The sequence below is a fragment of the Sipha flava genome, unplaced genomic scaffold (assembly GCF_003268045.1).
Source record: "Sipha flava isolate LNK unplaced genomic scaffold, YSA_version1 323_pilon_pilon, whole genome shotgun sequence".
Lineage (NCBI taxonomy): Eukaryota > Metazoa > Arthropoda > Insecta > Hemiptera > Aphididae > Sipha > Sipha flava.
Genome location: NW_020273008.1, coordinates 1 through 72,089, shown reverse-complemented (window position 1 = coordinate 72,089; position 72,089 = coordinate 1). Strand labels below are relative to the sequence as shown.

At 28.6% G+C, this 72,089-nt stretch overlaps 7 protein-coding genes across 8 annotated transcripts in view; 4 read left to right on the top strand and 3 right to left on the bottom strand.

The window, feature by feature from the left end:
* LOC112686734 (dynein regulatory complex subunit 7) overlaps positions 1–12,463 on the bottom strand; it is a 14,968-nt gene extending 2,505 nt beyond the window's left edge. The window contains exons 1-9 of the mRNA XM_025559142.1: positions 11,535–12,463; positions 4,602–4,749; positions 4,054–4,179; positions 3,572–3,760; positions 3,340–3,489; positions 3,023–3,253; positions 2,421–2,589; positions 2,094–2,357; positions 1,894–2,023 (exon numbers count right to left, since the gene is read on the bottom strand). Coding sequence (XP_025414927.1) covers positions 1,894–2,023; positions 2,094–2,357; positions 2,421–2,589; positions 3,023–3,253; positions 3,340–3,489; positions 3,572–3,760; positions 4,054–4,179; positions 4,602–4,749; positions 11,535–11,986 — 1,859 coding nt within the window. The 5' untranslated portion in view covers positions 11,987–12,463. The remainder of the gene's footprint in view (positions 1–1,893; positions 2,024–2,093; positions 2,358–2,420; positions 2,590–3,022; positions 3,254–3,339; positions 3,490–3,571; positions 3,761–4,053; positions 4,180–4,601; positions 4,750–11,534) is intronic.
* Positions 12,464–15,866: 3,403 nt separating this feature from the next.
* LOC112686702 (tyrosine-protein phosphatase non-receptor type 21) lies at positions 15,867–27,850 on the bottom strand. 2 transcript variants are annotated; one of them, XM_025559109.1, is made up of 23 exons: positions 26,837–27,847; positions 26,446–26,631; positions 26,207–26,376; positions 22,746–22,843; positions 22,388–22,458; positions 22,083–22,241; positions 21,924–22,009; positions 21,729–21,861; positions 21,546–21,635; positions 21,276–21,451; positions 21,074–21,215; positions 18,815–18,888; positions 18,592–18,724; positions 18,387–18,533; positions 18,193–18,322; positions 17,830–18,111; positions 17,538–17,743; positions 17,341–17,465; positions 17,185–17,278; positions 16,924–17,124; positions 16,689–16,848; positions 16,462–16,625; positions 15,867–16,223 (listed from the first exon to the last, which is right to left on the bottom strand). In XM_025559109.1, the coding sequence occupies exons 2-23, from the start codon at positions 26,617–26,619 to the stop codon at positions 16,095–16,097; spliced, it is 3,144 nt and encodes a 1,047-aa protein (XP_025414894.1). In that variant the 5' UTR covers positions 26,620–26,631; positions 26,837–27,847; the 3' UTR covers positions 15,867–16,094. The 2 variants fall into 2 exon arrangements, with proteins under 2 accessions (XP_025414894.1, XP_025414895.1); XM_025559110.1 differs by having other exon boundaries at positions 16,095–16,223; positions 26,888–27,850.
* A 16,732-nt stretch (positions 27,851–44,582) lies between these two features.
* On the top strand, positions 44,583–47,182 carry LOC112686714 (omega-amidase NIT2-like). The gene is made up of 6 exons (XM_025559127.1): positions 44,583–44,694; positions 44,779–44,925; positions 45,937–46,121; positions 46,423–46,591; positions 46,670–46,903; positions 46,968–47,182. The coding sequence occupies exons 1-6, from the start codon at positions 44,673–44,675 to the stop codon at positions 47,057–47,059; spliced, it is 849 nt and encodes a 282-aa protein (XP_025414912.1). The 5' UTR covers positions 44,583–44,672; the 3' UTR covers positions 47,060–47,182.
* Positions 47,183–50,562: 3,380 nt separating this feature from the next.
* On the top strand, positions 50,563–54,363 carry LOC112686715 (omega-amidase NIT2-like). Its single transcript, XM_025559128.1, has 6 exons — positions 50,563–50,668; positions 51,570–51,716; positions 51,839–52,023; positions 53,531–53,699; positions 53,771–54,004; positions 54,096–54,363. The coding sequence occupies exons 1-6, from the start codon at positions 50,647–50,649 to the stop codon at positions 54,185–54,187; spliced, it is 849 nt and encodes a 282-aa protein (XP_025414913.1). The 5' UTR covers positions 50,563–50,646; the 3' UTR covers positions 54,188–54,363.
* Positions 54,364–57,417: 3,054 nt separating this feature from the next.
* On the top strand, positions 57,418–59,697 carry LOC112686713 (omega-amidase NIT2-like). Its single transcript, XM_025559126.1, has 6 exons — positions 57,418–58,076; positions 58,137–58,283; positions 58,501–58,685; positions 58,871–59,039; positions 59,105–59,338; positions 59,405–59,697. Exons 1-6 carry the CDS (start codon positions 57,998–58,000, stop codon positions 59,500–59,502), a joined length of 912 nt encoding a protein of 303 aa, XP_025414911.1. The 5' UTR covers positions 57,418–57,997; the 3' UTR covers positions 59,503–59,697.
* A 966-nt stretch (positions 59,698–60,663) lies between these two features.
* LOC112686712 lies at positions 60,664–61,780 on the top strand. Its single transcript, XM_025559125.1, has 4 exons — positions 60,664–61,025; positions 61,083–61,173; positions 61,339–61,428; positions 61,503–61,780. The coding sequence occupies exons 1-4, from the start codon at positions 60,957–60,959 to the stop codon at positions 61,727–61,729; spliced, it is 477 nt and encodes a 158-aa protein (XP_025414910.1). The 5' UTR covers positions 60,664–60,956; the 3' UTR covers positions 61,730–61,780.
* A 4,892-nt stretch (positions 61,781–66,672) lies between these two features.
* On the bottom strand, positions 66,673–69,102 carry LOC112686698 (sin3 histone deacetylase corepressor complex component SDS3). Its single transcript, XM_025559108.1, has 8 exons — positions 68,787–69,102; positions 68,170–68,215; positions 67,995–68,108; positions 67,742–67,926; positions 67,393–67,656; positions 67,176–67,308; positions 66,910–66,994; positions 66,673–66,808 (listed from the first exon to the last, which is right to left on the bottom strand). Exons 1-8 carry the CDS (start codon positions 68,893–68,895, stop codon positions 66,710–66,712), a joined length of 1,035 nt encoding a protein of 344 aa, XP_025414893.1. The 5' UTR covers positions 68,896–69,102; the 3' UTR covers positions 66,673–66,709.
* Positions 69,103–72,089: the final 2,987 nt, after the last annotated feature.

The window sequence follows — 72,089 nt, the reverse complement described above, 5'->3', positions numbered from 1 at the left end:
AAATTTCAGCGTAAGTTTATAGAAGCATTAATTACATTTCAATAAAATAGAAAATTTTAATTATTGGTACTTCTGTGCATAAAACTACCGTATCAAATATTGGTTCAACCTATTTCATTTTTAATTAAAAATTATGATACAAGGCCATACGTAAAACAATTTCGTGTGTTATTTTTGAGTACAACGCACGATATAAATATAAATGAAAAGAATACCTAACAATTATCAAATATTTCTATATGTTAACTCTCATAGTCTTTATAGATAGTATTTAAATAATCTTTATCGATCATTTAAAATACTTTTTCGAAAAAATTGTTTACTATTCACAAATTGCAATAAGCTAATTCCCAAGTAAAATAGAATATGTATAACATAATAGACTTTGTCTCAACGTTAACTTTGTCTACTAATGAGTTATTTTGATGTTAACAAAATGCGTATATTTATGTATGAAAAGTAAGTATATGTATTTTATAATTGAATAAATAATAAGTTGATAAAAGTTTTCACAGGCTGTTACATTATTAAAATAGTTTTCCTGATTAATTCAATGCGGTAAAAACCAACTGGTGAATACCACTGAAATTGGATAATAAAACAATTCTAAAATGTTATGTTCCCAGAAATCAACATGAATAGTTCTAAAAATTATTTTAATAAATAAATAATGAACATCACGAACGAAGCTAAATTTGGCAATTTTAACAACAATATCTTCATATTATTCACATACTAGATGGACATAAGACTTGTAGGTAATCGTGAAATTGGTCTGTAAATATCGTTTTTACTAACTGTTGTCCCCTTTATAAAAATATTTATTAAAAGGATATAATGCTAACTCGACTAAGTGGTAAAAATATTAAAATTCATCCAAAACTTGATCGTATGTTTTTTTCCAATATAAAATGGATTTATTTTATTTTTATATATAGTAATCAGATTAGATGGTTTCGGTTTATAAAAATAATAGATGCTAAGCAAGGGAATATTTGTGGGAAAATTAACGTGAAAAAAAAGTATATAAAATCAAGTTTTGGATGAATTTAATATTTTTATAACCCGGTCAAGTTTACATTTTACATCCTTTTATTTAATATTTTTATAAAGAGGACAATAGTTAGTAAAAATAATATTTACAGACCAAGTAAACATGGAATAGAAATTTCTCGTCCATCTAAAATTTTTTTTTATATTATCCGAGCATACTTTATGACCGCAATCCGAATAAGGAGCTTAGATTTTTTGCCGATCTCCAGTCATAATATAAGTTTTACATTTTTAAAAACTCTTTTTCCGAAAAATAGTGCAATATAAATATATATATATGTTTTTTTAATTACCTTCGTTAATTAAAGATTATTACTTAGAAATTATTAAAAGACATGAATACATTACATTACGTTTAAATAAAGTTTATGAATTTAGAACTGTTTTTAATTGTTGCCAGGTCAGAAAACTAGGACAATTGACAGAAAAATAAAATAATACAGGACGTCTGAGCACTCTCAACGTGTACACGTTTTGAAATTACATTTTTATATCATTTGATAGTTGTTGAGCTTCAGTTCACGCTTTATCAAACTCAACCTTTATTTAATTATCCGTGCACTGGTTACATTCGATAAGTATTAAGTAAATTGAACGATTTTGATTATTACTTTTTTATACACGGTTTATGAAAGTGCTCCACATTTGATATGATAACATACAATTATACTCGCTAATGATTTTCTTTGCCATTAACTTTAATGACTTAATGGGATTCTATTTGTAAAATAAAACCAATGCGATACTCTCGAAAAAAGTTTACATGGTTCTGTAGTATTAAAATACTGCATAGCCGCAAGCTCAATTATTATTATTAATTATTATAACACGTCTACGAACCTGTCGCTAAACGTCGTTGTGAAACTAATATGGTCGATCTCTAATTTGATCATCGAATCAAGTCTTAGATTATAAAACACAAACGAACGGTCACTATCTAGACTGTTGATTTCGCCACTGAATGTATGTGCTATAAATTAAATTATATTTAGAAACATTCTGTATTCAAAATGCAAAACATATGTAAATAGACTACTAACTTTTTAAACAATCTTTCCGGCCGCTGCTGAAATACTCAACAATTTCATTTTTATCAACGGAGAATCTTATCTCGAGACTGATCAATTTGTCTACCCTGTGTCTATAAAATTCCTTGACAAACATCTTGTTCTTGTACTCTGGTTCGGCGTAAAATGTTATTCTCTCAATCAACCCATCAGGTAAAATGTATTCAGCATACGACTCTTTGAGCGCATTCATGTACCGCGTCATTTTCTTACCCATCGGATACAGCATAAGATATTCTAAAACATAAACGTTTTAATGATGAAAAAATTAATTTTATTAAAGCCGTCACACGCGCATACTGTTTCTGGGAACTTCTAAAACGCTAACCCACGAATTGGGCATAATCACATTTCTGGAGCTTTCATTTTCATAATGCCTCCGTTCCAATGTTGATCTCTGAAGATATTGAGTTTCATCAGGCAAAAATTGCTCCCAACATTTTTTATTTGTTAGATCGATTTTATACTCCTATAAAATTTGAAATATATACAATAAGCGTATAAATAACCTTGCAATTAACACTATAGAATTCAACAAAACTATTATGATCAGTGTTAATGTTAGAAATCCTGATTACCTAACTTAAATTCAAAATTTCTTTCAAAACAGTTTTTTCTATTATTTACGATTTTCTATTTAACTATTACAATGTTCTCGAATTATAACTGTATAGAGATTATATGATTATTTTGTTTGAATGTTTGTTTAGTTATTTTTATTTGTGCATAAATATAGTTGATAAAGTAATTTTAATTTAAAATTTAAATTTTTCCATAGCATACAATGAATCAGAATTATAAATATATATATCGTAACTATTACCCAAATAACAAGGTAATCTTAATATTTGTAACATATTGACATCCCTAACTCATTAGTAGCGGGTATAATGAATACGTACAGTGCATCCGTTGTTCAAGGACTGTAAATTAATCCAATAATTTTTATGATTCCAAATAAATTCGATTCCGATATAACTATCATCGGAAATTTCTTTCCTCTCGCCCACGCTAGGCTCAATAAAATATGGATTATTGGTTGTTTTTTCATCTTCAACTTCCAGTGGTATGATCATGACCCAACAATGAACCCGTCTCCCGTACAGCAGATCAGAAGAACGATCAATATTGTTCTATGACAACCGTGTTATTATTATTATTATTATTATTAAATCCTACCAAAACTGATTAAAAATTACACATAAATATACTCATGTACCTCTTTAACTTCATCTACAACAATTGATTTCTTTTTTTCCTCTTCGATTAAAAGATTTACAAATTCACTGCACATATCGATCTCGAAATCTACTGCGTATATGTCGTTGACGTCTTCAACATCATCAGATTCATCAGGCTTAGGTTTACTCTATAATATGGCAACTCAAATATTAGTTCAAAACATTATAATTACAATTTAAAAGTATAGAAAAATAAACATAAATACATACATCGTATTTTGACATATCTAACTTAATTTTGCTCAAATCGTTGTTACACACGCTTTCCGTAGCGTAACCTTGTACTACAAAAGCATTATATCCGTAGCCAATTAAGAACGATGCTAATAATATTGCTAACTCAAAACAATTAGCTGTCTGATTTTCCAGTGTCGTCAAAGGAGACATAATTTTCTTTGGCTGAAAATTGGAATTAAATAATTTATTATTCTCAAGTTTTCACAACTATTTTTTCAACTAGTTTTTTCTTGCCTAGCTTAGTATCTTAGTTCAACTGGATTTGCTAAAACTACAGGATAATAACAAATTGATTATTAATTAGGCTCTGGAAACCTAAGACAACGTTTTCAATCGAGTTTTCGTTTTTGTATAAAGTGAGTGATAATTATATATACTTGGTAAATTGTTTTGTAGAAGCTATTAAATATTCTGATGTGTTAACAAAATCTATACAAATGTAATGAATACTTTACCACATTTGTTGGGTCATCCAATTTGATATACGTTATGTAATTGGCAACAAATTCACTGTAACTGATCAAATCGTCCAAATCGTGGTAGACTAACCGAGATGGTTTAATTGCAGTACAAACGCATTTCTAGAAAAAAAATTTTTATTTTTAATACGACATATTATTTTTTGGTTGAACTAAAGAATTCTAAAAATGGTTATGAAGTGTAATAATAGACGTAGAAATTTTTTTTTTTTTTTTTAAATAAAACATTTACAGTTAAATATTGAAACTTACAAAATGAAGAAACTTAAAAACGTGATTTTTTTCAAATATTTAATTACTAAATAACGTACCGAGTTATGAACATTCATAATCGGTTGATCTCTTGAGTATTTAGTACTTTTATTATTACTGACATTTTAGATATTAACTATATAATAAGGAATAGTTTCATTTATTTTTAGTGACGTGAATAATGAAACAATATTTTATTTATTATTATTTAATTTCAAAATACTACCTTAAATATTTATAATTCAAATTCATACTTATTGTTTCTGACGTACCTGAACGCCGCATTCGTTTTCTAGTACCAAACTCAACTGTCTTCTATTGGGATATTTCATTTTGAACTGTTCGATGAAATTGCTGGCATACAAAAGCACTATTTTTTCGATGTTTGTCGTTTTTACAAAAGAATCCGGTACGTTTTTCCTGTTAAATGTCATTCGAATAATGTTTAAAACTCTTTGCATTAGATGCAGTATAATATTATACAAAACATATTATATATTACCGACAACATAGATAATTTAGGCATCATGCATAATTCCTAGACATTATGAATAGTGCCGGTTGGTTTTAGAAAATACGAATAAAACACATTTTACAAAATGTTGTTTCGTGTATAACATGAGCATTTTACAATGTTTCTAGTTATCATATAAACCATTACATTTAGGTGGTCTCACGGTACTCACAAGTAATTACAAGTCTAGAGACGAGTGACTATCCTCATATTAATTGCACAATCTTCGAAGCGAATGCACTAATCGGGAGTAGAGTCGAGCACGAACTATAATACAAGTATTCACTTTAAGTTCAGCGACTTACGAGTCAGGTGGCATTTGTTTACTATTTGATTATTTTCAATCATTCTCAATTATTCTCTCTCAGCATGATAATCGCTCCGATTACGTACGAATGCCGTTCGGCTCGATTTTACTCGGAACAATTTTGCCACCTTCTGGGCGATCAACTACAACCATCACGAGTGCATAATTATAACAACCGTCTAGTCCCGCATTACTAACGAATGTCTACGATTAATTTAATTATGAACTGATCGTGTATACTTGCAAACCGTGTAAGACCGGCTTTGAACAAGGTAAAAAAAAATTAATGTTTGTAAAATATTTGAGTACAAATTACTTTATTTTTTACTATTTAAATATAGTAAACATTTAATAATTAGTGTAACAACATTGTGCAAAGGTAAAAAATAAATATGTCTATTACTCTTAGATACGCATCGTGCTTTTTTTGTGATATATTACTATTGTAAATTACTTATTTCACTACTATTTAGTTGACGAAGAATTGTTTCGAAATCGCATGCAAATGGACTGGTGGTTTTAAACATTTTCTGTAACGTCGAGGTATAAGCGTACATACGGGGGAGTGCCTGGTTTGTTCGGACATATTTCGAAATGTTGTAAATGAGGCCCTATAGTTTAAGTCTAAGAGTAATGAGTCTGTATTTCAGCTGATGTCACTCAAATTGAATGTAATTTATTCTAAAATATTTGGGGAGAAAAAAATATGCTTCGTAACAGAAAAAAATGTAAAACAAAATGTTATAAATTTTCGTCCGAAAACTTTGCGACCGATTGTACAGAAGTACAAATCATAAATGATCCGAGTTATCGGCGAACAGCATACCAAGGTTTGAGGAAAACGTATTCGTCGGTATTATAATATACCACGATGTTAAACCAAACATTTTTTAAGTTCACTTAATTGTCCACACATGATGGTTCATTAGACGTGCCAACTCGCTCTTTCGCCGGAACGCGGGTCCACGCGCCCAAGTGTACCCGGGAGTGGGTTGGGGGAAAAGGCGTAAAGCTCAACGATGGACGAGATCAGTATCGCTCCGAGATAACAGTGCGCACAGCGAACGGCTGAACATGTACACATCTATACCATAGCACGGAGAAAAACTCCCGTAAAAGAAACAAATCCGAATTTATTGGGCGAAGATATGATGAAAATTATTTAAGATTTGGATTTTGTGCTTTTAATATGGGAAATCACAGCAATTTGGTTCAACCACAATGAGTAGTCTGTTGATAATTGCTCGCAAATGAAAATTTAAAACTATCAACATTTCTTAATTTAAAATGAAAAACCTTTAGAGTATTTCGAATCATTAAAACCTAACTTTCATAAAAATCAAAAAATCATTCAAAAAAATATTCATCAGTTTCGCAGTCAGTTTTAAAAGCATCGTTTTTAGTCTCGTATAGAATTGTAAAATATTTGAAACCATATACCGCCGGGGAAGAACTAATATTTTTTTTTTTTTTTTATTTATTATTTTAAAATGTTTCAGCACTTTAGGTGCTATTACAAGTACGGTACGTTATATTACATTAACAGTTGAAATTTAATATTTTACATTTATGTTAGGGATTACAATGGTATATAGGTGGTATATAGTTATAATGATAATAGTCAATAGTTAAGCTTGACATTATTTGTTGGTTATTCTTCGTCTTCTGATGAGGGCTCTTCGGTGTCTGATATGAGAATGTCTTGAGGTAGTCGGGGTCGCAGTCGCCTATTTTGGGTTTTCTTTCCTAGTTGGTAATGGCGGGCTCCGTCCGAGTCTTTCAGTTTGGAGTGGAAGTTTTTTAGTTGGGTTTTAATCCAGATATTTATTGGGGATATTCCTGTATCATTGTGTATTTGACGATTCCTCATATACCAAGGTGCTTTAAGACAAATTCTAAGGAATTTGTTTTGGAGAGTTTGGATTTTTTTAATTTTAGTGTTTGAGGCTGCTGCCCAGACAGGGCAGGCATACGTTATAAGCGGTCTGATTATTGAGGTATATAGGAGGAGTGATGACTTAAGTTGTAGCGTTGATCTATAGTTGACTAGAGGGTAAAGAATTCTCATCCTTGTGTAGCCCTGTACGAGTTTTTTGTTTATGTGAATGTTCCAGGTAAGTTTTTCATCTAGGTGGACACCTAGGTATTTGACTGCGTCGTCTTTGTTATTCCATTGAATGACATGGTTATTTATGTAAATGTTTTTGGGGTTGGTATATCTTTTAAGGGTGAATATTTTAACCTCACTTTTAGTTGGGTTTAGATTCAACTTCCATTTTTTGAACCAGGTGATTATTTCATTTAATGAGGATTGTAGATTTTGAATTGCTAACTCTAAGGAACTGTCTTGGGTGAGAATTGTCGTGTCGTCCGCAAACATTGCTAATTGACAGTTGAGAGGGATCGGGATGTCGTAGCAGTAAATATTAAATAGGGTTGGTCCAAGAACAGATCCTTGGGGGACTCCAGCTTTGATTTGGTGTAGTTGTGAGAAGTCTGTTTCCACTCTTACTTTGAAAGATCTGTTGGATATGAAGGATTTGATAGTTTTGAGTAGGTATTCGGGGAATTTTAATATTTTTAATTTTTGTTCAAGCCCACTGTGCCAGACCTTATCAAAGGCTTGGGTTAGGTCTAAGAATGCTGCTGTGGTATATTGTTTTTTTTCGAAACCATGTACAATTATTTCGGATATGCGTTGGATTTGGTGGCATGTGGAGTGTTTGGTTTTAAATCCGAATTGATGTTTCGGGATAACGTGAAGGTAGGGTTTTATCCTATTCAGCAATATTCTTTCGTACAGTTGGTAGTAGACTGATTGGTCTGTAGCTAGTGGGGGAATTGGCTGGCTTTCCTGGCTTGTGAATAGGGACTATTATAGCATGATTCCATGTAGAAGGGAAGGTAGCAATGCGCATGGCTGAGTTGAATAAAGATGCTAAGTAGGATAATGCTTTTGATGTCAGGTTTTTTAGGATTTTGTTGGTTATTAGATCGTGACCTGGGCTTCATACTTTTTAGTTTAGATATGAGCAGTTGAATTTCTTTAGGAGATGTTGGGATGATAATGTTATGCTCATTGTTAGTTGAACTTGGTATTTCATCTGGGCTTTCTCTTTGTGGAATAGTGTCGTCCTCCGAAGTGAAGCAGGTTTCAAAGTATTCAGCAAATGCTTCGGACTTTTCAAGGTTGGTGTCGTATTTGGCAATTCCATTTTTTAATGGGGGAATAGGATTTCGTTGGTTCAGGATTCTTTTTGTTGCCAACCAGAGACTAGAGTCATTTGGATTTACCTTTTCAAGGTAGGTGCGATAGGAGTTATATCTTAAGTTGTCAAGTTCCCACTTAACTCTCCTGTTCAGTTGATTTAATCTTCTTTTGACTGCTAGGTTTCTAGTTCTCTGCCATATTCTTCTAATTTTGTGTTTTTCTTTTATTAAATTTTGTACGGGATATGGAAGGGAATTGGTTGGCTGAAGTGTAGCTGTGTGTTTTTTGGTCTGCGCTTGAGTGACTGCAATTTTTATTATGTCCGTTATATGCTCGATACTCTTATTGATATCATCAAGGTCACTATATCGTTTTTGGTTGTTGAGTTTTTCATCCAGATTTTTCTTAAATGCTTCCCAGTTTATAGGAGCATTAATTAATTTTGGAATTGGGTTTTTGGCTTTGATTTGTTCATTTAAGGTGGAGATAACCGGTACATGGTCGGAATCGAGTTCGTTCTGGACTACGTGATGCAGGTCAATTGGAAGATTCGATATAAGAGCAATATCAAGTATATCGGGTAGTCTACCTGACCGATGGAAAGTAGGTTCGGCAGGTGGTGATATTATGATCCCTTGTTCAGATGTGAATTTGTGTAGCTTGTTACCATTTGGATTAGTTTTCTGACAGCCCCAGGTTTGATGTTTTGAGTTAAGATCACCTAAGAGTATGGTTGGCATGCCTTGAAATAGAAGAGATATGTCTTTTTGTAAGATTTTTTTATTTGGTGGATTATATGCCGAGATTATTTTTATATCATGTCTTTCTGTTGATACTATTATTGCAGTGGCCTCAATGTTGGTAATGTTGGACAGGGTTGATTGGTAGTGTTTTATGTTTTTTTTATCAGAATTGCTACTCTACCTGATGAGTGTATAGAGTTTCTATCAGAAGAACTAATATTACCTGCTGCTATTGAAATGTGTACGGAAATGATAAATGAAAAAGTTGCAAACCAATTAAAAAATATTCCTCTTTCTGATACTACAATCGCTAGACGTATATCACTTATGAGTAATGATTTAAAATTGCAACTTTTGTCTCGGTTAACAGGAAAATTATCTTTACAACTTGACGAGAACACCGATATTGCAAACGAAGCAATTTTGCTTACATATGTAAGGTATTTTTATAACAACAAGATCCACGAAGATATACTATTCTCCTCAAAACTTGAAACTTCAACTACTGGAAAAAACATTTTTGACACGTTAGTAAAGTTTTTTACTAACACTAACGTAGATTTAAAAAATTGTATTTCTATAACAACTGATGGGACAGCTGCTATGACTGGAAAACATGTCGGACTAATAAAATTAGTAAAAGACATTGTTCCAAGTTTAAAGTGGACACACTGCATTATACATCGAGCAGCACTTGCATCAAAAAAAATGTCCAAAACATTGACTGACGTCTTAGCACAAATTGTTAAAATTGTAAATTATATAAAATCAAATGCTTTAAATTCACGTTTATTTAAAACACTCTGTTCAGAAATGGTTTCATTCCATGAATATCTATTGTTACACACTGAAGTACGTTGGTTATCAAGAGGTATCAAAGTTTCTTCAAAGAGTTTACGAATTACGACAAGAAATAATTTTATTCTTAAATAGTAAAAATTCAATCTACAAAGATTTATTTGAAGATTCAAAATGGATTATAACTTTGGCATACTTAACTGATATTTTCAATTTACTCAATAACTTAAATCTGTCTACGCAGGGCAATTTTTTCAACATATTTAATCATACAAAAAAAGTTGAATCATTTAAGAAAAAACTTCGTATAATAAAAGCTCGAGTATCTTCTGGAAATATTGATAATTTAACCAACGTTAGTGATTTTTTAGAAGAAGATTCTTCAATCAAGTTTGAAGACATTTCCGAATTAGTAAACGAACATTTAACAAACTTAGAAAAATTATTTAACCGATATTTTCCTGAAGGTATTCGAGTAAATTATGAGTGGATTGAACAACCATTCGCAGTAGATATAATGACAGTAAATATGTCTTCTGACATTGAAAATCAACTGACTGAGCTATCGTGTGATAACAAATTGAAACAAATGTTTTGTGAAACTTCATTAGAAATATTTTGGGCACACTTATGCACGGGAAATTACGCAGAATTAGTAACTAAAGCCATCTTAATTTTATTAATATTTCTTTATGACTTATTTATGCGAAAAGACGTTTTCTACTATGGAAAATTTGAAAACATAAAAAGAAACAGACTTGAAACTGAAGATGATTTATGGATTGTGCTTAGTCAAATTGAGCCAAGGTGGAATTTATTATGTGAAAACACTCAAGGACAATGCTCACATTAAATTTTTTGTATCATATTTTCATATGAATTCTATACATATTCAATTAATAATAATTAAATATTCTACCTACTAATATGTAATTTTTATTTATTCCGTTTTAATAGTACTACTGCAAAGCATTAAGCAATTTTAGATTTTTTTATAAAGCTTACGTGGGTCGCGAGTCCAAAAAGGTTGAAGACCACTGACTTAGATGAGAATTCTAAATACCTATATTATGTTGTACATCGTACAAATAATATTTGTAGATGGTGTGGGGGGAATCCGCCTTCCACAGGTCACTTTAATTTATATATGGATAGCCCCCCCGCCCCCCGAGTCAAAAACTGAAATTGCGCCTATGGAATCTATACACATAAATTTGTGCAAGGCCGTAACAACCAAATATTGCGCTCGGGGCGAGACTTCAAAATGCTTCAAAAGTATTTTAATTTATAAAAATATTGAATTTTTTTATAAACGCAATATAAATAATAATTTTTCTTTGTAATTATGTAAGCATTTGTTAATTTTATTTAAATCAATAGCTTATTAAAATATAAATATACATAATAATTATAAGTAGATTCATAAATTTAACATGATAATATTTATAAATTATACAAGTACATATATGAATACATAATATTACTTTTACTTATAAGTAACAATTAAATTGAAATTTTTTCATTTTTGCACCCTCCCGGGAATAGCGCCCGGGGCGTAGGCTCCTCTAGCGCTCGCCCCTTGCTACGGCCCTATACGTGCGTACGTGTACTGCAGCGCTGTACTGTACTCACCCGTCGGTCGTGCATCGATGCACCGCGTCCGCCCACACCAGTCGGACTTGCGATATCTTCCTCCGGACCGCGTCCACCGCGTCCACGTAAAACCTCGTGTCGTCGGACTCGCGATCGGCCTCCTCGAGGTGTTCGGAGTCGACCAACGTCGCGGACCCGTCGCCGGCGTCCAAGTCGTTCACGAAGCTCATCGACTTCAATTCCTTCTCGACGCCGTCCACGAGCTCGCGCAGCTCTCGCATCGTGTTCGTATCCGTAGCCGCCGTCCACGTGTAGCCCGCGCTCGAGTCGCTGCTGACGTCATCGTCGTCGGACCCGCGGCCCTCGTCGCCGGACCTGCAGAAGTCAAAGTCGAAGTCGTCGTCGTCGTTGTCGACGTCCGCCTTTGGTTCATTCGTGCTGTCGGCCGTCGCGAGATCCTGCCATATCCAGTCCAACGAATCCGGATCCATTTCGACGCGCCAAGGACTCGACTCCGTCCGTCGGAACGAATCGTTGACGGTTGTGCCGTTGCTACGTGCGCCGGCAGCGCTTCGTGTCGGGAACGTTAGATCGATAAGCCGGACGCGTCCGTCCGGACGAAAACGTAACACTAAACGAACCGCAAGACGACAAACGTACGGCGAAACCGTATCGAACGAAAGAAAAAACTATTTCATTCGAATCGCGCTTTGAGATCTGCCGGGGGAACAGTACTCGTCTTTTGCCTTAGACGCTACAGAAATAATTCGAATCGCTTGACGACTTACCGAAACAAGATTCTGTCAAAGAAATGGGAAAAAACGTACGAGAAAACCGGTGGACATGGAATGCCGAGCAGTAGTTGATAACATGGATGATGCTGTTTCCGTTGTCCGCGATAGGCCTGCGAACGATCGACATCGTCTTAGTTTACAGTGTTGAAATTCGATTCGATGTTATGATTATTATTCGATTCGTCTTACATGTATTTTTATTTATTTTTTTGCCGCGTAGACCAGGCAATCGAGATTATATTTTTACAGATGGCGGGAAAAATCCCAACCAAGATTTTTTTTTTTAAAATCTTCAACGAAACCTGCCTTATAACATACTAAATTACCCCATGGATCGGATTGGAACTTTTTTCTTTTTTTTTTATTAGTTCAAAAAAGTCAAAAATGTGAGCTTTTTTGAACAGCTCAAAAATTATTACGAACAAAAATTGTTTATAGGACACTATACAAAATAAAAGTCGTATATTTTCAACTTTACAAGTATCTAGCAAGATAAATTTCTTAGAAATACATCTGTGACATAAGAAGCTGTCAAACAACATTCTTGCAGAGTTTAATTGTAAATGCAGTTACGGCTAGACCATATAAAAAAACCCCGAAGTTTTGGGGTGAACTTTTCAAAATAATATTTTGTCGCCAGTAACAACACTGAAAGCTCCAGCACCCGATCGAATGCTAAGATGTATATCATGTAACTGTATCAAAGGTTACGGTAAGAACTGTGGCTGTCGAGAACCAGGTCTTAAATGCTGAATTATATGCGGACGTTGCAAAGGCCAATGTTGCGCTAATTCTAAAGAAATAAAGATTAATTATGCAGAATATTGTAAACTTGTAGAATTATTAATAATAATTGACAATAACAATAACAAATATTAGACGATACCGTAGAAGAAGAAAAACAATAAGAAACTTAGAAGTATAATATGCTATATAGCAAAGGTTCCCAAACTTCTTATAGTACGACCCATTTTGGAAATTATTTCAATTTTGACAACCCAAAATAATATCATTGACCTTTTTTTTTTTTTGCTGTTTTCATCACTTTAAATTGAAGAAAAGTATTAAATTTATAAAAAAAAAGTTTATACTATGTAATTTAATTAGTAAATATATACCTAATTTTAATGTGAAAGATGTAATTGTTTCCTATTTTTCATAACTGCATTGATATCCACTTTTATTTTGATTGCAAAGAACTTGTTGTAAGCTCATCATCAATTTTCTTTTTTTAACCGCTGACTCAAATATTATCTCTGTTTCTTCAGTTTTTGTAGAACTTTTTATTTAACCATTTGTCCGTAGTAAATGTACAAAAGCACAAAAAAATACGAATTTATTGGTTATTTGAAAAATAGTAAGATTTAAACTGCGTGCATGTATCGTATTCAATGTACCGTTTGTTACTGAAAATAATCAATTTATTTGAACGTCATACAGCTACTAATTTGTTTCAAATATATTGCTATATTTTCAATAATCATTAATCCGATCGCGTTGCAGTGGCGCACGCATGGGGTGGGGGGTTAAGGGGTTGTAACGCGCCCCCAAATTTTCTCCGATATGTAGGTTAAAATTTACAAATTTTACAAGTTTGAAATATGAAGAGTTAGTATTGAATACATAGTATCATTGATTATAGAATAGTCTATTCTATTATAAATGCTATTATTTAAGTCAAAATATATTAAGGATTTGCATAATTTTGTTAATTGTAAAATCTGTTATATTTTTACCTTGACCCCCCCCCAAAAAAAAAATACTGTGTGCGCCACTGTTGCGTTGTGTTGACACAGTCAAGCATAGACATATAAAGAAATATTTTTATATCTATTGGTCACAGTAAATTTGTAATTGTCACAAGCTCAGATAACAGTTAATAATAAAACTAACTAAATAATTAAACATCAACCATAAGTAATAGAAACACATGAAAAATATAATGCAACCCATTAAAAATATAATTGCGATCCATAGTTTGGGAACCTCTGCTATATAGTGTAATTAATTTTAAATTATAACTTTTTTTTTATCGCAACAAATAATTTGTATATTAAGTTATTAAATATACATTATAAGTATTTATAATCAATGGCTTTAGCTTGGAAAACTTAAAAATGTTTATAATAGCGTAAGAAAATAATTGAACTCGGAAAAAGAAAAAAATTATTTTTTAAGTGTCAATTTTTAAAGAAATATATCTTACAAAAATATTTGTTTAAATGAAAAAATACAAGTTAACTTTTATTTTGTAAACTGTCTGATAAACAACTTTTACTTGAAATATTTGTAATACTTTTTGAGCTATTCAAAAAGAGTGCACATTTTTAAACTTTCTTCCAGTCCAATCCATGTTGACTTTTAGTATGTTATAGAAAATATTTCATTAAAACTTTAAAAAAAAGAAGTAATGTCTTGATTGAGATTTTTCCGCTATTTTTCTTCTTTTTCTTATTTAGTGCACAAGATACTGTTGATTTGTATAACTTATCTTGTTTTAAAATGTATGTGCTTTTCATTCACTTAAAGTTTTTCTAACATTTTGTTCACAGTTTTGTAAAAGGAATAGGAAGTGCCCAAGAAAGGCATGGTTTGTATAGTGAGAAGTGAGACATTAAAAAGCTTGACTTCCGGATAAGAGTGCAAGTCGAAGAGTGAATGTGTTGTAGACTGTCTTACTTATAACTTACCCTGTTTCAATGACCTAATGATCTAATGATTAAGATATTTTAGCTGGTTCGAAATGCAAATTATAGCGTCTTATCATAGACATAATAAGCAACTATTGTGTTAAGAGTGTTTGACTAATCGGAAACTTAGATATATTATAAAAAGTAGGGGAAAGAATAGCTAATAGAGGAGAAACACCAGAACATATATTATCAAATAAATGATAAGATATCTCTATAAAATCTTGACTTTACTTGAAGAAGGAAATTATAAGTCTTTGAGAATAATTTTTCTTCAAGTATTGTTACAAAAATCAAGATTTATTCGTATAAAATATGCTGTTAACAAAGTTAAATAATTATAACAAATTTATACTATTGACAAGTCAACATTTAACAATAATAATTAAATTATTAATACCGAAATAATAGTAAAAAATAGAAAAATTTGTTCTTAAAGTCTAATATTAATGATTTTTTTCAAAAAAATATAACTAGGTCACAAGGCGTGCGCACAATAATGTTACTGGCTTTTATGACAAAATCAAATTATTAATTTATAAATATATTATATAAAACATATATAAAAATAAAATACTTAATTTATAGATATTAATAAATAGTCGAAGTGCACATTTTAAACAATAGTTAAAAGTTTAAAAAATAACTAATATCTTAACAATTATATAAAAAAATTTAATACTTGATTGGTGTCATAAAGATAATAACTTAACTTAAGAACTATATTCTTAGAATACAACAATTAAACAATAAGCAATAATACTAAATTACTGTAACTAACATATTATTTATAAAAAAAAACTAGAACATTATTGCTGTTAGAGGAATAAAATAATTTGTTAATGAATTTAATTCATTGTAAAAAAAAAACTAAAATGAACAATATAAAGTAATATTACACTGATATTATTATTAGATTTTTATTATTGTAAGCGTTATTATTATAAAACGCTGGAAAACATTTTGTTCATTAACATTGCTTTTTCTTTTAGTATATAATAAACACATACATGCAAAAAATGTTTTCTTTATGTTTAGTCAATGACCCTGCAACAATTACTAGTATTTTGAGCATAACAACCTTATTGTGTTCAATATCCATTCATCGTTTTAGACTAAATGAGACGTGAATTTTTCAAATAGTAAATGAGCAATGAGTGTATAAATTTGTATTGAGCAACTGTTTCCACAAACAACATGCGCTGATGTCGAGCTAGTGATACTGTTTTAGGTATGTCCAATTCCTAAAATAAAAATGGCATTAATACATTTCAATGATTCCTTTACTCATAATATAATTATTATTATTATAATTACATTTATATATTTGTAACAAATATTTTATTATTTCAAGTATATTAAAGATTTAATAAGAATTAAGTTAGTTTGGAATAAGACATTGTAAATAAAAATATATAAAACTAATCTGTTTTAATTGATTTAATATAACTAAACAATTATTTTATAAATATAGATTTGTACCTGATTATGGTCCAATGTATACAAAAGAAGATCACTTAATACTGTAAGACCAGTTCTACCCACTCCTGTACTACAATGAACAAGAATTGGTGGATTACGATTCTGTCCAGTAGGTATCTCTGTGATTGTGTGTTCACGTACTGAACTCATTTCTTCCAAAAAGCCTAATTTCAATACAAAAATTTAGTTTTGATTAACTATTATTTTAGCTAATTACAATTACTTACCAAGAAAGTGTGAAACATCAGCAGGACAATCTTGATCAATCCATTGATTATACCTTAAATGCCAAACACTTCTAGATCGTCTAGATGAGTTGTGTTGCAGTTTCAATTTACTAGTAACACAGTGACCAGTTTCCTGTGTAAACTGTAGCCACACATGATACTAAAACAATAGTTAACCAATAAAAGCTAAGCATTTACAAAAATTCAAAATAATTTTTAAAAAAAATATACAAACTTCGCCAAATTGGACAGAATGATCTGCTACTGTTGGGTAATAATCACCATAACTTTCATCAATAGTATGAGATTTTGGTAGGGATAAATCAAGCACAAGGTGCACACCAGCTTCCCATACCATTTGCCAAAAATGATTCACAGTATTCGGTAATGGTGTCTGCGTAGCTATATAAAACCTTTGTTCATTTCCCACTGATGCCTATTAACATAAATCAAAAATTGACAAATAGTAAACAAACTATCTTACAATAAAACTTACAGTAATGTGGGATGCATTAATATATCCAAATCGGTTTTCTTTACTTGGTGATAAACGAACTCGATTCTCTTCGTAAGGCAAAATATCCTTATGCCTATAATTAACATTTTTTAATAAAACTTAAAATACAACCACTACAAGTTAGAAAACACATACCTGTTTCTTGAAAAGTTTTCTAGAGCAAATGTAGAAGAAAATTCAGCATTTGGCTTAACTTTTGTGATTTTATCAAACTCTTGAAACAACTGGGTATCTTCTAACTTATGTTCTAAGAGTTGACACTGAAACAAAAAAAAAAAAAAAATGCAGTAACATTTAATTTATTGAATAATAACAGATATTATTCTACATACCATAGTATCTTTAGAAATAGTAGACGGTATAGGTAGCCTTGGAACAGATGAGTGCCTTTTGTTAAATTCTTCAACACTTATTTCACCATTTCTGGTTAGAGTCTTACTTTTCACCGCCCCACTCAACAAACCAGTCCATTTTCGGAGATTTTTACTTCGTCCTTCTTTTTTCAATGTTCCACTGCTACTACTTTGGTTTGAAGAATCTTCAAAAATAACAATAAGATAATTTTAAATTATACTCAATCTAACTCAATTATCACCGAGAATTTAATAATAATGCTGAATTTACCAAAAGACTGCTCAGCTGAATGATTAGCTAATGTTGAGGTCACTTGTAATGAATTAACAGAATTACTGCTCATATCCAGTGCATTGTTTTTAGTAGGTATTATTTCACTGTGTGGATTTTCTACAAATATATCTTTTTGAACAGGCAGTACTTGTTGGATAATTTTATTAGGTGACTTAATTTCAGGAGCTGATTGTACACTTGATGCACGACTGCGAACTTCTTTAGAATTCCATGGTAATGGCACATTCTCATAAATAGGCTCGGTGAATTTATTTACAACTGTATACAATTTTTGATTTTAATAAATATTTTGATAAAATACAATATCATTTTACAGCTTTCTAAACATTAAATGCTTACCTGTGTTGCAGTTATGTGGTCTTTCATTAACAAGCACACTAGTTATTGGCTGATTTAAAATTGGACCATATTGACCCATATAATACATCATATTGTTTCCATTAAAACCACTTCGAAACTCGTCCAAATTCTTAAAAATAAATCAATAACATATATTTATTACTTGACCAAATTTGACTTGAAAAAATTCAAACCTGTCTAGATTCAACTAAAGAATTCAAATTTGTATAAGTCCTGTGTGTATCAGAATTAGTTAACATATTAGATGCATTGTGACGGTTTGGAGCTATCTGAAAGTTATGAACTCTTGATGACAAAAGGTCGGGGCTTGAACCACTTACCTAAAAATTATATACATTATAAGTAAAAAGAAAAAAATTAAATCAACTAATAACTTACAGGATTTTGAATAAAACCTAATGGACATGCTCTTGCTAAATCTGGTGTACTATTACTAATTGGATAAGGTGGTGGCGGTTTGTAAATTTGTACATATTCAGTATCCCGAGTTGGAATGTCCAAATCCGTTTTACTAAAAAAAAAAATATTTCAATGAATGAACAAACCAATAATGCTTTTGTCAAATAAAACTAAATAAATAATAACAACTATAGGTACACACCCATGAACAGGATGAATAGTTGACGCTGTATTGACCTGAGTCACATCAGGAAATTGCTTATAATCATTATTTAACTAAAAAAAATAAAAATAACAAATTAAAATAATGACTTGTAGCCCATTTATACAGATATATAAACATATAAATTATAACATTTATTTATACAAATATTATATTATTATTAATTAATAAAGATAACATTTTAATTACTCTAAATTATTGTTATTTATAGTTGTAATAAATAGAATAAAACCTATACACAATGTGACATAAAATTCATTAGTTTGACATGTACTTTACAAAAATAAAAATCTAATCAATACAATATTGATTACTTTAATCATAACTAAAGATTAACATCACATTGTAAATAATCTTCACTAATCACAATGTATCCACATTTATAATGACCATAAGTAACTACTAAATACTAATAATAAAAATAAAATATAAAAATTCATTAAACATAATTATTTTTTTAGTTTTAACTTAAATCAATTAAAAAATATATAATAATAACTTCATAATAAAATAAGTTGAACTTGTAAAATTCTAACTTTTGCAACAAAATAAGACATCTATAATTTAGGAAAGTCAACAATTTCAAGTGCCTATAATAAGCACAAACTTCATTAAAATATTTTTTAATTAATATCTAATAATAATGTAATTAATCTCAAAATCTCATTTTATAACACTTATAAACCATTTTTACAAATTTCCAGAATTTTTTTTCTTTTTTTTTTTTTTGGTTACAAAAAAAAATGATATGAAAAATGTTGCATCCAATTTTCAAAAATATTTGTCTAACTAAAATTATTTTATTGGCATTTTTAAAAAAAATCTAAGTAAACATGAAAATATTAATTTTCTATAAATAATTAAGAAAAATAAATTATATACCATCTATAACAAATATAAACATTCAGTTAAAAATGTATGTCTCTATGATTATTTTTTAAGTTGTTAAAAAAAAACTATAACTATTTTGTCCAAATATAGTATACTATAAATTTTGCTACATTTTTATAACTTTTCATTAATATTTTGTACATACTAAGAAAACTGTTAGGAAATTCGTAAAAAGATACATTTTCTAAGAACCAACTAGACAGTGTTTTCTTTCAGAAATCTCCAATGATTGTGATGATTAGAACAATCTTTGTCGAAATTGTGTAAAAACAAAAAGAAAACACTTAAATCATGATGTAAAACTATTATAGCTATAAGTCGAAATCTAATTTAAATTATATAATTTATAACAAAAGGTGATATCAGTGCATTTAATGAACATTTCAAATCCATAAGATTATTATTACGTGATAATGTGAATACAATTTGATTTTGTCGAAAACTGGTATGCCATTTTTTAAAAATAATTCATCAGTTTCGCGATTATTGAGACAATTTCAAATAGGAAAAAAAGTTATTTTAACCTACTTATTTTAAACTTATAATTTTTATGATTCGAACAATCCTTTAAGTCAAATTTGTTATACACCATCACAAAAAAAAAAATAGTGCATTGCAAAATACTAGTAATACTTCAAATCTCAATCTAGGTTGAAGGTTATATGTAATTTTTTTTAAATCTTTCTCAGTTATTTAGAAAACTGTTGAAACCACTCTAAGCATAAAATAGATACTAAGACCAATATTTTATTTCTGTGATTATGATGATTAGAGCACTCCTTCAGGTCATAATCGTAAACAAAGACAAAAAAACACACATCATGATAATACCAATACTCAAAATTTATTAACTTAAAATCTAAAATTACAAAAGTGACAGTAAATGAATAAACAAGGTAAACAGCTAAATACTGCTGAGTATAATTTAGTAATTAATACTTTTTTACTATATATTTAAATTATTCTCACTGATTGAATAAATTGAAAATATTTCAATACTTAACTATTAAAAACTTCAATTTCAAGGAAAAGATCATAAGAAAATATTTTTAGTTAAAACTATAACCTTGAACATTTATGGATTTCAATTATAATTTTGTAATTCAATAAAAAAAAAAAAAAACTAACATTTATTTTGATAAAAACATTTATACGGATAATTTGAACAAAATAGCTTAGTAAGCACTAGTAGTTAATTTTAAAATTGAAGAATCATTCATAACTAAAAAAAATACATTTTTAAATTATGCACACAAAGCTTAAATATTATGGACAAATATTATTGCATCCTGAGCAAAAAAGTAACTATGAATATAAATTATTTTATATTAACATTCAATGACTAACCTGATGAAGATTAATATCTTGATGACTAATAGAAGCAGTAGGAATTAAATTAGGAGTTGGATTATAATAATCGCCTTGTGAATATTTTCGCTGAACAGCAGTTTCATAATCAGGAGCCAGTCGGTATGATGGTAATTTAGATCTATTAATATTTAAATATTAAGTGTCTCATAACATTAGTAATTATTATTTGTTAACTCACATAGATTTGTGCCCAATTTTTTCCAACCGTGCTTTTTCACTTATTTGTGAAGAGGACAAATCCAAACAGGATGTTGATTGAGCACGAACTCCGTTAAAAGGAAAAGAGCTTCTGATCATGCCTGATTCTGTAGCATCAACAGCATCTAATTCTTCTCGACTGCTTTCTATATTATTCTAAAAAATAAAATATTTATTTAAATTAATCTTAATATTTTCAGTTATAATAAAAAACATTATTATTAAACGATATATATATTTGACAGCTTACATCGATATGAGATTCCAAATTTTTTCTCATTATATCAGCCTTGTTGTCACCAGTTTGATCAATTTTTTCATGCAGCCCGTAAAACATGTGCTAATTATAAAAACACCAATAATTAGTAAAAAAACATTACACACATGGGTGAACAAATAAATAATTTCACTAAAAAAATATATAATAGTTTACCTGTAAAACACACATGTTCCAAACATATTTAGCAGTTTCGACATCATTGAACTGAAATTGTATAAAATTTTCATGCTGTCCTTCTATACTAAAATACCGTTTATGATTTATTACATTTGCTATATCTTCCCATCTACAAACAATATTTTGATCAAATACAAAACGTGTAAATAAATAAATAAAATATAAGCTCACGGGTAAAATGTTGTACTTCTGTTTTGATTTTGAATTGTCACACCTCTAAGACTAACTGCAAGTGTCACTTCAGCAGAATTATCATCCTAAAAAAAAATCATTTAACAGTTTAATTAAAACACTATTAAACAATCACAATTAAATTTAAATATTTTATACTTTGGCTAAAAACTTTTCCTGTCCATATCCTTCTAACTGCTGAGCTGCAATGATGTAATACTCTTCAGCAGTCCCTTGGGGCAAGCCTGCCAGAGCTAAATGTTGGCAGATAACAGCTTCTGTGAGACTTTCAAGACGCCCTTGTATTGCTATTAAATGCTGCAGTTAAATAAAACACATTTCATTTTATCAATTTATAGATAGTAACATAAAAAAAAATTACATTTCAGTACATATATCTACAAGAGTATTTGACTCGAAAAAATAAATAAAATAAAAATTAAATAACTTTAATTTAATTATACCTTAGGGAAAAGTACAAAATCTTTAAGGTACTCAGATGTATGTTTTTCCAAATCATGATCCCCAAACTCCGCTATAAAATAATAAAAAAACAAAAAAAAGTTACCAATAATATCTTACAAAACATTTACTAAAAGTTAATACCATTTCATAGTACAGATTTTTATATAGTTTATAAAGTCAAGGTTGTTAAATAAATTTTTAATTCTGTTAGTTTTATATTAAAATTAGATAAAATAAACTAAATCTAAAAAACTAATTTTTAAATTATTTATTCACATACACAATTGTTTATAATATTTTATGCCATGAACTTAAACAAATTCTTCATTTAAAATAAGTAAATTTAATGTCTATTACCTTGCATACTATAACTAGCAAGTAGTACAGCTTGATCAGCATCACAAAGAATGCGACCTTCGATAACATCCATCTTCAATTGAAGAAAAAAGTGATACCTATACATGAAACCATGAAATAATCAAGTTAATTCTATACAGTGAATATAAATAATAAAATTAGAATATCATTTAAAGTAATTATTAATCAATGCAGTTAGATAGTTTACAGAAACCAGTAGAGAACATTTAAGTATTACATCATCAGACCAGAATTGAAAAAAATGCTAAAAAATGGGTTGGCATAGTACTCAAATGTTAAAATAAATTTCTTACTTTATATACAAACAACAATACAATACTTACTGTAGACTTACACAAAAAATTAAATCCAAATAAAATACTAATATCTATACTAGTGATGGGTCAAATGTCGAACCAAACCGAACACAAAATGAAAAAAAAAATCGAACTGAACTATTTACCATTAAGGTATTTTTGAAATTTGATCTAGAAAATCTTAATTAATAATAATTCTTAATCAATCCAAAACTAATTTTCTATACTTTATAGTTTATAGTAAGTTTCATAGTAATAACTATTCTTTTTATATTATTACGATTAGGTATGATAAAAAAAAATAATTCCATATTGAAGCATTTGATTATTTTTATAAATATCTACAGGTAATATTATCACAGATTATTTTTCATATGATGTGTGATAATATGATCAAAACCACAAATCTATTTTTGAAAAAGTGAAAAAAAATATAAATGTTGTTTGTACTCTATATTTTTAAAAAATGTATCAGAAATAATAGTATTGGATGTTAATAATCATTATAATTTATTATATATTTTAAAGTGTGTTAAATTTTACAATATAAGTAAAATTTTCATAATTTCAATATATTTATAAAAGGAAAAAAATGATAAATTCGAAGTTTGATAAAAAATTTGAATAGTTTTGTTCGGTTTGAGTTTGTAATATTTTGACAATAGTCGGTTCAAGTTCGATTCTACACCAAAAAATCAAGTTGGACCCATCACTAATCTATATATATATATATAATCAAAATAATGTATGGCTATTACTGATTACCAACAAAATAGATTAATACTATGAATTATTTTTCATACGGCCTATTTGCCAAATAATCAAAACAATGTTAATAAATACAGTTAATTTATACAAAATTAATATTCATTGAGATCAGTTCATATATTCTCCATTAGTGTATATAAATAATTTGTTTTTATAAAAAAAAAAAAATAAAAATTTTTAAATTAATACATAATTGACACCCCATAATAAAAACAAATAATATGTCTCAACTTGATTTACAAAATTATTGGTGAATATTACAAAAGAATTACAAGAACCAATTATTAAAGCCTCCTCTCTACCAGATGTAACCAAATATCCACCCACATAAAATATATAGGATTTAATCATTATAAAAATGAATTATCAAAAATTTGACTTTACAGGTATATAGTATCAAAATAAATATATAATCAAAATATAATTTAGTTACATTATATTAACTTTAATTGTAATAGTGAAAAAATGTTTAAGTATAATAATTAGGCAATTTTAAAATCTTGAAATTATTCAGTGTAATACTGATTCATTAATACTTTTAAACAAGTATCATGAATTATTAACAGTTATGCTGAAAACCGAGACTAATACATGCCCCTATTCCATGTAATGAAAAGAGAGAAACTAAATTATGCTTTCGTTAAAAATCATAAAAAACAATTTAATAATACAAATTTGATTAAATTAATGACCCTACTTGAATTTAAAAATTTAATAAATACATTTTTCTGTCTAAATGAGAAAGTTTATAATTTCTAGGTGATAAGTGGTAGCCACATAAATGTTATTATTATAATTACTTAATCATAAGCTTATACATTTTTAAATATATATAAAAATGTTTTAAACACTTTCTTATTTTGATTAATACTTTAAACTGATATAACTTAATTAAAATCAAAACTAAATAAATTTAAAATATTATTTGTCACTCTTAATAAATTATAAATTATATGTCAATAAATATAACTGTCCAACATAACTGTGAAAAATAAATAACATATAATCTGATAAGAGTAATAAATTATAATTTTAATAAGTACAAATAACTTTGTCAATGGTCAAGAGTCATAAAAGTATGGTAATATATAAAACAGTTCAATGTTAATCACCTTTATAATAGGAAATGTTTAGTATTTTTTTAAGTGCCTGTTTACTAAACATAGTATAGATGAATCAATAACTTCAAGTGCTTTTAACTACAAGTATCTATAATGAAATGAAAGTATAAAAATACATACAATTTTATCTCACACAAATAGTTTTTAATAAATTGGTGCATATATTTTCTACTATTGACAAGAAAACGGTTTGAAAAAAAATCATTGAAGCCAATAATATTTATCCATCTTTAAAAATAACTTAATTATACTTGAAATATCAAACAATACTTTATTTAATGTACATTATGCGCAAATAAATTATAGTATTTGGAATGTTAGAACCAATACATATTTAATGAAAATGGGATAGCCCAAGATAAATTTAACTAAATTAAAATATTTGTTTAATCAGTACATTTATTAAAGCCCTTTGATGTTGTTATTTATACCAATTAGTAAATTAAATACAAATTCCTTTTTTAATTTTTATTGAGAAGACTTTCCAAGTACAAAAAAAAAAAAAAATTAAAACTTAATAAAATTAAATTTTTATTATGGAAATATTAATTAATCAAATTCAAAACATTTATTAGTTGTACTGCCAATTAAAATTAAAGTAGAATAATATTTATTATTCTGTTTTTATTAAAATAATTTTTATCTAAAAAATAATAAATATAAGATTTTCAATAAATAATAAAATATATCTTTTTGGAACTATAATATAAAAAAAATTTAAAGGCTTTATTTTTTTGTTAAAAGCAAAATATGTTGATTTGGGACAAATTAGTCAAGCAAAATAAGACAGCAATACCGAACCGAACCGAACGACAGACTATCTCTATCACTTCTCTGGGTATACAAGAGTTGTCATTAGTAAAAATCATTAGTAAAAAATCAAAACAAATCATCCCACACAAAGTTTACGTTTCGCATGTACATTTACAATAATGAAAAGTTATGTATTTAGTAAAGTATGAGCTTTCCTCAGCTGGAAAATAAATCTAGCTACAACCCTAAGAAATTAATGTATGTACATTTATATATTAATATTCGAAAAATATGAAAATGCTTCTCAGCAAAAAGATTTTTTAAAAGGAATTCCATACTTTTCAATCACTTAATATGAAATATGCCCTATTCTTAAATGTTTTTCAAACAAAAATCATACAAAAAAATATATATGTATTATTTGTGTATAGAAAAAAATGTAAGAATATAGTAACTATCTCTACAATATTATACTACAGATAAATAACAATTATATACTAACCTAGTCATTTCATCTTTAATAAAAGACACATTTGTTATATAGTACATAACTCTCAAATACAGACTAAAATGACACGAATATTTGTCTAGTTGCCTTTTCAACGGCCTACTCAGATCAACCCATCGAGGATTTCTGGACCGTGATATGTAACGCAGCCCCAGGATCTCCGGCTGTAAAGAAATAAAAATTAGTTTAAATTTATTTACATAAGACTATGATAAAAAAATATAAACAACAACCTGATGCAATCCGAGTCTTTGGCACACGCTGTCTAAACATTCTTGGCCTACGCTCTCCGCAGAAAGAGTGCATTCTATCGACGTACTATCCAGCAGTTCGACACAGATGACATACAAAGATTTGGAGACAACATTGTACTGCCGGCTTTTTTTGAGACGCAACTTGAAAGGCATTGTGTAACGTTCCTGGAAACAATAACAAAACAGTGGATAAAAACACTAGAGTTATAGTTTATAAAGAACTATGGCAGGGCACCACTGGTATGGTGTCCGGTCAGTCGGTCAAATGGTTTGTACGATGAAGTTTATCCGACGTTTCACGACCGAACACCAATGGGCATCAACGATAACATATAAATCCATCGCAGTGCGACGGTAATAGTTTACTCACAGCGATCTCCACATGCCACTGACGAATAAGAGAAGCGCCGAGTGCACTCACCTCGCCAGTCTTCGGTTATTGTTGTTGTTGCTGTGGTCCGGAAGACCTATGGTTTCGCGGTCGGCCGAGACGGAACGCCGGAGCCCGACGCATCACGGGACGCGGTTCGTCCAACGGATCGGTGTCGGTGTACGGGCGATCCGTAGGGTTTTTCCGGATGGCGATTCGTGTCCCGGTCGTCAGCGGTGCATCGCGATCGGGTAAAAAGAGGGCCCACCGGCGTGCAAGTAGTGTGTGTGGTAGTAGTAGCACTCGGTACACTGGCACTCAGCAGACGAGCCGGTGCTACGAGTGGTACGAGGTTCGCGGCTACGGGCGTGAAGTAAAAGCAGAGCTACGGCCAGTCGGGTCCGGTGCGCTTCGGCGATGGTAACGTACCCACGACACGACGCGAGAAATCGACACCTCGGAACTGAACAGTAACGTGATAACGTTTTCGTCTGATATCACCATTGGTGAACCAACCGTGGCAGTGCTGCCTCGCCGACCGCGTCGCGTCCGACCGCCGCGCGACGCCGATAAATACCGTGCTTCCGTCGCGCGACACCAGTTATCGGAATTCCGTACGCGCTTTCGTCGATCCCGAATGTGATCAACTCGTCGTGATCAACCGCGCGATCACGAGCGATTCGGGTTGGCGTTTAACGCGCGGTATTATGACCCGCGGCGGACGCCCAATACGTTTAATGCGCCCGATCGCTCGGGTATGAGTCGACGACGACAATCGCAAGAATAAACGACAACAACAATAACGTAGCTTCGACGTTCGGTCGAGGAGCTGTCTAGCAACGTTTTACCGCGCACACCTCTACGGTAGCGTGCGTACGGATCAGGATATCCGATTTGGGAAGTCTCGACTCTAAACGATCAATACGAACATTTCTCCGCAAGTGTATGGCCGCCCAAGTCTTGAGAAATCTCCGTGCGCAACGTTATTACGACGTATACGCGGTTCTCATCGTATTATTAAAAACGAATCGTCGTGCAAAATGCACACGTACGTCTCGCGCGCATAAAGACGGTTATTTTTAAAATAAAAAAAAATCCCGACTACCTAAACCCATTACAGACCTTACGGGTAGGTATAATGATCCCTTTTATACTATTACATAAAAGACTGCGGAGCCACCTGTTCTTGGCGTCTACGCGTATGGGTACACCGCATCGGAAAACAAAAAAAATAAAAATAAAATAATAAAGTTAATTGTTTGGGACGGAGACGGAGAAATACCAAGAACTCGATTGGATTTCGATACGAAAACGTCATCGCATGCCTTTTGATCGTGAACACGCTTTGTGTTACGTAATAGAAAAAAATATATATATATAATAAGGCGGTGAAGTCTACGGAAGACCCTTGGACAAAGTGCGGCGAAAACCAACCGCGGTAAATGCGGTTCGTTCGGTTCCGTCACGAGTTGTTGCGATCCGTGAACGTCGGGCTGAACTGTTAAGACCGAAAAACCGTCTAAAACGGAATGTTTCGCTCCAAACCTCCGCGAGATTCCGACGGGAATGTTGTAATAAAGATGCTCACGAATTTTTATGAATAATGCCTACGTCGTCGCGCCGCACCCGTCCTTCCGCACGACCGCAAGCGCGTCGGTGGCGTCGTCCGCGAGGGGAAAATACACGGGAAAAAAATACCAATACGATAATAATATAATATGACACGATAATAATAATAATAATACATTAATATATTAATAATGCACAGTGCACGCGCAGCAGAAGACGCCCGGACGATCGGGAATTTATTTTATTTTTTTTTTCATTTATCAACAGTTATTCGATCGTCGACACTCTCGACTGTCTCATCGGCCACAAAAATGTTGTCTTTTTATTTTTTTTTAATCACTTGCTCTTTTAAACTTAAACATGCTACGTTTTACATCAAAAAAATCGGAACCAAACGAACGTTTTGTGTTTACGTCTCTTACGCATTTCTCAACAACATTTCAAACGACGTATTGAATACAATATAATATTACGTATGGAAAACGTGTTATTATCAGCAGTAGAAATAATTGGCAATTTTTTTTTTTTCGAAGAACGAGGAAAGGAATATCTTAGCGGTTTAACACTTTAACCCCCTACCCTTTTTATTTTTTATTTAAACCGTGGTAGTCCATCTTCCCGACACTACTTTGATATTTTCCGGATGATTTATTTCGAGAGAAAAAAATAACGTATCGGAAAAAATATATCACAATAACATGCCCCAATAAATATTTAGTTTCGAAACACAAATATGGTTTTTATACGTAATTATAGGTGTATCGCGATGTGTATAACACATGGTCGTGTAGAATAAATTGGCAATGATCATTCATCGCAGTGGTGCTTGTTATTTCAAGACGTACAATAAACAATGTGTATTCAATTCGTTTTAACGTCATATTATTGTCCTTCCGTCCGTATTTCAACATTGTAATCAATGCGAATAAATTTAAAACAATTATTTATTACTACTTAAACGATTACATATGTGGTGCACGCGTATACGCGTATTAAGAAGCATAAAAAAGCTTTCCGCATACGTCTGATGTAAAGTTATGACTAGAGTTATAACGGAATTTAAAAGCATTCGCTTTTTTTTTTCTGTTCCTCTAAAACGAAGCTATATCAGCTACAAATTCGATTTATACCATTTGGAATAAATTGCACCAAATTTTATTTTTCATTTTTTGTATATTAATGCTTTTTTTTTCTTTTAAGTTACATTGATTTCAAAATGTGTTCTAAATAAACGTATTTGAAGCGTTAATATTTATTTCTATGTTATATATTGTGTTCCAAATCTTGTTCAATCGTTTCTTGACAACTTCGTGAATTTTTTTTTTTAGATCCATTCTTAATATTTTTTTCGAGCATTTTCGGAAAATGTTTACAGCTATATTGATTTTTTTTTTTTAGTGCTTTTCTTTAGTTTTTTATTGCTTTAAAATCCGTACTCTAGTCGTAACCATCGGTATCGCAGCACTAAACACGCGCGTGGCGGTATTATTCATACAGATCGTCGTACAATACGAGACGGCTATCGCTGTAGATATGAATAAGTACAGGTACTCGAAATCCTACCGCGAACGTAATAAACACAGAGCCGTCCTCCAATAGCACCGTGGTTAACACGAAAATATCTTTTCGAATCGCCATGTTGGTGCCGCGCCAAGTCAAGTGCGTCTTTTCCGTTCGAGTGCAACGCTTCACGGTCGCGGCAATAACGATACGTTTCTATGAAATTCTAAGTTTACAACGCGTACGCCGACGCGATAAACGACAGTTTTTGGATGGCAATAAAAATATTTTCGAACGCTCGGCGCGGTGCAGCTTATGCCGAACAAACACACCAATAATCCTGTTGTAGTAATCCAATAACGTACGTGTCATCCGCAATAATTACGACGCACAATTATTACGCGCACAATACAAGACTTAAACGTGTTTCGTGTGAAAAACGTCAAATGGACGACAGAAGGCCAAAACACATGGATTATTTAATAACATAAATAAAACCGCGAACGCGCTCAGATACCTAATTCGTGTACGAAACTATTACACCTAATTCGGTAGTACTTCTAATCGTGGACGAGTGCCAGCGTATAATTTTACGGGGCGTACCATACGACTTTTCATACCGTCAGATCCCTTAATTTGACTTGATTTGAATATGAAATAGTATGCTATACTATAAAATATGAAATAAATATATATTATTATAATAATTAAAAAAATAGGAGTTAATATGTACATAACAACAGAATACTCATAGGCGTGTTTACGGCTGTGGTCACTCTGGCAATAACCAGACCTGCAAAATCCAGCTCCGTTTTAAATTTATACTTAAATCATTAAAAATAATTACTAAAAAGTAAAAAGAATGATTAAATAATAAATATTTTCATATAAAATATTATTTATGTATAATATGTCTGTGACAAAAACTAACCAATAATATTTATTATCTAATATCCATAGCTATAAGTACCCGAGTAGTTCTAGTTGTATTTTATGTTATATACTTTTTATTTTTTTAAAAAGAGTGAGTATATTATTTACTAGCTATAGTTACTATAGTAGGTACAATTACTACGTACGTTCTCAAGCTTTTGTATTGTGTATAAGTCACTCTTTGTCTTCGTATCCTAAATGAAAATTTCAACTTTCCTAATGAAAAATGTTATTGGCCATACCTGCACGAAATTTTCAGACACACCTATAAGAATACTATATCGCTACATGATATCTACAATGTTTATAAATATAATTGATTTTTAATATTAATACATCATTACTGTAAATAAAAAAAAAATATGACGGGTTCGAACCGTATCATTGATTTTAGTACATTCTAAAATTAATGGACGTATTAAGCTAAATTTAAGTATATAATGCTAAGGGAGAGAGAGAGAGAGAGAGAGAGAGAGAGAGAGGGAGAGAGAGAGAGAGAAAGAGAGGAAAAACTACTGCCGAAGCCCCAGGACGTCATTAAGGCAATTAGTAACGACGTCTCCGACCTCTGGCTCGAAGCGATACAATGATAAATTTTGAAATTTTTCAATACAACGTTTAAACCTGCCATGTAGACGTATTGAATATGTATACTTTTATAATGTAACTGAATAATAGCCGTAATACCTAGCGTTACATTGCAATTCTGTTTGTAAACAAACCGTGATGAATTTTCTTAATTTGTAATGTAATAAGTATCTATTTATGAACAAGCAACGTAGCAATGAGTAATATAATGATGTACGAATGCATTGCAACACTAAAGACGCCTCACAAGTCGCATAAAATTGTATTCGACGGGCCTAGTATATTATATTTTTTCTACAAATAAACATTATAATCTATTACACGTATAGTCACGTGATAAGTTACAATGTGATACATCAGTGTAAATATAAAAACGAAAATCGATTTTTTTTTCCTATGTAAATATATTGTGTATGACATAATATTATATTGGTATTCGTGAACTGCTTCGATAAGTAAACATGCAGTCGTGTAGTCGTCATTCGATCAATAAAGTCAAGTCAAACATTTGAACTGGTGGTAATAATTTACGATCCGTATATAGGTATACTTGAGGTCTTACAACTATTAACTATCAATCAATTTCGAGTATTCATCGTAATTGTAAATCTAATCGTAAATATATGTACACTGATATATGAACGATTGCCGACTTCATAAACTACCGTATGGCATGTACCTCAATCTAAATTTGATTTGAAATAGCTGCATTCAATTGAAATGCAAGCAGTACAAGCGCGCATTATAAATCGATATAAGTATCCTAGAAGTTGGTGTTGCAGAAGACTTGGGAAGCATCTTCGATGTAACTATACGTTTTTGACCTACCTACCTGCCCAGAACGACCGCATGAACACAAAAATCAAACACCGGTAGTGGGGCTACGGAACGCAAGGTATGTCTGACACAGCTAGGTGGTACACATGGATTCTCAACATTCGATGACACATACTATTACGATATTTATGTGAACACGTCATGAATAATACGATTTTTTTTGTGAATATGGAATAGCTACAAAATTGACCGTAGTCCATCAATTAATTGTGTCTTTAAAAAAATATTCGAAAAACATGTATACGTCATTAGTGCATATGTGTATTACAAACAAATAATGTTTTGAAGAAATCGGTGTCGTGCAGACCTCAATGATGCGGACGATTCAGTGAAAAAAAATTATTGGTATAATATAGAACGCGGTGTGTAATATATAATTATGGTGTACTTATTCATTACTGGTCTCGTATCTAAATCGAGAGAATATACTGCATTGTTACATCCAAATAAGGCGTTTAATGTTTTAAGTGAAAAGTGTATTCGTCCTTAACTATGTCAACAGCAACGTCTGTATTTTATACATTAATTTATAAATATTGTTTGTTTCCTTTTTAGAAAAATATTTCCCGTTTAACTGTTTAGATTTAATGATAATATCGCAATGCATAATATATTATATGTATGGCGACAGATGAAGAAAACAAAAAAATATAAATTATATGATAAACTATTACTTAACCAGGCCCGTATTTAGGAAGGGGGGCACGGGTAAGCATATACCCGGGGGCGTCAAGTCTTAGGGGTGGCAAAATATTATAGGAAAATTAATTTTAAAAATGATGTACCTAATGAAAAAAATTATCGTTTGATAATAAAAAAAAAAGCAATTGTATGTTTTATTATGTTATAATTTGTTTAATTTGTTAGTTAAAAAAAGTATGAAATGATTTTCATTTATAAGTTTTATTTTAATATTAAAAAATCTCGATTATGGACGAAATAATAAGTGTTATATTTTTATTATTTATTTTTTGGGGAGGGGGCATAAATTATATGCCCGGGGGCGTAAGTTTTTAAATACGGGCCTGCCTATAACCATAGATTGAATATATTTAAACTATTCTATAACTTATATATGATTAATATAAATTCTCGCAACCGTACAATGAAAAATAAACACTTACATTGTACTTAAATGTTAAACGTTTTATAAAACTTAAAAAAAAACAATAAGTATGTTTTTTGGCTCTTCAATTACAATCACACGTGTAGTTAGATTTTTAATGATTATGTAAAAAACTAACCATTCTAGGAGGTATATAATTATACTTACTGAATTGAAATTTTTCGAACAATTATTATAACATCGCGCAAAACATATTTCAAACATATGGAAGAATTTCATTTTCAAATAGAAGAATTCGATATAATTTAAATATTAAGGATTGTAAAATGATGTACCATATTCGTCAATAATTCAATAATATAAATATGATAACTCACTATTAACTCGTACCTATAATAAGCACCATGAAATTGTTAATTGAATAAATATTTCGCAATAAATATTTAAGTATACCAACTTCAGGTTGTGGACTGTGGCTTACTAATATATACATAGTTAGGTCATAGACATAATATGGATATGAAACAATTTTTTCGTCTCAAAAGAAAACCTCATATTGAATAGGTATACCAAACAAAGAAATCCTATTTAAAAGACGTTTTTAACAAACAAAAATAAGTACCGTAGGGATACGAGTATATAGTGAACTTATAAAGAGCGCAAGAGAAATCGTGTATCCATGAGCGAAACCTACGACAAAGAAAAGTTCCAAAACAGTGAATAAAATGAATAATGGAGATCTGTAGGTTGAACATACCTTATGTATTATAAATGTTAATGATGATATTTTTCGCTGATTGCTTTAGAATTCAGTTTAAGAATCATTCGTTTATATATACTTGCACTATTTATGAAATAAATTATTCTATAACAACCTAACGTTTAAATCCGACAGCATGAAGTAAACCATACACAACTCACATGAATACACAGCGCAAATATTAGCATTTAATATTTAGAATATAAATATCATAACTTTAAAGTTTAACTAAAAACTAGAATTCCAATAACAATAAGGAAAAAGTACTAATGTATTACGCTTGTTTATATAAAGAGTGTATGCAAATTCAGTAGTGGACGTAAAATGTTAACATATTGTTTAAGAAAGTAGATGATTCAATATAAGACTAAGAATCGAAATCAATGGTAGATCACAAGATAATTAAAGGCTATGTGATGTGAAAGTTGAGTATTAGCGTGTGTTGTAGACGACTAGATGGAGAGGAACTTCCGCGGATTTGAGGTAGGTCTGCCTATGTTTATATATTGTACCTTATAAAAGATAGCGACTATCAAAGAGAAAGTGTCAAGCCGTGACCGGCAAATAGCGTATAAAGTATAAGCACTAATCCCTCCCACCTATTATGTGCAACATAAGTATACTGTACATGTATAACTTAAAACGTGGAGTCGAAAAATATAAAACAGAATGAAGACGAAAGTCAATATGCGTACAAACAAAATCATTCCATAGAATTGCATTTAAAAACAAATGGGTTAATAGTCAATTATGTTGAAAGGATTAAATCGTAGCACCTATATTACCTACAAGTGTAACCAAAATAATGAAATAAGAAAAATTCCAAGCGATGCAAACGTAAATTATATATTAGAAAATCGGTCGAAAATTATGTCAGAATTATTCATAAGGAAATAATGGTGTTTTAAAACTAAGAAAAAGAATTAATAATGGTTTCTCAACGCAATTAGTTCTATGGGAAAAAATACATGACCCGTGAACACGATGAAAAATGCACCTTTATTAACTGCATCTTTATGAATGACTACTAATACATATTTTACATATTATTTATGTCGGCCACATACAAGTATAAATGTGCAGATATGATAATTATTTTTGTGATGTGCGATTTCGTCTGAAAAATTACAGATACACACTGAAAACCAGATACCATCTGATACGTGGCTAATCACGAAAGCGCATTACAATTTTGAATTGTTGAAAAAATACTGTTCTTAAATTACATATTATTAGGATCGTTTACAATAGTTTTTAAATAGTGTATTTCACCGATCGTTGCTCATAACTCACAAGTCCAAATAATTACATTTTTAATTTTTAAGTAAAAATATTAATTTTAACTTTTAAGCAATACAATCGATTATTATTTTTATTAAATTACACATAGTTTCTCATCGGTATGTAAAATACAGGTACACAGAAATAATGGGAGCACCGTAACTTCGAACGCAACATGAACATTTTATAAAATATAACAAGTTTTTTTTGACACCGCAACTTTGCACACAAAATTTACGATAAAATAAAATAATATTACATACTTACAGTGATTTTCCCAAACGAGCGTAATCTAAACGGCGCGCCGCGACACCTATATTGGTATACATCTGAGAATCACATGTAAATTTAAATTTAAGTCACATGAAAATATAATAATATGGTATAGTTAGATATTAACTATAATGAAACATCCGTTTTTAGTAGTGATTGGATTAGTGTTATTAATGTATTCATATACATATTTTAAATTCATTCACGATAAATACTATTTGTAATTAACTTTGAGATTTTACATGTTAAGACCAATGTGGCTTGCATATTATTGGCAATTTCAAGTTTTATTAACTTTGAAGGACGATCAGTAATATTACTCATTCATTCATTTCATTACTAATGGTTTGCAAAACAATAATTTTAGTGTCGATATTTTCATTTGAATGCGTATCTGAATTTCACGGAAATGTATTATCAATGTTAATTGTGTGTAATGTTGCAGTACACATATTCTCGATACATTTCCATCCAATTTCTTCGGCTTTTAATGCTGAATACTTAGAGTATTTATACAATTTATTTTTTACTTAAAGCACATTTTTTCTTTGGCCGTATATGACACATCTCGTTAACCATTATTTATTTAAGTATATTCACTTTAAAAATATAACATATAGTAATCTAATATTTTAAACCGCACTATAACATCGGTAGTTACACTACAAAATGTTCAAATAACTGAATGCATAATGTAAACGTTTACACTTGAATATGTATTATTATATTATTTTCTAAGGCTTACAAATTGTTGTTATCATTATGCATTTTGCATCAATTTTATTTAATTTCTTTGTTCAAAGTATTTAAGTATTTTTAAAATATGGAGTTCTAGTACCTTTGGTATTAAGACGATGCGAAAATACGGTGCATGCGAATTTCAGGTTTTATAAAACATTTTTATGAACACGGAGCTACGGTATGTTCATTTATCTATCACTAAGATATTAACTTCAAAAATTTGCTTTAACCAGCAATGTAAGTGTTAAGATGTTTTGTCAAAAAACCAAAAGTGTTTCATAACATCAACATTGTTATAATATTACTATTATAAATATATCTATTTAAAATAACAAGTGACAACCAGATATACTGATCATATGCAAATTTATTCTAACGTGTTCCAAGAAAATTCTTAAATTTATAAAAATGAATAAGTTTCATAACTGTATATTAATAAATTATGTATACTTATAGTTAGTGTACTTCTTATCACGTACAACAACCGAAGATGGAATAATAAGCTAGGAAGCATTATTTATAAATGGACAGTGAATTAACACATTCTTTATAACAATTACAATACTTTTGTAAAGATTTTTCATAAAATAAAAATATCATCGTTACTTATCAATTTTTATTATTAAATCTTCACAAAATTTTATATGAAAATGATTTATGCAAATACATATTAAGACTCGATAATAATGATTTAAGTGATTTAAAATATAATAAAAATGTCATTAAGTATAAAAGTAAAATTCAGATCACAAATGAAATAGAACTTTTCCTTTAGAGTTTAAAATCTCTGTCTTCAAAGAACTTAATGTAACAACAAGTATACTAAATATAATTAAATCATTCAAAAAGTCAATAAAAAAATCTAACTAAGAGTAATGATTAACATTTTTAAAAATTCAGAACGAAAGAGAGCAAAATTGTAAATATAATAAAAATAAAAATAGTTCTAATAATAAACTAAAATAGACTTACAATTCACTGGCAATAACAACCAGAAAATAAAAATGTTTTGTATTATTTATAATCCAATATGTACTTATATATGGTTACTCTAGTTGATGTAATATTGTTATAATAAATTCAAATTGAAAATTTATAATTTCAAAATTACATGCCTAGTGACCAATACTTAACAATTAAAATAACAAAACACTATGAACAAAAGTATACTCGTAAAAATATGATATAAACCATAAAAGTAATGTGAAGAACTTTTTTTGTGATAAGAAATTAGAAAAGACTCTAAACATTAATGTTCTATATGCAAAAACTAAACCTTTTAATTATAAAACACTTTTCAAAACACTAAACCACTATAATAATGTTTGAATGTAGTATGCAGTATAATTCTATATTTATTATTCTATAATTACTATTGACTCTCAAATTACCAAACATGGTTAGTAATTATGGTTCATATTTATATTATTGATTATATACATAACTACCACATACCCTGTAAATGAAAGGAATTTTTTTTTTTTGCCCAAATACTAAATTATATGCAGGTCGACAAGATAAATGTTATATATATATTATATTGTTATACCGAAAGAATAAAAATATAATGTAAACAAAGGGTTATCCTCTTATGTGTTTTCGTTAACCGGTGTCTATTATTTCCCCACAATAATAATATCCATACATGAAATATTTAATTTTAAATATGTAAGATATTGTTCCCCTTTTGTCAAGCAATTAACTCAACACAGACCGATTATAGTCAGCTATTATTTTGTTCTTTGCGTAACACTTGGTGGGAGGTTTAAACAGACAAAAGGTTGGATGAATGTATGAGGGCGTATTATTGTCGGTTTACTATGGTTTTTTGAGATATTTTTTTTTCTCTTTGTACTGAAGGGTCCGCCGAAATAACTGACAAGACACTGAACAACGAACCGGTATACATCACTGACATGGCCGCGGCTGCATACTACCTTTTGCATCCCTGATAAAGGATAAATAAAATCAGTAGTCAATTCAACTGTCTAATATCTAATATGGACTCCACTAGCCAACGTAAATTTACGATAATAAGTAATATAACATGATATAATATTCTAATAATAAATATTCTATTTATATCAGTGTAATATTGTGTATGAAAAGTCAATATCGATAGTATAGTACAGGGGCCGGCTACCTTTTGAACCACGCGGGTCATATTTTTTTTCAAATGTTTATCAAGGGCCACATTAAAAAAAAAAAATTTACATATGATATATACTAATAATTGTATTGTTATTATATTTGATTATTTTACATAGAAATATGAGTGTAAAAAATACAAATGTTACTGGAAAAAATTGGTTTTAAGAAAAAATTGAACTTTTTGATAAATTAGACATAATGGCTTACCTTTATTTTCGACGAAAAAGTATAAATCAACCCAAGAATTATTAAAAAAAACGATGTTCATAACAAATTTTTCTTTTTTTAGCCGCCATAATGTTTGGATTTACTTGTAAAATGAAACTATTACAAACGCAGTCACACGTACGGGCGTAATCACGGTGTAATACTAATTGCTACAAACGCAAAATAACTATAACCATAGATTTAATGTATTGGACACATATGTATTAAATACATAGATTAAATATATTTAAAATTTTAATTTTTAAATGTATATAAATATATTTAATTTATCCTATGACTGAGTAGTGCAGCCATCATTATCTTCGACTTCGATTAGATAATAATAACAATTTTATAGATTAAACTGACTATATAACCATATAGAATAAACATCAACTATTAACAATTAAATAGATTTTATAAATAAAGAAAAAATAATTGAATATTGTTGAAAAATGTATGAAAAATTTTATTTAACAAAAATAAAACACTAAAAAAATAAAAAAAATAATAAAATAATAAATAAATAAAATTAACCACCTTTATGCGGGCCATAAAAAATTGCTTCGTGGTCCGCGGGTTGCCGACCCCTGGTATAGTACATGCATATATAGTATATGCACTAAAAATACATTTTAATACTAATTTATAATTGATATTGAATACTTTAAGATCTTTTTAAAAATATTAAAAAAATTATATTACATTATATTATGTAACAGTATAATATTATATTTTATATTTATTTGAAACATATTTAAAAATCATATTTATTTTTACTAAAATCTCATAAATATTATCAATTTATCGTTATTTATTATATTTAATTATCACCGGGAACCAAAAGTGTTTTTATATAAACATAATCTATTCAGTAATTTTACTGAAAGTTAACCATATTATTTAATTCATAATATTTAACACATTCAACGCCTTTGTTTCAACGCGTAGTCGACATCATTAACACCGCCCTGAATCAGGTATTTACATGTTTTTTCCTAGTTTGAGTTATATTACACAACTAACCTAACATTATAATTTAGGAGTTTGGGACTCAAGTATTATGCATTGTAATATTCAGGGCCGTTCCGAAGATCAAAATCAAGGGGGCGTATAATATAAAAAATGCCGATTACAATTTTTTTACTCAATGTATGCAATATAATTAACTATGTGTAGTTATATTTTTACTTTTTAACATGTATATATGTGTTAGTGTTGCACGTTCTTAAAATTGACAATTTAATTATATATATACTCGTATATAATAATATTTTATATTCTATAATAAGTAGTTATATAAATTTTATTCGTGTATACACTGTATTACGAAATGTGTAATATTTGTTTTCTGTAAGTAAAATTAGGTCCTTCTAGGCTATAATAACACAAGTCTGACCGCCGAACGGTGTTATCGTTGGGGGGGGGGGGGTTGAGACACCCTCCCCAAGACCCCTTTTAGGGGCGGCCCTGGTGATATTTATTACTTTTCTACTCGTGCATGCTTGATTGTCTTAACTTCAACTCTGAATCCACTTGGTCATAACCGTAGCCGGGGGCTGCGTACCCTGAACGCCTATGTCAACAAACGTTTATATTATACTTTGTTGGAGGTTGCTTTTTTTCTTTGTAAGTTTACTTTTTATATATATACCTATATAGCTTTAGCTTTCTTGTATACCTTGAAAATGAAGTCTCGCTACACCTATGCATCTCGATCTACTCCTTGTTTTTACAACCTTTTTAGGTTTTATTAACCAAGAAAGGCAGCATATATGTCACCTATCAATTCCTCTAGTACCCAACATGGAAAAGTAAATTTTCTCGTATGTTCAACGAAAATAAAAAGCTCAACCAATAATAAAGGTTAACCTTGAAATATAAATTTAAACGTAACAGCTTCCATTCCTACCGAAATCATTGTGCCTAAAAAACTACCGTCTTATTATTCAAATCTAAATATAATCCATATTTAAAACAAGTATCTAATAATAACTCTACAATTGACGGCGTAAAACATATACAACTAAACTTAAAAGTTGTTATCACCCTTGCGATTATTAAAGATAGGCAATTAATTATACATTAAATATGTCATGAAAACTATTCAGGTCTCCTAACTAATAGGTAAAAAATAATGACAATTTTTTAGCTGTTCTATTCATTATTTTGAGTGGCCGACTCACAGCGCCTAAAAGGCACTTTAATTTAAATGACTACAAAATATAAAATGTTTTGTGAATTGAGAATGGTATACTTTTATGTATATTTAAAACGTCCTTAAATGTGTTAAAAATGTGAAATTGCGACCCTAGAACCCAAAGGCAGTTAATTAGACGTAATTTTGTTTTTCGGAACTAATTTGAAAACAATACGAATTGACCTATGGGTGACCTAATACAGTTTAATTAATGCGAATATAAAATAAAATATATCAGTTTAAAAAGACAAAAAAATGTCTACATTTTATAAAAATTGCTAATTGTTTTATTATTAAAATACAAATGTTTGCTGAGTGCATAAAATCAATCTAATTATTGATTGTATTCTATACTTATTGATTATTATTATATTAGCCATACGCAGTATATATTAAACATGGATATAATAAATATATTAAATATATTGATTCGTTGGTTAAAACTGAACTATGAGAATAAAAATAATTCATCGATTAAAATATTCATTACAAATTTAAAGTTGTAATGTAATATTAGTAAGTTTAAAGTCCATAAAATAAACAAAAAATTAATTTTGAATTATAAAATTATTCATTTGTCGATCAAAATATTAAGATTTGAAAATTATAAACCTAGGACATTTTGTCGAACAAATATATATTAAACGTCTTACATCCTTTTTATATTTAATTCTATTGGATTAAATAAAATAATTCCACTCCATGGAATTGAGTGTTTTTCGTAATATTAAATAATCTTATTTTAATTAGAAATATTCCGTTAGTCATTTTATCAAGTCGTTACTCGTTATCATACTATGAGGTAAATAAAACTATAAATCAGAGAAGACGTGCACAAGACAAGAAATGATCTGTTAAAATTTAAATCCGGATTTAAATGCTTTATAAATACTCATAAGTAATATTATATAAAAATGCATGATTATATCATAAAATAACAAAATAACTCAATAATAAAAAATAAATTAATGTATTATAATATAGTTTAAATAGATTTTCAAGATATTAATTTATTTTTTTATGTTTTTTATAATAATAATCAAATATGATGAAAATTAATAGGACCTATAAACATTTTTTGCTAAAAACTACACATAATCTTGGTACTTAAGTACCACTTTTTTAGGTTAACAGAATCTCTTAAACGTATACTATATACTTTATTTGGTTTAATATTTAATTATGAAAATAAAATCCGGATCATAATTTTGAAAAGAAAAAAGTATTTTTTTTTATATTTTATCATATATAAATGTGATTGGTATAAAATAAAATACAAGTTACTATAAACAATATCACAATACTTCGATTTTTAGTCACATGAGTATTTGTTAATTAATTGTAGAGGCAAATAGCAAATATTACTTAAACTACATTTTTACTGTTCTTAGCTATTTAGTAAAATGTTTGAGTTGACTATGATCAGGAAAATACTATGATACATGTTTCTCGAATTCGTGGTACAAAAATCCGTAGCTAAACAAAATACATTATCGTTTTGCACCATGGTTTGTACACAATTTAAGGATCAGTAAATTCAAATGATTTTATTAAATATCACTCATGTGTACCGATTCTGAGTTATTATGATTTTTTGAATAATTAGTAACACTATTCAGCAAATTATAACCTATATTCTATACCTTCATCATATTAAACAAAATTTTTAATTATTTATCGTTAATTAGAATTTTTATTTTATCATAACATAGTAATAAAATAGTTGGTACTATATATTTACAAAAAATCGTTGTTACATAATGAAACTTTTATACTCATAAAATTGGTAGTAATTAATAATAATGTGTACTGTCCATTTAAAAATTGTACTAAATCTTTTAATCTCAGTAAATGTATTAAAAACGACCTATGTATACCATAATAACATATTTAGATATAATTATATAAATCACACTCATTTCAAATCATCTATTTTAAAAATAAACATTGGAACATTATAAAATACTATAACCCTACGCTATAAATTAAACAAACTGTACGAGCATGTTATTGAATTAATTCTGAAAAAATATTGAAATTGTATGGGTTATTATTGATTTACTAATTATAAGAACAGCTTATATTGTTAAATAATTTTAAACTTAAAAATTTAAAATAATACGTTTTTAATAATCGTTTTTTGGTTTTAAGTGAAACCAGGAATATATTGGATTTACTATGGTATGTGTTTTTTTTTACGTGACTGTTTACACGATGTCTACCATAGTGATTGCTCCGATCATCACAATCATAGGAAGTTTCTGATAGGAATTGTTGTCTAGTTCAGTGGTCTTAACCTTTTTGACTCGCGACCCACTTTTCTTACATACATTTTTCGTGATCTATGTCAGTTTCGATAGCCATGAAAACGAAAAAAAAATTTTAATTGCTTAATGTATGTTATTGTAGAAGTACTTTTATAACTGAATAAATTATAATTTATATTTTTCTAGGTATATAGGTATTATTTAATTTTAAGTAATTTTCGGAGTTTGGCTTTCGACAAGTGCTTCTATTTTAGATGACATGTTCAGGTTGGTGCGTATTGAGGGATATGTGTACACTTCTCTATAATGTGTTTGATAGTTAATGCTTGTGGAATGTCTCGTATATTGGTTGAGGCTATTTTCTAATTAAATATGAGTGTTCATTTTTATCTTTGACAAATATCAAATAGTACGATCAAGTTTATTCGATAATTATTTTATCTGATATCATATGACCTACCTGTACATAATATAATATATGTATGAATATGCATTTTTTCAATTTTAAACAGAAGATCTATCGCGACCCAATATTTAAGCTTACGCCACCAACCCTTTGAAGACCACAGGTCTAGTTAGTACTTAAATAGCATTTTTATAAATGCCCCTACTGTTTTCTTAATAACTAATAGCATCTACACTCATTCTACAGCATACCAGTTTTTGACAAATTCGAATTTTTGTTTTCATCGAAAGCTATGGAATAGAGATTGTATATTTTTCAAAAGATTTCTTCTTTTTTTTGAGCTATTTATAAACAATTGTAAAAAATAACCATTTCGATTATATCTTACTTATACATTATATGCATAACCTGTAATATATATTCACAGTAAATGTTTTTCAAATTATTAATAACATCTTCCGTTCTAAATAGATTTACTTCGACTTTGACGCAAGAAAGATAAATATTAAAATTAAACTTTGACTTCATCGTTAAGATCATAGAGCCATGAAGTAATCAAAACATCAAGTGTAATGCCTATCTCAGTTTATTTTAAAATGTTACTCTTAGTAATGTATTATGGTAAAAACATCTTTAAAATTATATTGAAACAATGATAATGAAAACACATTAATTATTAAACATTAAGAAATACAAAAATATTGAACTTGTGATAAAGTTTGAACTCCTAAGGACACTGAATAAATATGTATTACCTATATGCTAGACCAGAACTTTAATACTCTAAAAAACATAATCCATTTTTGCGTGCACATCGCTAATCGCCTTGTGAATGTTTATTATACTAATAATTTATATCAGTATTCTCATTAAACATTATTTGATATTTTTTCAAACCGTGCACATGATAAATAAAAAAAAAAAACCATTAAAATAAGATTAATTTTTGACTTATCTAAAAGAGAAGACTGATGAACCTCCGTGGTTGATATAAAAACCTAGATGAAAACGCATTTCAACATTCAGTCACGTTATTTGATATTGTTAAGTTGTAAAGATGGCTCCCTCAAAATCCTCAGGTAACAATATATCTAATAGAAATTGCTTGTATTGGTCTGTAATAAAATAATAATATGTAAATGTATAATATAAATTTCTATTAGGTTTCCGGGTGGCATGTATTCAGATGAGTGTCGTGAACGACAAAGCTAAAAATTTAGCCGTTGCAGTAACACGTATAGAGCAAGCGAAACAAAACGGTTGCACATTAGCCATACTGCCAGAATGTTTCAACGGACTATACGAAATTGGTATGGTTTAGAACCAAATATTTATTGATTTTTACCTACTCAATTTTCTTTTTAACAAAAACATCATACATACTTTGAGTTTAATAGAACAGTAAATATGAAGACAATTTTTCAAAATAAGTTATTTTATAAACAACGATTAAAATTTTTAAACTTCTATGATTGATATAAATATAATACAAATAATAATTATTCAAATCGTTAGTTATAAAAAACAATTTTAAACACAAAATCTTCGTAATTAATACTTAATATTAAAAAAAGCAAGTTTTTAAATATTTGTTGTAGTCTTTATATAGTATTCAGCATTTTTAATGTCTAAGAATAACTTTCTTATTTAATACTAACGTTGATCATCATACGCAAACGGCAAAATTTGATCTCAATTTTTTTTCTTTAATATTAAATTTATATTATGAAAATTTCTTGAATAAATTTTAAATATTAAATTAAATAAGAAAATTAATCTTTAAAAATTAGAATTACTAGTTTAATCCAATTAAAATTACTAAGAAAGAATAATTAATTATGCCGGAGTTCAAAAACATTTTAATGAATTTTATAGAATATATTTTTCATGCCAATTTTTTTAGTAATAGTTATGAAAACATATAAATGAAATAATAAAATTATAAATATAGACAAATGGATCTTGTTAGAACAAAATTATACGTTACTCATTACTCATAATTTTTTGATTTTATAGTTCATAAGCTCAACATATAATTTTAATAAATTGCAAATTTTCGCTTTCAAACGAAAATTAATAAAACAGAGAAATGAAGATAGATTACTAAATAAAAATTTCTATTTCAAATCATTGAGTTGTTAAAAAAATTATTAAAAAAACGACCTTATACATTTATTCGGAAGTTCGAAACTAAACTAAAGTTTTTCTAAATATTATGATCTATAATATTATAAATATTATAATATATATTTAAAGGTATTAAATATTACAGAAACAATTTAAATTAAATTAATTATAATATTATAATAATTTATTTTTAGATCTATTCAGAAAAAATGCCGAAGTCATTCCTAGCGGAGAAACTTGTAAAGCTTTGTCTCAAGCCGCCAAATCAAATCAAATTTATGTTGTGGGTGGTTCAATCCCAGAATTGTATAATGATAAAGTCTATAATACTTGCACAGTTTGGGACCCTAATGGAAAATTGATTGCGACACACAGAAAAGTATAGTATTCAAATCTAATATAAGGTTATTTAGCCAAACCAAAAATTAGTATAGAGAAATCGACTATTTTGTACTTCGCAAAAAATGTAATAAATCAATTATATAATTATAACTAATTCGAATTGTACGCCTTTAATATATTTATAAAACATTTAATTTAACTGCAATCTATTACCATTCACAAATCTTAACATTCATAATTTTATTACCCACATCACTATATTAAAAAATGTTATTATCGCAGTGCATATATAGTGCACAAGTTATTATTATAATAATATAACACGTATTAATTTATAGGTGCATTTGTTCGAAGTAAATATTCCTGGTAAAACTTGCTATAGGGAAGTTAATGGTATGACCCCAGGAAATACGTTGAACACGTTTCAATTGGACAGATTTAAAGTTGGTCTAGGAATCTGTCACGACATTAGGTTTCCTGAAATGGCAGAATTATACCGAAAACAAGGTGTGTTAAAATAAACAATATATCTGAGTATATCTCTACTTTTATGATCTTCCATTTATTAATGATTTTGACTTTCAGAATGTGATATGTTAATTTACCCTGGTAACTTTTGTATGAATCTTGGACCTTTACATTGGAGTCTACTTACCAGAAGCCGTGCATTGGATACCCAGACATTCGTAGCTTTCGTTTCGTCAGCCAGAGTCCCTCATCCCACCTACATAACATATGGTCATTCACAGATTGCGAATCCATGGGGTGAAGTAATAGGTGAAGCTGATGAAAAAGATACGGATTTATACGTTGATCTCGGTGAGTATAATATTATTTTTTAAATTTATTACATGTTGAATTATATAATATTTAATAATTATAGACTTCAGTGTACGGGAAAACATGAGGCAGCAAGTACCCACCGAAAAACAAAAAAGAAACGACATTTACGACGTAATCCTAAAGAAAAATTAATTTTTGGTATACTTTTGTAGATCATAAGATAAGGACATAAAAGTAAATGGACAAATTAATTTAAGATTCAAAAATTATATACAATATGGAAAACTATTAAAAATCAATAAAAACATGTAGATATTTTAGACAAATTATTAAAATAAATACGCATTGAATATCTTATATATTTAGTTTTATTATTATTATATTTCAGATAGCTTAAGATAAGTAATATAATTTTATAGTAAATCCAATGAAGGTAATTTACACCAACCCTGGTTGGTTAAATACTTCCAATAAGAATTATGTAATATTCAACATAATCTCAGGGCCAAAAAAAAATAAGTTATTTTATTAATCTTTACTGATTTCACATAATCTGTAAGAACTAAGGAAATCTTCCTCATCACTATACTTTTAATCACTCAGAACATGAGTGTAGCTATGTTATGAATAAATACAGTCCCTCATCTACAAACTTTACAAAAAAGTATGAAAGTGTTCAAGTTACTTGATGCAACTCATTTTTAAGTGAATTCAAAACATAATCGCAAGCAGACTTGCGAGGTAAAATGATGATAATTAACGCTCCAATGAGTAGTCAAACTTGAAAAAAAAATTGGTAAGTATAATACATTTTTAAATTGTTATAAAAATTACTCATAATCATATTAACTGAGCTCCGAAAAATCGAATGTGAAATTTGCTTCTCAAATTTTAGGGTTGAAAAAGCACTAGTATAATTACAATATAACAACTTATGAATTATGAAAAATCTAACTGAGAATAAACTTATATATTTATTCCTGACATTAACGACATAACTTTATAAATTAAATGTGAACTTCAATCCTTAATTTAAGATAAAATATTTGTACATACTAGGTAGTTTACTGTCTAATATCTCAAGAGTTTAAAATAATCTTCAACCTCTTATTATTGAATTTTTATTATTTACCAATAATAGGGACATCACCAGGGGGGATAACCCCAATATAGGAAAATTTAAAGGGCCATCCTTAAATTCCAGATTGATTATAAATACTGATTTTAATATATTATTTCTAAACTATTTTATTAGTAAATAAAATTAACTTAAATTTATATTAAAGCTCTATTATGCAAGCTACATCTTCAGTTATTAATAATAATTCAGTTATAAATTATTCTGATTAAAAATAAATAAATAAATAATTTATTTATTTATAATGGTTATTACCTAAGAATGAAAAATGACATAATTTTATCCAAATGTACATAGAAATTGGTTAGCACAAGTAATGACACGACAACATTTTTTTATTTTATATGACTGTTTATAATATATCTAAGCATAAATTAAATTTTTATTAAATGTGGTAACTGGTAATATATTGATTAAAAGCTATTAAAAATATATTTCATTGTATCAATGCATTTAAATGATCTTAATTGGACGTGTTTAGAAAATTATATTTACTAAAATGTTGCAAACTTGGTGTGTATTTTTTTATTATACTCATATATTATTGTGATGATTGAGTGGTCCTCGAATTAATATGCTCCAGACTCTAAAAATTCTTAAGATGTCTCTGACTATAGTAATCAATACATTAAATAACCATAATATTCCAAAATGTATTCTTATAATGATTTTCTTAATAATAAACATGTATGAAGTTAATTACTACGGATATAAAATTTTTATAAATCTAGGAATTTAGTCTTAATGCGTGTGAGTAATTAAAAAATAAAATCTTACTACCTTTATTAACATAGTAGATATGGTAATAAATAAACACTATATGGCTGTATGATAAGTTAGCTTACATTTTTTTTAGATAAGTACTATATTCTACAGTAACATTATTATTAATTTAAATAATGAACTATAATGACTAATGAAGTAATTATGTAATCTGCATAATTAACCATTTCGATAATTTAAAACGAAAAAATAAACTTTTGAAAAAGTGAATTACTATTTTAGACTTTTTATTTAAATGTACGATTTAATACAATTCACATAAGTAATATACCCAAGTAATTTTTATATAAAAATGGCAACAGCAAACGTTATAATAATAATGCAAAGGTGAATATAGCCTAAAGTGAATTAATCAATTAATTAACTAAATAGCTTAACTATTTTAAATAAAAACTATGATAGCTTGATATTAAATAACTATTTTTAAAATGATTTTGATAAATTTATTTAAAGCAATTAAAACAAAATCAATTAATCAATACATGTATAACTACTACAGTTAGCATAAGCAAGATGAATATTTAACATATTATTCTAATGGTTAATTAGTTGTCTAAGTTTTAACAATAATTTTTAATAAATAATTTAATATAAATTAAAATAATCAAATGGTTAATACTCATAAATCATAGTCACGATTTGATTGACTATGTATATACCTGATGATACATTTTTAGTTAAAAACCTGTCGTACTTTACAAATATAATAATACTCCAGGCTAAGTTTTTATTTATTTATTTCTATATACATATATATGTATATTAATAATTTATAATACCAAACCTATATTTAATGTGACTCAAATATCATATAAAAAATTACTTTCCACACAAGTTCAGTCAATATTTTACTTCATAATAAATTTAAACTTGTATAGTTAAATGTATTATTTGCAAATTATTAACTTATATAAATCCATATTCGTCAGAGACGTATTTAGGAGGGGGAGGGCGAACGGGTACCATCGCCTCGGGTGGCACATTTTTTTAGAATTAAAGAGTTGCAGCATTTTTTTGTAACCCTAATCCATCATATATTTTCATTCGTCAATCAAAAAATTTTAATATTTTAAGATTTTGCAAAGGGACCTATGGTCATTTTTATTTTCATGATAATACTATCAAAAGTTGATCGCGTAAAATTTATAGATAATAAATATTACCTTTCTTGAAAATCGTATAAAAAATGTGTAGGGGTGGCAATAAAACTGTACCTGAGGCGTCAAAACTCTAAATACGTCTCTAAATTCGTATGTTAGCTTAACCAACTCAAATTATTTTTTTTCGTTTACTAGCTCGTCTCAAATAACACAATTTTTTTTTTTTGTTAGACAAAATCTAGTTCCCAGCTTTTGTCTTCTACAATTTTTATAAACGTAACTTTTCATGTATAAATATATATATAAAATATTATATTTTCTAAGTGTGATATTACTTAATATTCAACTACAGATAAAATCTAATTAATCCTGTTACAGATAACAATCTGTGTTCCCCCGTCACAATGAATAGAGAAATAATTATTTTACATATTAAATTATACTCCTAAAAACATAACTAAGGCCCTATATCGATGAAATAAATGTTCTACTTGTTATTGTTTGTATTATATACATATATTGTTAACTTATATTAATTGTATTTTGCATTTATAATCTTGTTTTTATGAAAATACATATTTAACCCATAATTTCTTATCAGATCAAATTAATTAAAAATATAATTAAAGAAATAATAAACAGTATTTATGACTTATCTATAAAATAAATAAACGCTGACGAACCTTTACAGTAGAGTATAAATGTAAAAACTTATTAGTAAGAACATCTAAGAGTGATTTAAATAAAAAAGTTTAAAAATGGCATCTTCAAATTTTTCAGGTAACATATTAATAACAAAATATCCTACACTAGATAGTAGTTACATATCCTAAAGAATAGGGACATAAAAAATAAATTTAATTTTAGTCAATACTGAATAAATTATTTGTGAAGCTATTATTTTTTTCTAAATTAAATAAGTTCTTAAGTTGTATGTATACTTATCCTTCTCCAAGTTAAAAATAAAACAGTTGTATTTTTAACAATAATATTTTAACAATGTGATCGTAATACACATTATAATGTATATAATTACACTTTTTTCTGTTTATAAAGTTATGTATCTACGTATTCATGTTTTCATTTGGCAATCAATACAATGTAACCATATAGGCAAACAACTCGATTTAATAATGGTTTTATGTTATGTTAAGTTACATGTATATATACAGTCAAGTCATAATAAATTGAATCTGAAGGAAAAGTTTAATACATTTTAGATATCAAAATTAATTTTTACTAAATTATGTTCCTTCATTTAAAGGAACCTTAAATATGATGCTATGATTATCATTACTCAAATGTATTTATTTTAATATTTTATTACTTGTTTTTTATTATGAATTAAAAGTTTTAACTGAATATCTTTATAAACTGATTTATAATTTTGTTACATTAGAAAAATTGCAATATAGTATTGTTATGGTTCATTTATTTCTATAATTTTCAGAATTAAATTTTATATTTATATTTATTCGTATGAATAAAAATTTAATAGGATTTTTAATTTTATTCCAAAAAAAAATTAAATATTCTTAAAGGTCATAATTTAGTTCCCTCTCCCCAAATATCTCTTGCTAGAATCCTCTATAATGATTATATACAATAAAATGTTATAAAAAAAAATATCTGATACTACTGAATTATTGTAATACTGAACTCATTTTGAATATGTAATTAGGTTTTCGAGTGGCTCTTATACAAATGACTATAACGGGAGATAAAGCGAAAAATATAGCCGTAGCAGTTAAACGTATACAGGAAGCAAAGCAAAAAGGATGCACACTCGCAATATTACCAGAATGTTTTAATGGACTTTACGAAATTGGTATGATTTAAGACTGAGCATTCTACCTTAGTATCCATTTAATATGTAATTTATGTAAATAAATGTAATAATGTGAATTAATATGTAATTTTTTTCTGTTACTATTATAATTTTGTTTATAGAGCTATTCAGAAAAAATGCCGAAGTCATTCCAAGTGGAGAAACTAGTAAAGCTTTGTCTCAAGCTGCTAAATCAAATCAAATTTACGTTGTGGGTGGTTCAATTCCAGAGTTATGTGATGACAAAATCTACAACACGTGTACTGTTTGGAACCCTAATGGAAATATGATTGCAACTTACAGAAAAGTATATTTTATTAGATTATTTAGCTAACCATTAAGAATTAAGCCTAAATTTACCCTTTTATTATTTACTAACATCATAACATACTGCTAAATTGTTATATTTTATAATATATTAAATATATTAAATATATATATTTGCACAAATAAGCCAAAAGCAATTTAATTGCAATTCTACTATACATCAATACAAAATTTTACTTTTAATAACCAATTAAACAACATTAAGTTTAAATGTTGTATTTTCTGTGTACTGTACATTAATTTTCATAAGTCTACAGTATAAAATAAGTAACAGTTAACATGGGCGGTACTACGGGAGTGGTAGATAAGGTAGGCGGCTGCCCCCCTAGCGAGTTCTTACTCTCCCTATACATTTCAAATATTGGTTGATAACCCCTTATATTACATGCTTATTTAGAGTCTGCATGGTTGTAAGTAATAATATTACTATCTACAACCGTGGGAGCCATTCATGTAAATATGCTAATAAGATTTTTGTGTCAACATTTTCAATATTATTATAATTTATTTTTATTATTGACAAATCATGAACCAATATTATTATTTTATTATTATCTGTATCACAAACGTTTTGTATGATATGTATTTTGAGTATTTTATTTAGTATATTGAGTTTTTTGGATAATATTAATTATAATAAAAATTATGAACACAAACCAAAGTAAAAAAATAAAAACTTTATACGACTTTTTCATACAAGAACCATCATAGGAGGCTCTACGAGGTGTGCCAGGTGTCTTGGCACACCCTAATGTGAATAATGCGAATAAAAAAATTGAATAATTACAATTGAGAATATATGTACATACACATTAATTAAATTTTAGTTTTTTGTAAGTAATATTGCAAGTATTCAGAATAAGTCTGAAATAATAATTACGTGTATATTTTACCAATCGTTATTTTACATCATTAACGAAGCATTTAGTTTTAGAATTTAAATCATAACACGGTCTACACGTACGTGTTTATAGCCTCCCCTTCATATTTATATTTTGAAAAAATAACCAAAAAATGACAGGGCACACTCAAATATATCACTCTAGGTCCGCCTATGAGAACCATCACAGGTAAATTGTGGTAAGTTATTATTTTAAAATTTTATAAGATAAAATGATATAAATGTAGGTATTTGTAAGTTTATTATTCATTTTACAAAATAATCTTATTTGAAATAAGTTAAAATAGTTATCAATGAAATACTTTTTTTATAGTATTGCTAGGCTAAAAATTTAGACAAAATAGCGTTAATATTTTACTTAAAGTATTTCCTGCCTCTCTTGCCAAGAGGGTCTAGTACCGCCTATGACAGTTAACTATCCTTCAACATTCATTTCTTATAAGTTGACAGTTTCAAAAAAATATTTAACTTCTTGCCTTCGTTACTGATTTTACATAACAAAACATATAATACTGTAGTACCATACACAAAATATTCGTTTTTACAATAATCGTACATGCTATATCAACATATTAAACATGTATAGGTACATTTATTCGAAGTAAATATTACTGGCAGTACTCGCTTCAGGGAAGCTGATGCAATGATGCCAGGAAATTCACTTAGTACATTTCAATTGGGCAAGTTTAAAATCGGATTGGGAATTTGTTATGACATTAGATTTCCCGAAATGGCTGAGTTATACCGACAACAAGGTAATTTGTCAATAACATTATATGTTCATAAATTTATCATATTAGATTGTAATAATTATTTTGATTTTTAGGATGTGATATGCTGATATACCCTAGTAACTTTTGTACACCTCTGGGGATTTTACATTGGAGTCTTCTAACCAGAAGTCGAGCACTGGATAATCAGATGTTCGTGGCTTTTGTGTCAGCGGCCAGGGTCCCTCATCCCACTTACGTAATATACGGCCATTCGATGATAGCGGATCCATGGGGTCAAGTTATAGGCGAAGCTACTGAAAAGGATATGGATTTGTACATAGATCTCGGTAAATATTAAATACCTATATCATGATTTCTTTATAGCTATTATTATTCAATATTAAATCTTATTAATCATATGGTATTTAATACTTGCAGATTTAAGTGTATGCGAAAACGTAAGGCAGCAAATACCCACCGAGAAACAAAAGAGGCACGATATTTACGATGTAATTCAAAAGGGAAATTAATTATGATATGTTTGTGGTGGATACCATACAATGAAAATGCGAAATAATTAAGAAGTTCTCACTTAAAAAAATTTCTCATAATATTAACCGATTGTTATAGTAATCGACAAATACATTAGATTATTTATTTTATTCGATGCTGTAGAATAATAATCATTAAATGGGTAATAATAATATTTTTTGTTATTATTTTATACGTATATATCCCAATTTACCATTGTGTTGGTGAAAGTATAGTTTAATGCGTGTAATGAGTAAAAAAAGCTAAAATGATTAAACACGTATTTATTTTCGAAGAACAATATTAATATTGTTAATATTAAAATTACTGTTCTGCTACGTTACATCGGTATCGCTAGTGCCTATATGATTAAATTATTGAAAAAAACTTATTGTAATGTGCAATAAACTAGTAGTCATCAAGATCATTAAGCACTAAAGAAAAATTGAAACATGCTCAGTGCAACTGGATTCGTCGAGTACGCTAAAGTACACTTTATAATAATCACCGATCAGTATAATTCGTATAACTTTTAATTTTTAAATCGCAAATAGATTTAATCGACCATTAGGTATATTACATAGCGTACGTGTTTCATGGACCTATCACAATAATCCATCTCTTTTGTAATGTTCGATACGAATTTTATTATTAAATATTGTTCGTGATGCAGTGTTTTAATTTCTGAATTTCTGACCTCCGTACTGAATCAACATTTACCGCAACACACATGAAATTATTCGGTAAAATATTATTGGCTATTCAATTTGATTATTCAATAACGAAAATATTGGCTCTTTCTTACTTTTGTTTTTTACTTTAGCCATTATCATTATTTATAGTCATCATAAAATAATTTCTTCTGTCTATAATTCGGCAATCTTATCAATTGGCAATAGTATCGGTCCGATACTATTAAAAATCTATAAATCATTGTTATCGTGTAACTATCGTTATTTAACACTTGACAGTACCTTTGGCATACGACAACAACTTACTGAAATATGAAATATACTCGTTATAGTAAGTGACCAATAATAAAATATTGGTTACTATAGGTACATATTTATTTGATGTATACTCGTATATACAATGAAAATATTTTAATTTATTATTAAATATTTATTTTGTAGTAGTAATTTACCATAAATGTATGTCAATTTCTAATTAGTTTTTAAGTGTTTAGAATCTGTATTTTGTTCTAGAGTCATAGAGTTAACAAAGTTAATGTTATTTTCATTAATCTTCAAGAACTTTCAAGGGTTTCGAAGAATTGTAATATTAAAAAAATAATCGTAAATTAATAAATAATTTAATTTATAAGTTAATATGTAAGTTAATGAGTAAGTTAAAAAGCAATTTAGGAAGTAAATTATTTCGTAAGTTTATTAACTAAGTTAATTTATGAGTTAGTAAATAAGATAGTTTGTAAATTAATTATTAAGTTAATTGGTAAGTTAGTGAATAAATTAATAAGTATATTAGTAAATTAGTTAGTTTTAACAGTTTAGTAAGAAAGTTAGTTTTATATTAGAATAATTAGTAAAATTAAGTGCATAGGTCTAATGGGAAAATGTTCTTGTAAAATAAAACGTATTTAGATTTTCTATTATGTTTATTAAATATTTTTGTTTAAATTTAAGTATTTTAAATGCTTATTCGAGTGCTTATAATGATGTATTTAAGTGCTTTTTAAGCAATTATTTTAAAGATTATAAGTGCTGTAGTCCCGAGCCTTGGTTATAACCATAAATATTTGTGTTACTGCGATACTGAGTCGACCTTTAACTCTATCAGACCCAAAATTAAAATAATTAAATTCATTATATTTTTCATTATGATTTATGAAGTCATGAAAAATGTTTTTGGGGAGTCTTAATCGACAGATATAAAAATTATAATATATCATTAATTTAATCCATCTATTCATATATTTAGGCGCGTAGGCAGGGGTGGTGTTACAGGTGTAGTAACACCCACCCCCCCTTAACCGTGTTAACAGTATACTGAAGTCTAATAAAGATAAAAATTAATCATAAACCGTGATGAAAATATATTTATCATAACGAAATATATACATAACAATAATGTAAAGCAAGGATCCGGCTTCTCATTACATCGTTTTGTCTAATAAACCAAAGTCGTAGTTTTATGTCGTATCATGCGCGATTTAAAATAAGTACATATAACAAAAATGTACATTTGAAATTTTAATAAAATATTTAAATACTTTCTCATACAATAGTACATTACACATGAATAGATATTCATGTATAATGTACTAATGTGTTTGTATTCTTGTACAATAAAGTATACGTAAAATATTTATTTTGTTGTGTATAATTTTGAATAACACCCCCTTTTTGAAATAGCTTCGCGACTGCATATATGAAGTTCATATTATGAACCCATGATCAGAATATTATCCAATAATATGCTTCTATAGAGAATAACAATTTAAAGTTTTATGTTTATAAGAAGATTAGCAGAAAAAAAATCGTTGTGAACGCTCTTTTTTATTTTAGTTCAAGTGGTGTTAACGTTGACAACCCGCGTCCAACCAATGATGTAATTTCAATTTTTCCAGACTAAGACAACTCTTATTAAATTGACGACTGTATGGCTCATTTTACTTGAGTACCGATTAACATGGGGGGAGGGGGAAGTCAAACCAGTCTAAAAATATGAATTACATAAATACCATATAGTACATGTTTCATATTTCTGATTTACAACGTGCCAATGACTTTTAGAAGATTGGTACATTAGTTAAATAATTAATTATAATAATTATATAAATAACTATCAAAATATAAATACATAAAGTTTAGAAGATGTATTTATATATTGATGATGTGCCGACTTTGGAATAGCTAATCTCTTAGATTGGCAAATGCATGAGTTATCACCACTCCTCAACAATTGACGCCACTGCAGACGTCACGTCCAACTACTATTATTACAATAATTTAATAGACTGTAATCGATTATGACATTATTTAACATTTTTTAACAATAAACCATTTATTATTTACTACGATTTTAATTTTTAATAATAATAATTACATAGTCCACACACAAAAATATTCAAATAAACAGACTTCATGAACCCACGGTTATGGGTCACAGATTTACTTCTTCGCGATAACAATGCCATTAAATCTATAACTGATAATAAGCTGATAACGTATGTTATCAATTTTATATAATCTGTGCTGATATATTAAATAAAGATAAATTTAAAAAAATAATACTCAAACATCAAAGCCAAACAGTTTTATAATAATAATATCATGTTTCGTGGGTACGAAATTTGTGTTGATTTTCGTCCCACTCCGGTATTTATCAGGTACATAGTATAGCATTACGGCGCTTTACAACCTTGCCGTCGAATATAGTGATAGGTGTGGGTCGGAGGATTAATCGTGTCGTTCCCGGATGTGTTTAATTGAACGAGATTTGCATATGTTTAACGCACCGTTTTAATGGACGCACACCTATTGGCCAACTATATGATCTTCTAACTTCTTTATTTTATTTTATTTTTTTTTATGCTGCGATCACGAATTGATGATATTTTAATTCGCGATTTTAATGTTTCGAATCGTTTATAAAGCCTCTTATCAGCTCGTAGTTTTCCTCACTCAGTGATCGCGTGTTAGGTTTTAGTATTCTGGCAATTATGGTATTAAATTATAAAATTAAAAAAAAAATTAGTAGCTTATCTCATATCTGTGAACAGTATAATTGAACACTATCACAGTAACACTCGGGGCCTCTAGGGTATATGTGTGCGTGTGTATTTATAAATGTTGGGTGGAATTAAACTGTTACAACAGTCAACCGCTATATTCAACAAAGTCAGAATGGCTTCTTCAAATTCTTGTGGTAATATAAGATCAATATAATATTTCTGTTGCCAGTTATGATATTATATGTTCTCCATAGGTTTTAAAGCAGCGGTTTTGCAATTGACTGTCTCAGGTGACAAATCTGCGAATGTAGCCAATGCATTGAAACGTATACAGCTAGCAAAACAAAATGGATGTACATTGGCTATATTACCAGAATGTTTCAATGCACCATACAACACTGGTACCAATGATTATTAGACCTATTTTAATGAATATTGTTTAACAAAACGGTTTTGTTATATTAATTTGATCTCATAATATATATATATATATATATATATATATATATATATATATATATAAATGCAAAAAAATAAAATTAGGAATAAATTATAAAAATGTTTTGCTTTAATCAGTTACCAAATTATGGAATTTAATCATATTACTTCTAATTTTAGCTCTATTTAGACAATATTCTGAAGTTATTCCTGGCGGTGAAACATGTAAAGCTTTGTCTCAAGCTGCTAAATCAAATCAAATGTATATTGTAGGTGGTTCAATTCCAGAAATATGTGATGACAATGTTTATAACACATGTACTGTTTGGGATCCTAATGGAAATCTTATAGCTAAACATAGAAAAGTATTATTAAAATTTGATATTATTATGTTACCTAACATTAAAAAGTATTGATACTTTAATCTTTAATTAAGTTTTTTTAATTTTTCCTACTAATTTCTCTAAATTAATTACTTAATTTAATGAAAAATTATCAACATTTATTTAAAAATCTATGTATGTTTAATAATGTCTTTGTTTATTGATAGATGCATTTATTTGATATAAATATCCCTGGCGGTATATGCTTCAAGGAATCCGATGCCTTAAGTCCTGGAAATTCACTCAATACATTTAAATTAGGAAAATTTAAAATTGGTTTAGGAATTTGTTACGATATTCGATTTTCTGAAATGGCAGCGTTATACCGAAAAGAAGGTTTGATAGTAAAGTGCATGATCCCTATTAATCAATAATTATTTTCATAATTTTTTTTTTTTCAGGATGTGATATGTTAATTTATCCTAGTGCCTTTAATATGACAACTGGCCCTTTACACTGGAGTTTATTGATTAGAGCTAGAGCTGTTGATTGTCAAGCATTTGTAGCCGTTGCTTCACCAGCCAGAATTACTAATTCCAACTATGTAGCATGGGGGCATTCAATGATTGTAGATCCATGGGGTAAAATTTTGGATGAAGCAACTGAAAAAGATATGGATTTATACATAGATCTTGGTAAAGTATATTTTTTTATTTTATTGAATTATGGATCTAACTAAACATGACATTTCATCCTAATAGACTTTAATGCTCGAGAAAACATGAGACAGCAAATACCTACTGAAAATCAAAGAAGAACTGATGTATATGATACAATTAATGTAAAAAATAAATTTTGATATGCATATGAAAACTAAAATTAGGAATTATGTTCCTAATTATCCAAGTTTACATTTAAACACACTATGGTTGACCAATTATTTAAGATTTTAGTATTAAGTCTGATTATCAAATGAAATGGTTATCTTTTTTTAAACTGTTAAAAATTTTATTTGCTATTTAATTTGAATTAAAACAGATAAACAATGTTTGGACATAATATTTGTAATTTTTAGTAAATTTTTAATTAAATTTCAAATCTTGAAAATTATTTTTAAACTGTAATAATTTTTAATTGTTCATAAACACACTGGATTAACTTCAATCCCAAAGACATCCGTTTTTATGTACATATCTAAATAGCAATCTAAATCAGTTGCAGATCTAGGATTTTGTTTTAAGGAGAGAGCCCAAAGTTTTTCAAAACATTATAAAATACCTACATTTTTTAAAAGAAACAGTAAAATAAAATACATGACTCTAAGTCATTATTGTATATTACAAATAAGATTATTTAACATGGTTTGTCATTACATTAATCTCTCAGGTTTACTACTTTTATCATATTGACAATAAGATAGGTAATCTAAAAACTTTATAAATGTTCCCAAAATAATTATATTAAACAGCATTATTTATAATTTTTACATTGTTACTATTACAAAACTGAGGTCCTAGGCCAATTAGAAGTGTAAGCTCCTTCTTTCCCCTCCCTCATAAATTCGCCAACGCTCTTAACTATCCTTTATTTTCAGTTATAAGAATATTTTATATCAAATACATTCGTTTTTATATACATTTATCAACAATCAAACTAGGCATGGATCAATATTTATTTTTTTGTGGACCTAGTTATTAATTATATTAAAAATTACTTTTTAAGCAAGTTCATTATTAGATATTTTAAATCAAAAAAAATATTATATCCATACATCTGCTAATTATCTAAATTTATAAATAAAATATAACAATAAATTTAATTTATTTGTTTGATCCAAAACAAATTTATCTTATAATTGTTTGGAAATGAATTTAACAATAACTTTGAATTCTCATCTCTATCAATATACAATAAAAGATATGCAAGTATTTGATTATTGTTGATCGGATTTAAATTATAATATATCACATTTTTTAATTCGACGACATTTCATTAATTCTGTGGATAAACTATCAAAATTAAACAAATGTATATTATTATTATAGAAGAAATTCTATTCTGAAATCAAAAATTCTTTTCTTCATTCTTTCGTAGTATCTCCGATTTCGAGAAATGAACGGAGATAACAAGATCGATGTTTAATGTTATCAGCAAGTAATTATCATCAAAAATAAATAATAACAATAACAAATACATAATTCTTTGATTGGCTTTCACACATAAAATAATTATTATTCAGTGGATTTTTAGTAGAAAAATATTTACTCGTCATTCATTTTATTTAAATACTGTTAAAATACTACCAATTTCGCTATGTCTGACAAAGCAATGCTTGTTCTTGGTGAAGCTTCCGAATCTGACGATGAAGATGTTCAACCAGAGGTAAATTGTGCACACAGGTGTTATGGAGTTGTGGAATAATGTAATAATGTAATTTAGAATGACGGTAACAATGGTAACGAATTCATGAGCTCCAGAAATGGAATCAAACATCTGGAATCTGATGTGGAATCCAATACACGGAGTTCAGGTATGTTAAAACAGTTGTTTGTTTCATTCATTACATTCCATGGTTCACCTGACAAGTGTTTTTTTATTAGTCACACTTATCTCGACTTTCCATGCTGTCGTTCATCGTAAAAAATATGTTTTATAAAACATGGGTATTATTACTATTATTTTTTTCATCTAATAGGTAGAAAAAATCGCAGGCATAAGGAACACTTTGCTACTCGAACTGACAACTATAAAATGTCAGAAGACACTTTACTACACAAGAAATTAAGTAAGTGTAAATCACCTATCATCAGTCCATATTAATTTGATGATTATTTTTATTACATTATTTTTCAATTGCAGAAGAGAAAAACATGCAGTTTTACTCGAATTTGACTACATTTCCCAAACAGATGTATATAAACGCCATGAATCAACTGAATGAAACAGATCAACAGTTAGTCAAATCCCAAGAACTACTTCAGGATACTGTAACAAATTGGAAATATATTGAACAAAATTTGTCGTACATAAAAAGAAAGATGACAGACATATTGTCTGAAGAGTACATTCCAAAAATTAAAATATAAACCATTGTTTTTAAAAGAAATATTGTATTCATAAAAAAAAAATGGTCAATAGTTATTTGTTTGTTTGTTGATATGCTTATTTTTATATATTCTAAATTTAATTTTTTTTTTGTCTTAAACATTTTGAATATTCAAATATATTTTATTAATAATTTTACTTGATATTTCCTTTTAAAATTATGAAGCATTTCTATAACTGAATTTAAGTAGTTTATTAATTTCTATGAAAGTTTGGTAGTGTATAATTAATCATATGGACAAGCTTTTATTTGAAGATGAAAATGAACTAAGTACATTTGTTTTAAAAAGTTTTTCTTATTCGAGGAATAATCAATTATTTGCTGCCACGTTTAGATTTTTCTCAAATCATATTGTAAACAAAATAATCTCTGACCTTGTCCCAATATTCGCCTCCATCAATAAATAAAATGTCACCTGCATAGCAAATCAGCTTACTTTACTTATGATTATCTTTTTAATACTGAATCTTCACATCTTTCACACATTGTACAATACGGCTGATTATCAAATGCTTTTATTGTGTCTATATAATTAGTCTTCTTTTTGTTTGGTTTTGCAATTGGATATTCGCTCTCCACTCTTCTCTGTTCTCAGTTAGCTTTTTCTGTTCGGTGTAACTTGTTAGTCCAACCTCGGAAATCATTTATTTGATAAATGAAGTTTTCAGACGTCCTCTGTCCATTTTATCTTTAATTATCCCTTCTATTATTTTATGGGTTAGTTCATTTTCGTGTCTCAATATATTTCCCATCATGTTCCATCGTCTAGTTCTGATGGCTTTGAGTATCTTTATTCGTTCCTCAATTTCACTGAGTATGTTTTACTTGGAACAGTGTTCTATCCAACTCATTCTCAGTCAGGGGCGTAATTAGTTAGGTGGATTAGGGGGATGGATCCCCCAAAAACTTTTTTTATGTAATTTCTTTTTTTTATTTATTGTGATAATATGATAATTATCATTACGATTATTATTATTATTATTAAAATTCAAATTATTAAAAATCTTATTCTGGTGGGGGGGGGTTACTGTATGAGGTGTGCAGATTTTGCTAAAACCTATAATCCCCCACAAATCAAATTCCTAATTACGCCACTGCCCTCAGCATCCTTCTCCAACATCATACTTCGAAGCTTTCAAGTGTTCGTTGTTCTGCCTTATTTGATATCCATGTTCCACAACCATAAAATGCCACACTCCATGGAGTATGTATGCATACATATACTTTTATGAAACGTTTTTTCATCATAATACTCATGTAATTGAAGGATATCATTTTTTTCTTTTTCAGAAATGCTGACTTTGCCTATGCGATTCTGGATTTTATTTCTATCATGTATCTTCCGTATTGGTTGATTAAACTGTCTAAGTATTTATTAAGTTCTACCTCGAACAAATAGCTTGTTCCCTGTTAGAATATTTATTCTTCTTTTTGGTTTTTTGCCAGTTGATAATCAAATGATATTTTTGGAAGCATCGCGTTATTTCTTTCAGTGCTTTTTCCAAATCATGCTCATTATTTGTTAGTAGTGCAATATCGTCAGCGATTCTTAAGAAGTATATTATTTTGCTACCCACTTTTATGCCTATATTATTTCTGTACAGGGTTTCTTTCATTTCTTTAATAGGCTGTTCGATATATACATTAGGTATATAGAATTGGTGAGAGTGAACAACTTTGTATATCCATTATTCTTATATATACCACTTTCTAATTATCGCTGTCTCTTTTTTGTCCATTACTTTTATTGTAGCTGATGGGTCTTTGTATAAATTATATATTATCATTCTATCTCTTAGTCACCTCCAATTTCTTCTAGAGTAGGTGTAGAATAGTTCTTTACACTGTACATTATCGAAAGCCTTTTCCAGATTTATAAACGCTATAAATGTTTTTTTATTAAATTATATTTGTTTTTCTACCAATATACTTAAGCTTAAGATTTCCTCACTAGTACTTTTGTTCTTTCAGAACCCGAATTGTTCATCACTTAACTATTTTTCTACTATATTCTCGATTCGGGTGCATATTATTTTTATTACGATTTTGGCTGCGTCTGCCATTAAATTTATCGTTCTGATTTCATTACATTGCTCATTTCCATTGCTTTTTTAAGTATAGGTATTAAAATGTTCTATCTGAAATGTTTGGGTATCTCTCCCATAGTGTATATATCATTCACTAACTTAAATAGCTCATCTTGAAATTCTGTGCTCGTATTTTAGATTAGTGTCATTACTATGTCGTCTATACCTGCTGCTTTACATGTTTTCATTAATTTCAAAGTTTTATTGAACTCGTCTCTTAAGATGACTCCTCCTACATCAGAGCCTAAAATAGTGTGTACTCTGAAAATTAAAATGTGTAGTCTGAATGACAAATGTGTGTACCAAGTTTTTACACTAGTGACTAGAATAAGAAATTATTGATGAAATATTAAACATATTAACTGTAATATAAAATACCCATGTTTTCCCTATCACTCATTAGCTATCTCAATTAATATTGATAATAGTCATGGAATATCTCACAGAATAATAAAACTATTAATATATATTAATAGCACAGCTGAATTCATACAATTGCCCATTATATTATTATATTCTATGGTAAAATCATAGAACGCGTGTTTGATAACAATTTATACGATAAAAATCCCATAAAAAAAAACAAATAGATTTTATTTTGTCATGAATCATGGGTACTAAAAAAGTGTGTACCCTGAAATTGGATATATTTTAGGCCCTACACTGCATATCTGAGTTATTATTATTATTGAGATTGGCTGTTTCTTCTTCTTGGTATAAAACTTCAAGATATTGTTTCTATTTTGTTGCTATGTTGTTGTCCAGTATCAAGTTTCCATCCATACCTATCTCTTATTTTGCTGTTTAGTTTTGTTTTTCATCTGAAAAATTTCTCAATTATACTAAATGCTTGGTCTATCCTATTATTTCCAAGCAATTGTTTCATTTCTTGTCACTTTTCTTTTAACTATTTCTCTTTTGTAAATTTCGCTTCTCTATTTTATTCGTAAGCTCTTTATAACTCCGTATTCCATGTTTATCCTTGGCGTTTTTATACTTTCTTCTCTCTTCAATATCTCTTATACCTAATGTTATCGTTTATCCATGATTTCTTAGGCTCTGGTTAGTTTCTTTTCAAAGTGTTTCTGGCTGCTTCATGTATCATATTCTTTATTTTATTCCATTTATCTTCATTGGTATCACTTGGAAATAATGGGTATAATATTAGTTTTCTATTAATGTAGGATGTATAGGTTATATTTATGTTATTTTCTTTTAGCATTCTAAAATCATATTTCCTTATTTTTTGGGTTATTCTTGTTAGTTTCTTATACCCTACATTACATTTGATCATGAGGAGATTATGGTCGCTGTTTACATCAAGGCCTGGATATGTTTTGCATCTATGTATCCGATTTCTGAACCTCTTTCTCACTACGATATAATCGATTCGATATCTTCGGATATCCCCTGGCATTTTCTAAGTGTATCTTTGTCTACAGTGAATATTTTGGAATGTGTTAGCTATGATCATATCATGTTGCCTGCAGAAGTCAACAAGACGGCCTCCTCTTTCATTTCTAGTTTCTAGTTCGAATGCTCCTGCTTCTTGACCTTCTACTATCGCATTCCAATCTCCCATTACTATTAAATTATTTTCTTTTGCTATTTTGCAAAGCTCATCTAGGCTAGAATAGATCTCTTCTACAGAATTATCTTCTGCATTTAATTTAGGGAAGTACACTTGAATTAGTACAATATCATTTGGTTTAACTCTAATTTTAATTAATATAAACCAATCATTATATGCTATTTTCTTCACTATTTGATGGCCTAATTTTTTATGTATAAATCCTACACCAGCCCTTCTTAGTTTTTTATCGCCAGAATAGATAACATGATAACCTAGTCTTCTGACCAGAAATCACCATTTCCTGACCATCTAACTTCGCTCACCCCTAGTATGTTTATGACCAATCTCTTCATTTCTAGTTTAATATTCTCTAATTTGCTAGTATTTAGTATAGACCTAAGATTCTATGACCCAATATTTCTCCATGGATTTCGCTTACTGACGACCTGAGAAGCCATGAAACTTCCTCTGCTGACACTGACATTTCCGAGTATGTCTGTTGCTGTAACTTTTAAACATTCTTCTACTTGATCCATATTGATTTACAAGGAATTATAACGAAGTGAGTTCCTTCTCTTTCCACATATAATTAATAACACATATTATTAAGTTTGATTTCACCAGAATTATAAGTATTGACAATGTTTCAATAGATTAGTCTGAATTTTGATCAGACATTCATCATTAATTTCAAAATAATTTACTTGTTTGTATTCAGTTATATTTCATAAGATTTAAAAATGTTAGATATTTATGAGAAAATGTTCCATATTTGATTTATCTTTTTTCTATTCTCATGCATTACAACCAAAATTAGAATAAAAGGATGCTGAATTAAAATTGTGAAATAATTTTCTGATTAAATTATTTTTCATTTGTTTTTGAGTTTTTACTAAAAAAAAACTTGTCATGCATCAAAATGGAAATGATAGAAAATTTTCAATTGATATGCTTTCAATAAAAAAAAATAAATTAAAAAAAAATTAACAATAAATGTTAATAAAATAATAGAATTCATAAATTGTATGTACATTTACAGTAGATAATTATTAATTAATTTTTATTTATACAGATAAATATTTATATAAATATATGAATATATTATATTCATATTATTTTTTACAATAAGACTAAAGTTAAATATATTTCTAAATGAGATATTTTCAAACAAACATTTTAAATATCTATTTATTTCACATTAGGAAATTTAACATTATTATAGGACTCAAATTATTATATAAATGTTGTTTAAGAAATGACAACTTAATATAAATGTATATATTGAGATAAAAGTAGTTGTTTAAACAGCAGCTCTACGTTTGATTGACATTTTACCTTTTGATAGGTAAGACAAGTTAATTCGAAATTTACTGTTGTCCAAAGTTTTCTTTACCCAAATCTATATAAACATACAAATAAATTATAACAGAATTTATAAAAACGGTATGTTATTTTTACTAAAAATATGAAATTGTTTTTATCGTTTCATTTAAGACTTACAGTTTCATTGCCAATAGCAGATATAACGGCTGGAAATTTAGCCATTTGCCTTCCTTCAACGAAAACTGGTTGTCCTCGATGATACCTAAATTAACAACAATTGACATAAAAAAATATTTACAAAGATAAATTTTTATTTAATTCATTATAAAATAATGCTAGTCTTCAATTTACAAGAACAACACAAGGGGAATAATAAAATAATAATACACAACAACAAAAAATAATGATTAAGTATGAAGTAAGTAATTTTGAATTGTACATACCATCTTTTTTCAAAAAGCAGTTTTCCATCTTCAATTCTTGTATCGGGTATGGCTGATGAACCTTCAGTATCAGAATTTGGACATATTTTTGGACTCATATTTCCAGTTGATGCACTTGAACTTGGAAGAAATCCTGAGGAATCATTATACACAAATACTTTAATACAATGGTTACAGCAAGATTATTAAAATTACTTATAGTGGTAAACATAAACACCTGGTTTTCTTATTGATGTAGAATTGACTGTTTCACGCGTTTTGACTGTTGCAGTTGCTGTAGTCGAAGTAGATGGAATGGAAGCTATGGATTCTTGAATAGCTTTGACATCCATTTCAATTTCATGTTCTTGTAACTGATAGTAGATATTTGATACTGGAGGTGGTTTGCGACGTTTTTCTTGTGGAGCTGGCACCACAGGGTCATTTGGTCTTCTTCTCAATTTTCTTGTCATAGCAGGCTTCTGATCTGCCGAGTCTGGAGCTTAAAATAACCAAAAATAATAAGTACATAAAGTTTTAATAGAGTATAGTGAATATACTTTTCAAATATATAAAAAGGTACATACAAAGTTCCATATTTAAATTGTCATGTTCTATTGCTTTTTTTCTTTCATTCAACTCGGCTATCAGATTTTCTGTAAGTTCAGCACTACGATCCTCAAACTCTTTATGAGCTAGACGACGTTCTCTAATAAACTCTCTTTCAATAGCATCGAGCAAACAATCTCGCCATAAATTGTTCATCATTAGCCTGTTTAAAAGAATTCTTTACTAATAAAATCATAGTTTTAAAAAAATAAAAAGAAGTATTTGTCTTACTGGTTTTTTTGTTGAAGATCTAATTTCTTCAATTGCTTGACATATTCTATGTGTGTACCTTCTCGAAGTTGTTGCAATTGCTTTTGAATACCGGCCAGCTTGTCTTGGTACACTCTGATATAAAAGAAATGTGCTCATTAATGATATTCATAGATGTCTATGTTATAAAACTTACTGCTCTTGTATTTCAGTATGTTTCTCGCGATTTTCTTTGCCTTCTTCTGAAAAATTAAAAAAAAAATAAATATCATTACTACTAAGGATGAATTCTAAATACACTACCTTTTAGAAGCAAGGAGATAAAGGTATGCCAGGTGGAAATAATAAAATACTTAACATTTGTTGATTAAGAAAATATTCATTCTTAATAAAGTTTCAATAACTTTTAAATATAAAAATTAATTTTAACTAGAGATTATTTTATTTTCACCAAATTCAACAAATTTAATAGAAATTCAACAAGTTGTATCATTTTGTTTTATCTGTTTTTTATCTTATATAAATTATTTGATAATTTATTAATTAATTGATACACATGCGTTTAAATTAATTTAAAATTATCAACTATTGCAATGTATGAGAAACGAGATGGGAAAAAACTAATAACAAATGAGAAAATATAACTCTTATCTGCAACTCGTAAATACGCATTGGTTCTCATAAATAATTATCTAACATATGCCTTGATGTTAGTAAAAAATTTAACATTTAATCCAAATTCTGTTTTTGTTTTAGAAAACGTCTTCCAAGATAAGATTCGAATAAACGGGCGTCCTTAGGACCACTGCTTACCGTCAGAATCTGTAAGATCCTTGTTTTCCATCTTGACGCTGCCATTCTCGTCGTCGTCCATCGAGAACGTCGAAGATGGCGACATGTCGTCGTTATCGGGGAAAGACATTGTAAATCGGAACTACACACCTTGGGAACAAATCGCTTAAAACGAGAACATGTGATTGGAATGTCTGTCGAGTAGACAAACAAATATCCCTAAGAGCCGATATTCTATCGCGGCAACCGATTAATTCGCAATATTCACACCACAGATACGATCATTTCGCTTGCAATCAGCATTTTCTGTTATTGTTACACCGTTTGCAGTCTGATATGGCGACGGCCGTCGTAATTGTTATCGTCGATACCACTACCATAGAGTACCATTACTCTTTGACCACGGCACAGGTAATGGTACACCGACCGTTCGAATACGCAACACAGTATGCGAAAACAAAGTATACCATAGACCTTGTACTAGGTATACTTAGTATAGGTCTATAGTTAGACCTATACTATATGATATAAAATAAACAGCATAAAATGGTACCTACCGATAAAAAATCATGGTCAAAAAATGCTATTTTACATTGTCAAAACAAACTAGTGAACAAATCCAAACGAACCCACGGGAGATCAAACATGTCATTAATTATCTTTTCTTAAACTAAAATAAATTACGAAAACAAAATATACTTGATAAGTAGTAGTGGGGGGAATTATCGTTCCTTTCGTGGAATCGTTCCAATCGGTACAGTTACAATAAGGTACCGATTCCAAAATACTCGTTACATCGGTACAATCGGTACATTCTTTCTTTAGTTACACTTGTACTCACATTCGTATAGTTCCTCGCGGAACGATAAAAATACATATATTCAAATGTTTACTCATTCTTGCAATGGATATTTAATATTTATGAACGAATATGCTTCGTAGCTCGTAGGCCTATTATACAACATTATTTTACTATATTCGGGAAAAATTAATTTAAAATAATTAAATTTGTATCAGAAACACTATGTTTTTGTAAACATTGTTTACAATACTATGAATCATTATATTAATATACATTTGAAATGCTTAATCAAAAATTATCATCGTTTTAATATTTTTCCAATCGCTACAATTATATTAAATAAACTATAGATTCAAAAAAAAACAAACCACATAAATAATAAACTTATTTATTTTCAGCAAAAAATAATTATAAAAATACAAAAAAAAAATCACTTCACTTTACCCTAGAAAAAAAAATAATAACAATAAAATAAATAAACTCAAACTTCTAAAATTAACTTAGTTACTTGCCTAAGCCTAAAATGGATAAAAATTAAAAATTAAATAATAGTATTTAATAATTACTGTTTAAAAATATCAACATTTCCGTGTTTTTTTGTTGACAATCTATTACGTCTTTCGGAAATGGTGTAGCCAGCTTTTGAAAAGGCCCTTTCACTCGGAACTGATGTTGATGGTACACACAAACGCAATAACATCAAATCAAATCAATTTGGATAGATTTTTTTTCTGTCATTCCACCATTTAAGAGGATCTAATTTTCGGTCCAGTATAGGTTCATTCAAATATCTATCCATCTCCACAATAGCCTCAGATGTTGGTGTGTTGACTGAAGTTGAAGTAGACACCTAAAAATCATAAACTAATTTTATAAATCACTTAAATATCAAAATATCAATGATGTATACATTATACATCATATCAATGTATAATGTATGTACCTGAGAGTCAAACTGTTGCCAAATTTCAGAAGTTTCGTTTCCACGATCAGTCGGTATGATTTTCTTATTTTCTTCATTTTCTACTGGACTTTGATTTAAACGAATAATTGTTGCAACTTTTTATACTATCTTTTCGTATGTTTTTTGATATGTATACTGATTATTAAATGCTTTTTTTTTAAACCGTGGGTCTAAAATAGTTGCTTCTGTTAAAACAGGCTGGTTTTCGATATTTTCAAATTTAGCATTGGCTTTTATTACCATTTTAGAAAGCATCAAATGTATAGCATTTGGTAAATTTGGTTCTTTTTCTTTATTTTTTATATGTAAATGTAATGCTTTTATTAAAATTAACACTTTTGAAATCGAAATGCCTTTTTCGCTACTTAGTTCGATAGTAACTTCTTTAAACGGTTTAAATATCGCACTGTAGTGTTTTTATTAGTTCAAAGTCTTCATGTACTAAATTATCCATATTACCTATTATTGCAATTGTACTCATAATAGGTTCTTTATTATCGATACACCGTTGAAACATGTCATACGTGGAGTTCCACCGCGTACAAACGTCTTGAATTAACTTTAATTCCGGGTATCCCATTTGTTTTTGTGCATTTTTAAGTTTTAAATTTGCTTTTGTACTTCGTTTAAAATATTCAACGATGTTTTTTACTTTTTTGTGAACGCTTTTTATTTCACCTAGTCCAGATTGTGTAATTAGATTTAATGTGTGCGCTAAACAGGGAATATGGCGCCAATTTTGATTCATGACGATTGCTGATGTTATATTCGCAGCATTGTCACTCACAGCAACTTTTACTTTTTCTGTTATATTCCAGTCTTTAAAAAAATTATTTAAAAATAATGACAAATTTACAGCTGTATGGGATTCCACCACGTTAAAACATCCAAGTAAAAATGTTTTTAAAACACACTCTTCTGGATCGATAAAATGTACAGTGACAGCAATAAAACTATCATTATTTATGGAAGTCCAGCCATCAGTTGTAAATGAAATATATTTGGCATTTAATAAATTATTTCTAACTTTTTCTCTTGTTTTCTCATACAACTGTGGCAAAATAGATTTCGAAACAGTTTTCCTCGATGTAACTGATACCAAGGATTTAATAAATATATGAATTTTTTAAATTCAACATTTTCAACTAAACTGAAAGGTTGGAATTCTTTTGAAATCATAACTCCTAGCTGTTCATCAATTGTTTTTTGTTTTGAAACAGAAAGTGATTTATTGTTAATAAAATACGAATCTACACTTTTTTGTATGGAACGAGATTTATTTATGACATTAATTGCATTGATTGATGTAGAAGGTTGGTTTTGATCATTATTTGTTTCGGGTGTATTTTGCTTACTTAGTTCATCAACATTTTGTTCAATCATTTCATTAATACGCGGATGTTTTCTACTTTCATATTGAATTATGTGTTTTCGTTTTAAGTGTTTACTTAAGTTTGTAGTTGATCCGCCTTTATAAGACACCGAATTTGAACAATACGAACATTTAGCCATTCCACTATTAATAACCGAATAATGATTCCATACATTGCTTTTTTTT

Coding starts and splice junctions, on each gene's coding strand:
- LOC112686702 (XM_025559110.1), bottom strand. CDS start 26,619: ATGCCTTTCAAGTTGCGTCTCAAAAAAAGCCGGCAGTACAATGTTGTC. Junction 21,862..21,923: donor AGAAGTACAACATTTTACCC/GTGAGCTTATAT, acceptor TATTGTTTGTAG/ATGGGAAGATATAGCAAATG. Junction 17,466..17,537: donor CTATTTCTAAAGATACTATG/GTATGTAGAATA, acceptor TTTTTGTTTCAG/TGTCAACTCTTAGAACATAA.
- LOC112686714 (XM_025559127.1), top strand. CDS start 44,673: ATGGCTCCCTCAAAATCCTCAG. Junction 44,695..44,778: donor GGCTCCCTCAAAATCCTCAG/GTAACAATATAT, acceptor AATTTCTATTAG/GTTTCCGGGTGGCATGTATT. Junction 44,926..45,936: donor CAACGGACTATACGAAATTG/GTATGGTTTAGA, acceptor ATTTATTTTTAG/ATCTATTCAGAAAAAATGCC.
- LOC112686715 (XM_025559128.1), top strand. CDS start 50,647: ATGGCATCTTCAAATTTTTCAG. Junction 52,024..53,530: donor TGATTGCAACTTACAGAAAA/GTATATTTTATT, acceptor AAACATGTATAG/GTACATTTATTCGAAGTAAA. Junction 54,005..54,095: donor GGATTTGTACATAGATCTCG/GTAAATATTAAA, acceptor TAATACTTGCAG/ATTTAAGTGTATGCGAAAAC.
- LOC112686713 (XM_025559126.1), top strand. CDS start 57,998: ATGTTGGGTGGAATTAAACTGTTACAACAGTCAACCGCTATATTCAAC. Junction 58,686..58,870: donor TTATAGCTAAACATAGAAAA/GTATTATTAAAA, acceptor GTTTATTGATAG/ATGCATTTATTTGATATAAA. Junction 59,040..59,104: donor AGCGTTATACCGAAAAGAAG/GTTTGATAGTAA, acceptor TTTTTTTTTCAG/GATGTGATATGTTAATTTAT.
- LOC112686712 (XM_025559125.1), top strand. CDS start 60,957: ATGTCTGACAAAGCAATGCTTGTTCTTGGTGAAGCTTCCGAATCTGAC. Junction 61,026..61,082: donor ATGAAGATGTTCAACCAGAG/GTAAATTGTGCA, acceptor AATGTAATTTAG/AATGACGGTAACAATGGTAA. Junction 61,429..61,502: donor TTTACTACACAAGAAATTAA/GTAAGTGTAAAT, acceptor TTTCAATTGCAG/AAGAGAAAAACATGCAGTTT.
- LOC112686698 (XM_025559108.1), bottom strand. CDS start 68,895: ATGTCTTTCCCCGATAACGACGACATGTCGCCATCTTCGACGTTCTCG. Junction 67,927..67,994: donor GATCTTCAACAAAAAAACCA/GTAAGACAAATA, acceptor TCTTTTAAACAG/GCTAATGATGAACAATTTAT. Junction 66,995..67,175: donor CTGCTTTTTGAAAAAAGATG/GTATGTACAATT, acceptor TTGTTAATTTAG/GTATCATCGAGGACAACCAG.